At 41.5% G+C, this 58,726-nt stretch overlaps 1 protein-coding gene across 1 annotated transcript; it reads right to left on the bottom strand.

Moving 5' to 3' along the window:
- Positions 1-19,745: 19,745 nt before the first annotated feature.
- LRRK1 (leucine rich repeat kinase 1) lies at positions 19,746-53,277 on the bottom strand. The gene is made up of 14 exons (XM_081964811.1): positions 53,109-53,277; positions 49,809-49,972; positions 47,667-47,806; positions 42,963-43,212; positions 41,481-41,647; positions 40,970-41,167; positions 38,744-39,021; positions 37,328-37,522; positions 36,130-36,278; positions 31,941-32,058; positions 29,899-30,015; positions 26,754-27,571; positions 24,444-24,545; positions 19,746-22,190 (listed from the first exon to the last, which is right to left on the bottom strand). Exons 1-14 carry the CDS (start codon positions 53,184-53,186, stop codon positions 22,013-22,015), a joined length of 2,952 nt encoding a protein of 983 aa, XP_081820937.1. The 5' UTR covers positions 53,187-53,277; the 3' UTR covers positions 19,746-22,012.
- Positions 53,278-58,726: the final 5,449 nt, after the last annotated feature.

Raw genomic sequence — 58,726 nt, 5'->3', positions numbered from 1 at the left:
GAACAAGATTTGATTTGATCTGGAAAGGAAGCCCAAACTCTCCACCATCAGCAGCCAGGAAGCGTTTCACATTTAGTTTGGAAAACCTTCACCCTTCATTCCAAAGAATTAAGACAGATGCAACCACATTCAGTCGTGGAAATCGCAGCCGAAGAGAAGGCCATCTTGCCTTTCCAAAGACAGCACATTTCTGCCACGCTTTACGGGCAAAACCTCTGGAAACGAGGGGAAAACGGGGCTCATTTTAAAATGTTAAAGGCCGGCCATTCAGAGGGGAAACCATCTGACTGCCAATGGCAGTAGCTGTGAGAAATGATTTCTTTACATCCAGAAGTTAGAGTTAAGTGGGAAGAATATCAATAGTATGATTTATTACACACTGCAGCGAGAACAGCCAAACCAGAGGAGATTGATGTATTTGCATTTTTTTTAAGCTAGAAGGCCAACAATTATGAGAATGACATATGGGGTAGAGGGGAAGGATTCGTTCTTTGCATTTAGATTGTAATTCATCTGATGCAAGAAAGATACTTGATTGTAATGAAGGGCAGATCAACGTTGTTGAAAGTTTTTCTCCCACAATGTCTATGAAGGGGTGGGGGGGAAATAGGGAAGAAAATAACAATATATAAGTATATATTCAAAAGTAAGAGACAAAGGGGGAAAAACCCATAATCAGGATAGATTCGAGAAGGAAAGGGAACAAGAAATTATATTTAACTATTTTGGGGTTTGTGGAAATACCACCCCAAGAAAATAAAAATTAAGAGCTGGAAGAGACACCTACAACAATAGAAAAAGAAAGGAAGGGAGGAGGAGAGGAGAGGAAGGGGAGGGAAGGAAGAGAGAGGTGAGGAGAAGAAGATGGAAGGGACAATGAGAGAAGGGGAGAGGGTAGGAAGGGGAAGAGGAAGAGAGGAGTAGGGGAGAGGGGAGGGAAGAAGGAAAGGAAAGGAGAGAGGAAGGAAGGAAGTAGAGAAGGGAGGGAGGGAGAAAAGAAAGGGAGAAGAAGGTGGTGTCAAAACAGGCAAGGGATGATAAACAAAGCAACCCAAATGGTATGTTATAACCCTGTAAATGGAATGACAAGTGTATAAGAACGATGAATGTAAAAAAGAGTAACAACTATGTGAATGTATACATATACAGTAATATGGCTAGCTGATGAGAGCTAAATAGCTTGAAATAGATCTATACTAGTCTCCCTTTATTTATTTATCAGGACAAATACAACACAAATATAAAAAAGGCAACATTAAAAATAAAAATATGGTTTTCTGCCTGCATGGTCTTCTGTAATGAGCCAAAGGACAGAAAGGGGGAGTAGTGAGCTCCCTCCCATATTTGGGCATACCAGGGGTTGTAACACAAATACATACCTATTTCCCTGGCTCAGCTGATAAGGAGGAGAGCCTGTGGCTTAGTGGCTAAGACTCCTGCCTAATATGTAATACAGCCCAGGTTCAAATCCCAGCAAGGGTATGGCTAGCTGATGAGAGCTAAATAGCTTGAAATAGATGTATACTAGTCTCCCTTTATTTATTTATCAGCACAAATACAACACATATACAGTAATTGTATATAGAGAGCAAAAAATAAAAAAATTCAAAAAGAAATGTCTATGGAGATTCTCATTCATCCAGAACATAGTTGTCTCAAAGAGGTTTTTTAAAAAAAAGATTAAAAGGTAAAGATTGGCACTGATAAACCACAAGTAGCCTCAACGGCTCTCAGAGAGAGTACTAAGGATCAGATGACTGCAAAGGAACACAATCCATCCATCCATCCCACCCACATCATAACCACCACGCTGGCGCAGTGGTCGTAAGTCGAGGATTACCTTTAGATGAAGTCCATGGTCCTGGAGTTTAGAGTTCCATTCAGCTGCCCTCTGAACGGAAGAGGGGAAGGGGAAGGAAAGCACACACATCCTTTGAAAGTAGATATGCTTGGAACATCGTATTAGCCACTCCAGGGCCACAAATCGCTGGCCTTTGCATTGTTGGTTTGTAGTTGCTTGCACTGGGGTTGTTCTTTTGTTTTTAAAATAACAGAGTTTGAAGGGACCTTGGAGGTCATCTAGTCCAACCCCCTGCTTAGGGAGGAAACCCTACACCACTTCAGACAAATGGTGATCCAACATCTTCTTCAAAAATGTCCAGTATTGGAGCATTCACAACTTCTGGAGGCAAGTTGTTCCACTGATTAATCGTTCTGTCTTGAAATTTCTCCACAGTTCTAAGTTGCTTCTCTCCTTGATTAGTTTCCACCCATTGCTTCTTGTCTTTCTCTCAGGTGCTTTGGAGAATAGCTTGACTCCCTCTTCTTTGTGGCAACCCCTGAGATACTGGAATACTGCTATCATGTCATCCCTAGTCCTTCTTTTCATTAAACTAGACATACTCAGTTCCTACAACTGTTCTTTATGCTGTATGTTTTATCCTCTGGTCCCCTAATCATCTTCGTTGCTCTTTGCACTCTTTCTAGAGTCTCAACATCTTTTTTACATCGTGGCATGTACATTTACATTTTTGGGGGGTTTCTTTTTTTTAGTTTCTAGCATGCATGCGTGCACGAAGATCAGTTGGCTGGTGCCCATGCATGTGGCGGAAAGTGGAAGCTCAGCTTCCCAGGGCACGCATGGAGCTCTTCTGTTTTCTGGTACTCCCACGCATGCCAAGACCAGCTGATTTTCATGCGCACCTGAGCGCTAGAAACCGGAAGCTGAGCTTCCAGGCACGCATGCACGCACCAGAAACCGGAAGCTCACCCGGAAGAGCAATGGACAACAGCTGGCATGCCTGGAGAGATGGCTTTGCATGCCACCATAGGTACGCCATCACAGCCCTAGGCCTTCTCTTTATTAGAAGTGAAATTCCTGGGTCCAGTAATCGTTCACCGAATGGGTTAACCTCGAGACCCCTAAAACCATCTTTGTTGCTCTTCTTTGCACACTTTCTAGGGTGGACGATCCCCATATGACCCCAGGGTCAATTTTTGCCCTCTTCATATGTGCTGTTCTACACGCTGCAGCTGTTTCCAGTTTCCGCTTAGGACAAGGACAAATATTATGAAATGCGCTGGGGCTCCTGTTGCTTCTTCATTGATGGATCGGTCCTGTAGATAGACGCCCTTTGGTGACAACTTAAAGGACTCTGTTTTCTTTTAAAGCAGCTCTCTTTGAAGCAAACCATTCTCAATTAACAGCAGAAAAACATAAAACTTTCTAACCACAGGCGGTCACAGTTATACATTTTATAGATTCATTCCTGTTGGAATTGCCATCCAAATGATTTTTCTCCTTAATTGCAAAATGATCCAGAATCAGCATTTTTGATGCAGGGTATTCATTAAAAGGCCTCAGTTTGGCAGGTTCAACTGACATCCATTCACACACTGAGGAAGTTGTAGCTCCAGAACCTTCAAAATTCTGGGTTCCATTCAAACTCAGATACTAGAGTTTTGGGCATAAGGAAAACCCTGTAAAATCATCTGTGGGGTTTGGCGGTTTCCCCTTCCATCAAGTTTAACAACTGTCCAGAGCTCCCATTTCCTGTTACTTTTCATGATAAATTACAAAAAATATTTTAAAAGGGACATCTTTTTTTTAAAAAATAATTACCTGGTGACTACGTGCTCATTAGGTAGCATGCCCTTGCCTCCCTATGCCTCCTAAGTATGCTTCTCAGAATATACACACACACACAAACACACACACACATGCATACACACACACACACTGGTCTTGGCGTATTTGGGTCTTTTTCTGTGTAAGATTGAGATTGTCTTGGCAAGGTTTCGACAAGGTCTCACTCGCCATCCTCAGGCTGGGTTTTGGGCTTACAGCGTGGTCGGAGCTGCCGTCTTTCTATAAATCTTGGGGGAGCGGGTGGAGTGCTGGCGTTGTTGCTGTACGCGGGTTGGTTGGCTGTGTTGTTACATCTTGATCAGTTGATGGAGTGGATGTATGCAGATTAGTCAGCTGTTTCCGTAACATCCTATGTGGCTGAGGTACTAGCTGTGTGAAAGAGACCAATGGGCACACAGCTAGTACCTCAGCCACACAGAATGTTATGGAAACAGCCGACTAATCTGCATACATCAACTCCATCAACTAATCAAGATGTTACAACACAGCCAACCAATCCGCTTACAGCAACAAAGCCAGCACTCCACACACACACACCCTCACCTCCACACCCACCCACCAATATTTATAGAAAGACGGCAGCTCCGATCATGCTTTGCTTGCACAAGCATGAAGCTGAAGGCACCAGCCTGAAGATGGTGAGTGGGACCTTGTCGAAATGTCACCAAGATACTCTTAATCTTACATGGGAAAAGACCCATATATGCTGGTTTTGTTGTATTCGGGTCTTTTCCCGTGTAAGATTGAGATTGTCTTTGCCTTGTCGAAACGTCACCAAGATACTCTCAATCTTACACGGGAAAAGACCCGAATACAACAAAACCAGCATACCTACACCCGTGAAAATCTACGAAAACACACACACACACACATGTATGTATGTATGTATGTATGTATGTATGTATGTATGTATATATTTGTGTTACAACCCCTGGTATGCCCAAATATGGGAGGGAGCTCACTACTCCCCCTTTCTGTCCTTCGGCTCATTACATAAGACCATCCAGGCAGAAAACCATATTTTTATTTTTAATGTTGCCTTTGCTATGTTTGTGTTGTATTTGTGCTGATAAATAAATAAAGGGAGACTAGTATAGATCTATTTTTTTAGAGTACCAAGTTTGGTTAAAATTGCTCAAATTACACACACACACACACACACAGAGCATATAAATATGTGTGTGTGTGTGTGTATGTGTGTGTGTGTGTGTGTGTGTGTATATGTTGTATTTGTACAACATATATATATATGTTGTATTTGTGCTGATAAATAAATAAAGGGAGACTAGTATGGATCCATTTCAAGCTATTTAGCTCTCATCAGCTAGCCATACCCTTACTGGGATTCGAACCTGGGCTGTGTTGGGCATACTAGGGGTTGTAACACAAATACATGCATACATACATACATACATACATACAAACATACATACACATACATACACACATACATACACATACATACATACACACACACACACATATTTATATGCTCTTTGTGTGTGTGTATGTGTGTGTGTGTGTGTGTAATTTGAGCAACTTCAACCAAACTTGGTACTCTAAAAAAAATCCTATGGGGGTAAGATACCCCTAACACCCCTCGGGGTGTGTGTTCTGCTATTCTATTCTATTCTATTCTATTCTATTCTATTCTATTCTATTCTATTCTATTCTATTCTATTCTATTCTATATTATATTATAATATACTATATATTACAGAGCATATTAAAAACTAAACCGAAGCCCTTTCTCTGTGAATATTAAGATGCTTTCTTAGCAGGTCTATCTGGATGTGACTCTGTGTATTATTCAATTAATTGAATAATAATTCAATTCCATTACCTAGACAGTACAATCCAACTACCCTATTTCCAGTTTTGGAGGAAAGAAAGCTCTGAACACACATGGGGGCTTTTGTTGATATCTGATGTGAGCAATTTGGAGGGATTCCTCCGGAAAGTTAAAGGTAACTTGCAGATATGTGCTTGTCATTCCTGACTCTAGGGGGCGGTGCTCATTTCCATTTCAAAGCCAAAGAGCCAGCGCTGTCCAAAAACATCTCCGTGGTCACGTAGCCGGCATGACTAAATGCCGAAGGTGCACAGAACACTGTTACCTTCCCACCAAAGGTGGTTCCTATTTTTCTACCTGCAGTTTTACGTGCTTTCGTACTTGCTAGGTTGGCAGAAGCTGGGACAAGTAACTCCGTTTCACGGTGCTAGGGATTTGAACTGCCAACCTTCTGGTTGACAAGCTCAGCATAGCGACTGAGCCACCGCGTCCCACTCTGGAAAGTTAAAGACAGGAAAAAAGAGCTTTCAAGCTGTGTGTCAGGGTTACATCGGCCTCAGAGAATCCTCCTAACACACAATGGCAGATTCATTCATTCTCAGGGATTGGCAAATACATTGCAACACAATTAATAGGTGTGCAGAATTAAGCATCCATTTCAAAAGATTTGGACTTAGAGCACATGTTTTCACTCCGGGATTGGCTCCTAAAGCAATAAAGGAGGTGCGGGGAATAAGAACGTTAAGAGCAACCTTGAGGATCAGGTCAAAGCCCATTTTACTCCAGAAACTTTAGTTTCTCACAGTGGTCGATAAATATCTCCAGGGTATTCCAAGCAGGAGGCCTTCTTGCTCTGCTGCTCCCTGTAGCTGGAGTTAGGAAATTCATTTTCTCCAACAACGAGTCTTCAACACTAAAAACCCTTGGCAAACCTATCTTCTGCTCCTCCAACTTAATAGCCATCACCACATTTCTAACAATGTATTCCAGAAGCTAATTATGTATTGTGGAAAGAAATACTTTGCGTGGTCTGTTTTGAATCTTCTTGCAAACTGCTTCACTCGATGATCCTCATGTTTGGACAGAAGGAGAACAACTTCTCCTTGTCCATGTTCTTTACGCCGTGTGTGAACAAACGTCGTTTCTCATATGGATAACAGAAGAACAGAGTTGGAAGGGACCTTGGAGGCATTCTACTCCTGCTCAAGAAGGAAAGCTTGTACTATTCCAGACAGGTGGCTGTTCAGTCTATTCTTAAAAGCCTCCAATGATGAAGGGACAACAACTTCTGGAGCAAGCCATTCCACTGGTTGATTGTCCTCACTAATAGGAAATTTCTCCTTAGTTCTAAGTTGGATCTCTCCTTGATTAGTTTCCAACTATTGTTTCTTCCCCTGCCTTTTGGTGGTTTGTAGAATATGTATGTATGTATGTATGATGCGGTGGTGGGTTTCAAATTTTTTTGGAACCTACTCTGTGGGTGTGGCCTGCTTTGTGGGAGTGGCTTGCGGGCCATGTGACCAGGTAGGAGTGGCTTGCCAGCCATGTGACTGGGTGGGAGTGGCTTGGCAGTCATGTGACTGGGTGGGAGTGGCCAAGACAATGTCACTGAATTCTTTGCCCCAATGGATGAACTACAATAAGATTAAAATAAGTACAAAAATAAATAACACTAACTGCAAAAGAAATAAAACAATATTGGACTCAATTGTGGTTGTAAGCTGAGGACTACAGGTAACAGAAGGGACCTCTGCTTTCAACCAACAATGTATAGTCTTTTCAGGAAGGATGAGAAACAGGAAAGATATAAACAAACAGGAAAGATATAGTCTTTCATCCAAGAAATTAGTTCAAGAATGAATGTCATAGATTCCCAGAGCAATACAGATTTCCTTTTTCTGAAATTTAGTTCTCAGTTCCAAAAAACAGAAATATATGAATTAGGTTCAGTACTTAGGTCGGTCCAAGTAGCTATTCAGAAGTTAGTGGTTAGAAGCAATGGTAAAGCAAGATACTGTATGGAAGTAAAACCAGAAATATTTTGTTGGCTATTTGAAAGGGAGTACAATATATATTTAATTTTGCACATGTTAGCAGCTGCTGGAATTGTGTTTGCACAACAGTGGAAAAACAGAGATATGAAAATGAATAAATATTACAATGTGCAGGAATAAATAAATTGACAATTAAAATCAAGAAGGCTTTGAATACTTTTTCACGTGGGATTTGTTTTAGCAATTGCTAACAGAAACAGAAATTTGAAATCTAAAAATATGAAAGAAAACACCAATTATGTAAGGAAAGGTCACTAAAATGTATAAGGAAATATTATTAGTTCTTGATCATTATTAATGTGTAGATAACTGCGGGACATTCCACACCCACACTGCTAGGTTGGCAGAAGCTGGGACAAGGAACGGGAGCGCACTCTGTTATGCAGCACTAGGGATTCGAACTGCCGACCTTTCTAATCGACATTTCTATGTCCCTGCATCCCCGCGTTTCCACCTCTACCATATCCTTTTTCAAGTGTTGTGACCAAAACTGTACAAAATATTCCAGATGTCTACGTCTAGTAGATTTACATTAAGTTTCTTGGCAGTAGGATTTTCATATCTTCCCCTTCCCAGTTATCACCCATTGACTTAACATCTTCGTTGAGTTATTCATCGTAACATTTTCCTGGCTAGTCACAGTCCGTTCAACCCCCCCCCCCTCCCCGCTCCATCAGTATATATGCAAAAATCAGGGACATTCTTCCAATATATGTGAAGTTACATTTGTTTAAATGATTCCGTTTGCTATTTGGAGATCCTTTGGGAAGTCCTCACCATGCTAGATGGACCAAGCTTCCAGATGTTTTGATGCTACAACTAGCTGAATTCGAGGCCCAGGGGATTCTCCGTTGCCAACCAACATGCTCCAATACATCCTGAAGGCACCCTGTGTAGGGGAAAACTGAGACAAGCTCCATTTAAGATCGTGCGAGTTGAAGACTTCTTATGTTTTATTTCATTTTGGCTTGGTAGACCATGCAAATTCAGCCATTGTAATCTTTAAAAGAATGCACCTTTTCTCCAAAATGGGAAGGGGGCCTTAAACCATGCAAGGCATAGGAACTCCCACCAATTGGGGGGATGAATAGATTTGGGGGGTGGGTTTTAGAGTTTTAGACAGGGCCTCTGACTAACACCCACATCTCCCATCCTTCATTATTCCCAATGAGAAGGCTTCAAAACTGGAAGGGCACAGATCCAACTTCTTAGCATAACGGTGAATTTGGCCCCATGTGGAACTCTTCCAAAGAGCCTCCCGAGACCGTCCGCATTCCGGCCTCCACCCACAGCACAAAGCGCTGGTGTTGCCTCGAGCGAGGCAAGTTAACCATTTGACGTCTCTCGGAGAGCCAAGCCATATGCCAGCCTGACAAAGGCTCCTCTCTGAACATCTGCAGGCAAGGGGGTGGGGAGATGAGTGGGAGAGGGAGGAAGTGATTGGGAGGGTGTTTGTGTGTGTGTGTGTGTGTGTGTGTGTGTGTGTGGAAAAAACAGGGGGTTGAGTGCCATTCGCAGGAGTGAAAGAACGGGACCCTGGGCAGTTCTTAGCTGTCGCCCCTCAGCGTTTCTCATCATTCATGGGACGCAGCCGCTGTTGGGGTCCAGCTGCCAGGAAATCTCTGGCTTGAAATGAAAGCCACTCTGGAAGGGCTTTTTCAGCTGGCCCAACCTGTGATAAAGGACAAGGAGCAGGAAATGAAAAGAGAGAGAGAGAGAGAGCTTGGGGCCTGGGGCTGTATCCTGTGGAACGAGGCACGCGATGGAGGGACGGAGGAGGCGTGGGATAATTTGCCGTTTGGAGGAGCTGAAGGGGCTGATGCCAAGAGGGAGGTACCTGTCTGTGTGTGTGTGTGTGTGTGTGTGTGTGTGTGTGTGTGTGAGAGAGAGAGAGAGAGAGAGAGAGAGAGAGAGAGAGAGAGAGAGAGATACAACATCTGTCTGGACCAAGCCATTTTAATAGCTCTAACAGTGCACGTTCATTTCTGTAGGGCCAGGTTGTACAGATAGTTCTCAACTTCACTTAGAGACCGTTCAAAGTTATGACAGCATTGAAAGGAAGTGACTCGGGATTGTTTTTCTCACTTATGACCATTGCGCCATCATCCCCACGATCACGGGATCAAAATTCAGCCGCCTGGCCATTGACTCATATTTACGACGATTGCAGTGTCCCGGGTTCATGTGGTTGATCCTCTTTCGGGACCTTCGGCTCAGCAAAGCCAACGAGGAAACCAGACTCACTTAACCACCATGTTGCTAACTTAACACCTGCAGTGATTCACTTCACAACCGTGGCCACAAGGTCCTAAAGGGGGGCAAAAACTCACTTGCTTAACTATATACATTTTCTTGCTGTGATGTTACCTAGCATGATGATGTTACCTAGTTAGGGTCATGAAATGTCTGCAAGAAAACAAGGAAACTCAGAGAGCACCAAGGACCCCATAGTCGTCCTCCTCCTCCTCCTCCTCCTCCTCTCCTCCTCCTCCTCCTCCTTATTTATTTATTTATTTATTTGATTTGATTTCTAGACCGCCCCCTCTCCCCGAAGGGACTCGGGGCGGTGTACAGGTACCAAATAAAAAACCCTACAGATAACAATAAATATAATTAAAACCGGATTAAACTTTAAACCCTGTACAAATTTATAAAAATTAAAAACTTAGCTTTAAGACCAACCCGTAAAATTTAAAAAATACAGACTGAGGTGGGAGAGCTGGAATTAGGCCAAGCCGGCTAGATTAAACAGGTGGGTTTTGAGCTTCTTGTGGAAGGAGCGGAGGTCCGTGGTTGTTCTAATACCGGGGGGAAGGTCATTCCAGAGGGTTAGGCCCATCACAGAGAAGGCCCTTCCCCTGGGCGTCGCTCGCTGGCACAGCCTAGTAGACGGCACCCAGAGGAGTCCCTCTCTGTGTGAGCGGATTGGCCGAAGGGATGTATGGGGCAGGATACTTCTCCTTCTTCTCCTCCTCTTCCTCTTCCTCTCTGGAAACCCCATTCCCTTCTAGCACTGATGATGTTACCTAGTTAGGGTCATGAAATGTCTGCAAGAAAACAAGGAAACTCAGAGAGCACCAAGGACCCCATAGTCGTCGTCCTCCTCCTCCTCCTCCTCCTCCTCCTCCTCCTCCTCCTCCTCCTCCTCCTCCTCCTCCTCCTCCTCCTCTTCCTCTCTGCAAACCCCATTCCCTTCTAGCACTGATGATGTTACCAAGTTAGGGTCATGAAATATCTGCAAGAAAACAAGGAAACTCAGAGAGCACCAAGGACCCCATAGTCGTTGTCGTCCTCCTCCTCCTCCTCCTCCTCCTCCTCCTCCTCCTCCTCCTCCTCCTCCTCCTCCTCCTCCTCCTCCTCCTCCTCTAGTTAGGGTCATGAAACGTCTGCAAGAAAACAAGCAAGTTCAGAGAACATCAAGGACTCCTCATGTCAACCCTGAGCTACAAATATTCTCCTTTATAAGAACTGAAGAAGCTTCTTGGATGAGAAGTGAAACATTTTAAAGGAAAAAGCCAAGAAAGTCTAGTTGCCTTTTGGTAAAAGGATCTTTGGGACAACCATGAACTGGGTGATTGAGAGTCTCCGTAGACACCCTACAGCCATGGCTCCTGTTGGCGGGGGGACTTGGGGGGACAGGGGGACGGACTAAATGATTCCCCGTGTGGCAAATAGCCAGGATGAAAATTCAAACTCAGCCATTTAAGCTGCAAGCTAAGCCAGGAGCCCTTTGTCTAATTTAGAAAACACATTGCAGGATTTCACTCGCCATTTCTCTAGAAACTTTTTGGGCAAAAGGATGCCTTAAATCCTGCTTTTACAGCGTCTTTGTCTGGCTTCATGCTTCATTTTAACTTCATGTTCAGCTTCATTTCACACACACACCAAACTATTTTTTTAAAATATATTTTTATTATTTTTACGTTTAAAACAATGCAATACCGCGGAGTCGAAGTGACCATACATTCACATTATATACAGCTAGTTTCAACCATTAACAATTAATCTACTTAATACATTCTCTATCCTTCTGTCCAATCACAATATATACATTTGTTCCAGTCTTGTCATCTTGTCTTATACCAATCATAAAATCTATTCCATACTTCAAAATATTCTGATTCCCCTTATTTTTAAGTTCAAGAGTGAGCCTATCTGCTTCTGCACAGGCCAACACTTTTCTGATTATATCTAGCTCTGATGGTGTATTTTCTTTTTTCCAATACTGTGCATAGGTTATGCGCGCTGCAGTTAGTATATATATATATATAATTAGATAAAGTGTATCTTTCTTAAACCCCTCCGGTATTATGCCTAGGAGAAAAGTTTCTGGTTTAAACATAATTTGTTCTTCCACCATTTGTTCTAGCCATGATTGAATCATTTTCCAATATTTTTTTGCCTCATTCCACGTCCACCACATATGATAGAAAGTGCCTGGACACACACAACTATGAATGTGATTATGTTTCCATTATCTCTTGCCTTATGTTTGATCATTCCAATTTGGAACTATAAGAAGTGAAGGCGATGATGATGAGGGTGAGGATAACCCCAGCCAAAAAATAAATTAATAAATGACAACACAAGGATAATATTAATAGAAAGGGTCATTTAATTTCTTACGGATTGCTTTTTCCGAAAGCTCATCTACAGAAACAGAACAGTTGGGTCTCTTTCATGCCAGGAAGACTGGAGAGATGAGACCCCCCCCCCCCCAAAAAAAGAACTGGTTCTTCACACAGAAAATCCCAAAATCTGGGTGGGATTGGGGGTTGGGGGGAAGCCTGTATAATGAAAGATTATAAACATGAATTATACAAAGCGAAGGGGTGGAAAGAAACGGTTATTTAATTAATCAGCTCTTCCCTGTCCCATGGAGCTTGCATCACTGAGTGCTTGCGAAAAGATTGGACGTAAATACTTTTAATTAACTCTGGGTTCCGTAATTATCTGCAGAACAGGAGGACTTTCATTAAGAAAAAGGACCACAGCAAAAGGGTAAAAGGCAAATAAATCTCCAGCAGTGAAAAGGAGGTAGACAGGAAGCCTTGTGTTACACAAGAGTAGGAAGAGCAGGAGGTTTCAATGCCAGCTGAGCCTTGATCAATCGTCTTACAGCCCAGTGTGGTCTGAACTTGTTTCTCTTGCCAGTTTTTTTTTTAAAGATTATAGGTTCACTCTGTTAAGATAACAATGCCGAAAGTATATAGATCCCCATGAATGGGAACTGACGCTTAATGTAACATTTCTTGAAATAAAGATATGAATAAGGATCACCCACACCAGTGGTGGGTTGCTAACTAGTTTACTGCCGGTTCGCTCACCTGCCTGCACGCAATGCTTCTGTGCATGCGCAGAAGCCTCCTGGTAGGTGGGCGGAGCCTCCTTCCGCTACCGATTCAGTCGAACTGGGCCGAACCGGCAGCAACCCACCTTTGACCCACACTAACGATCACTCACAATAGCAATAGCACTTAGACTTATATACCGCTTCAAAGTGCCTTTACAGCCCTCTCTAAGCAGTTTACAGAGTCAGCCTCTTGCCCCCAACAATCTGGGTCCTCATTTTTCCCATCTCGGAAGGATGGAAGGCTGAGTCAACCTTGAGCTGATCAGGATCGAACTCCTGGCAGTGGGCAGAGTTAATCTGCAATTGCAATAGAATTTAAGATGTATATACCGCTTCACAGTGCTTTACAGCCCTCTCTAAGCGGTGTACAGAGTCAGCCTATTGCCCCCAACAATCTGGGTCCTCATTTTTCCCACCTCAGAAGGATGGAAGGCTGAGTCCACCTTGGTTACCTATTATACAGGTAGTCTTCGATGTACGACTACAATTGAAGTCAACAATTATGTGGCTCAGTGGGAAATTTGTTCAATGAGTTTTGCCCCATTTGATGACTTTTTTTGCCACCTTTGTTAAGTGAACCCACTGCAGTTGTTAAGTTAGTAACATGGTTGTTAAGTGAAGCAGGCTTCCCTGTTGACTTGTCAGAAGATTGTAAAAGGGGATCATATAACCCTGGGACACTGCAATCGTCATTAACATGAATCAGTTGCCAAGCATCTGAATATAAATCACATGAACATAGGGGGGGGGGGAAGGGGTTGCAAGGCTCATGAGTGTGAAAACGTGCCACAAGTCACTTTTTTTCAGTGCTGTTGTAACTTTGAATGGTCATTAAACAAACATAACAACCGAACAAGGCAGGTTTCTTCCCTCCTGATATGCAAGAGCCAATTTCACTGAATTTAGCAAGACTTGTTTCCGAAAGAGAAACACTTGGAATAGTATTGCGAGATAGTTGATGCATGCAAGCAATTTTCTTTTTGGTCTGCCTGGGATACTGAGAAAGTCAGAAACGCAGAAGGATAAAGAGAATGTCACCAAGCGCTTTCTACTGGGTTATGCATTTTGAAATGTTATGACATTCCCAGGAACATGAGTTTGTGTACACTGGGGGAGCCAAAAGTAACAGTGTTCTTGCATCATAATTTTGAACATAAAAATCTGCCTTCCACTGGAGAACCCCTGATGGTCTTTTTCGGCAGCCTTCTGCAATCTCCAAGAGATGCTTTTTTCCCAACTTTGCTACTGAAGGTAGCTACAGGGATAGAAGAACGTAAGTGCTGTGTGAAGTCTGTGGGCCAAATTGTTCCAGTTCCTCTCCTAAACTTCTGAACGGCTTAAATTTCCAACTTCTTGATTTAGAGATGTGGAAACATTCGGAAAATGTGTTCAGTAGAGAACAGCAGTATTTTTCCAAAAAGGACCAAGACAAATATAATGGATTCTCAATCAATTTAAGGGCAGGATTCCTAGATTTCAGTTTTTGACTTATTCAATTTTTCCTGTTCAATATGGTAAGTTTCTGGTTAAAGCTCCGATAGAACATTACACACACAAAAAAGGATTGGCTTTGATTTTTTTTTTGGGGGGGGGCGCACTTTTAAGTCGGTTTTTGACCTCCGGTGACAGCCTGGAGTTTGCTTCGCAAGATTTTGGAAGTAGTTTGCCATTGCTTTCTTCCTAGAGCTAAGAGAGAGTGACTGCCCCATGGACACCCAGATGGTTTTATGGCTAAGGAGAGACTAGAACTCACAATTTCCAAATTTTGAGCCTGATGCCTGCATTTATTACTGAATAAGGAAATTCAAGGAATGAAGTATTTGCTGCAATGCTAGCAAAAGACAACATTTTCAACTGTAGGTCAAACTCATGGTATCTTCATATTAATAGCTATTATATAATTCTTGAAACAATTCAGTTTAGGTGCCTGAGGATGGGGAAACCCTGATGTCTCCAAGGGAGAAATATTTTAGGTTTAGAATAGAATAGCAGAGTTGAAAGGGACTTTGGAGGTCTTCTAGTCTAACCTCCTGCTTAGGCAGGAAACCATATACCACTTCAAACAAATGGTTATCCAGCATCTTCTTAAAAACTTCCAGTGTTGGAGCATTCACAACCTCTGGAGGCAAGTTGTTCCATTGATTAATTGTTATAACTCTCAGGAAATTTCTCCTTAATTCCAGCTTGCTTCTCTCCTTGATTAGTGTCCACCCATTGCTTCTTGTCCTGCCCTCAGGTGCTATGGAGAATAGCTTGACTTCTTCTTCTTTGTGGCAGCCACTGAGATATTGTAAGACTGCTATCATGTCTCCCCTAGTCCTTTTCATTAAACTAGACATACCCAGTTCCTGCAACCATTCTTTGTGTTTTAGCCTCCAGTCCCCTAATCCTCTTGGTTGCTCTTCTCTGCACTCTTTCTAGAGTCGCCACATCTTTCTTACATCGTGGTGACCAAAACTGGATGCAGTATTCCAAGTGTGGCCTTACCAAGGCCTTATAAAGTGGTATTAACACTTGATGTGATCTTGACTTTATCCCTCCATTTATAGTTTTGAGAGGTGCTGAATTCATACTCTAGTGTTAAGCCACGGTTTCTTGAATAAATCACTGAATCACCCCACTAAAACAAAAACAAAACAATAAAGTTTGCTTAGAAACGTCATCAGTCAAGTCCTGATGCTACAACTGAAGGCACAACAAAACAAAAAAGCTTGCAGTGTTTCATTCCATTGTCTTCTCTCGGTGATTCTGTAGGTATTCAGCTACTAATGGAATTATGGAGTTTTTTCATTGCTCTGTAGATCAGACTCCCTCTAGTGTCTTGATTTATGGGCGTTATTAACTTAAGCAATTGTCTTTAAATCAGTGCCCCGGAGACGACTGGGACATCTGGATTTTGTAATCCTTATACATCTGGATGGCACTGGTTTAAGGCAGAGTGGTCTAAGTGATTCGTCTTTATGTTCCAGAAGTAACAGCTTCTCCCCCCCCCCCCAAAAAAAAAATGTTTTACGATTGGTGCTTTAGCTTATCATGAGTCCTAAAATCCAACTTAGTTCAATACAGATTCTCATTATAGGCTGAATTTGTAAGCTACAAAATAGGCCAGGCTTACAGAACATTGCCTAAGCAACAAAAAACCCATAACATTTAAATTTAGACGAATGAATACAAAGAAAGAGAAGATAGAGACAAGGCCTTCTTAGTGGTGGCTCCAGACTGAGGAGTGTAAACCCTCTGAAAAAACTTCAGGGTCCCTACAATTCTGATAAAGGGATGCAGTGGCTCAGTGGTTAAGACACTAACTTGTCGATCAGAAAGTTCGGCAGTTCGAATCCCTAGCGCCGTGTAATGGAGTGAGCTCCTGTTACTTGTCCCAGCTTCTGCCAACCTAGCAGTTCAAAAAGCACATAAAAATGCTAGTAGAAAAATAGGAACCACCTTTGGTGGGAAGGTAACAGCATTCTATGCGCCTTCGGTGTTTAGTCATGTCGGCCACATGACCACGGAGACATCTTTGGACAGCGCTGCCTCTTCGGCTTTGAAACAGAGATAAGCACTGCCCCCTTGAGTCGGGAACGACTAGCAATCATGTGCGAGGGGAACCGTTACCTTTACTTTTAACCTTTAATGTTTCCAAAAGTCTTAAAATGGTTCTTTTTAATGAATTGTTGACTGGATGAAAATTCTCAGCAGCTGTTTGACTTTCTAATGGAACATTTTTAAATTGTTCTTTACCTTCTAGAGACTCTACAATTTGGGCAGTCTGTAAACATTGTAAAGAAAATAAAGAACATTTAAAATGAATCCAACTTAGCAGTTATGCTATTTGTTTTATCACTCCAGCACCAATGACAACAGTCACTAAAGCTGCTGGAATTATAAGTACCTTATTTACCAGTTTTTGTGTACTTGTTCACATGTGTGTAAATGTCCAAAATATGGCAAGGATGCTTTGCTTCCAAACCAAATTTACTTTAGTTTCCAGTAAGAAATCTTAAATTCATGTGTAAAGCACCATGACACCTTCAGCAGATGTAACTATCACCTGCCAACTAAGTGTCTGAGTTGCATCCTGTAATTCTTGGGCCAATTACTTTATTTTGAGAAATAAGTTGTTCTGGAATAAGGTCACTGAAAAGCAGCTTGGATCTAATAGAAAAATAGAACTCAAACCGGAAGCATTCTTATTAGGACTATTAGACCAAAAAATGGATAAACAATCTCAATGCATAATCATACACATACTCACTGCAGCCAGGATTGCCCTCGCACAAAACTGGAAAAAAAATCAATACACCCTCAGATGAAACTATAATCCAGAAAATACTCGAATGCGCAGAAATGGACAAAATGACCATGGAACTAAAAGAAAGAGAAGAATCGGACTTCTATAAAGTATGGAATAAAATGTATAAGTGGCTAGAAATCAGAAGCCAAAACAGAAAATAGGGAATATAAATATATGGTGATACAAATAATGAATATTATTATAAGTGTGAATACTACATTTGCTACATTATAGGACAAGGTTAAAGCAATAGGAAGGCAATGCAGAAGGGAGAACTATAAAAGCTAAGCAGGAAAGCCGATATAGAAAGCTGTAAAATTACTGTATATTGTTATGTAGGTTCTGGGTTTTATTTTGTTTTTTCTTGTTGTGTCTTCTTTACTGTTTTTAAAGATTAAAACATTCAATAAAAATTATTTAAAAAAAGAAAAGAAAAGCAGCTTGGATCTAAATTCTAACAATGAGCTCCCAGCTGATGTACTTTTTGTAGACAACTCCCAATTTTTAGCAAAGACTCACCATCCAGAAGCCTCCTTGCACCTCAAGACGGGCAGCAAATAAATGTAATAAAGAAATAAAAAGTCACACACTGTATAAACATTTTTTTAATTAAGATGTTTTTTTTAAAAAAAATCATGTATCCATGCATTCACAAAAGGGTTCCTTTTATATTTGCCACACAGCACAGCCTTGGTGGCATTTATATAAACATATTTCAGAGAATAACGTAAAACACGTGAATATGTATAAAGCCAGCAACTATCTCTGTTTCTGGGTTGGAGAAGGATACCAAGGATTAGTGCAAATCGAGAGTGTGAATAATGCTTCAGGGCTATTTCACAAAAGTGGCAGCCCTGCATTGTACTCTCTGACTCTGTAACCATTTCTGACCCAAGGTTTTTGAACTGGGAATGACAGTTTAACAATCTGGAGGGTCGTTGCTTGTCCAAACTCTGGATTACAGGAATGGTAAAAATAGAATAGAATAGAATAGAATAGAGTAGGGTAGGGTAGGGTAGAGTAGAGTAGAGTAGAAGAATAGAATAGGACACAGAATAGAATAGAATAGAATAGAATAGAATAGAACAGGGTAGGGTAGGTTAGGGTAGGGTAGGCTAGGCTAGAGTAGAGTAGAAGAATAGAATAGAATAGAACGCAGAATAGAATAGAATAGAACAGGGTAGGGTAGGGTAGGCTAGGCTAGGCTAGAGTAGAGTAGAAGAATAGAATAGAATAGAATAGAATAGAATAGAATAGAATAGAATAACAGAGTTGGAAGGGATCTTGGAGATCTTCTAGTCCAACCTCTACTCAGACAGGAAACCCTATACTGCTACAGATGAATGGTTGCCCAAGCTCTTCTTAAAAACTTCCAGTGTTGAAGCATTTACAACTTCTAGAGGCATGTTGTTCCACTGATTAATTGTTTTAACTGTCAGGAGAAGAAGGGCACTCACGATGAGGCCTGTTTAGCTTGCTTCCTACAATTTAGCAAAAGAGATAGTCCACGGTGCTCGGTTTTTAATTAATGCTTTTAATAGACACAGTTTAGGAGGAAGATATTACCTCAAATTGTCTGAAGAAAAATTGATCTATCTGCTCCAATGTTTCTTCCTAAGCTTCTGCAGCCATATAAGGAATTGGGGAAAAGTCAGGTGAAAAAACATGCACGGAACCAGGTTTATATTAATGTTGTAGCAGAGCAGTTCAGTATAAAAGTTCCTTTTTTGTCTCAGTCAAAATAGGAGTTGAGAGTTAACTAAGAATGGTGAGTTAGGGACTGTTAAGAGGTTAGTACCGTATTTTTCGGAGAATAAGACACACCGGAGTATAAGACGCACCAAGGTTTTGAAGAGGCAATTTTTTTTAAAAAAAGTAGGTAGGTAGGCAGATAGAGGGATAGAGAGGGAGAGAAAGAAAGAGAAATACAGTAGGTAGGTAGGTGGGTAGAGAGAGTAGTTAGGTAGTTAGTTAGGTAGGTAGGTAGATAAAGGGACAGAGAGAGAGAAATAGATAGAGAAATACAGTAGATAGGTAGGGGGAGAGTGTGTGTAGGTAGGTAGAGGGATAGAGAGAGAGAGAAATAGAAAGAGAGAGAAATACAGTAGGTAGGTAGTGTTTGTGTGTGTGTGTGTGTGTGTGTGTAGGTAGGTAGGTAGAGGGATAGAAAGAAATAGAAAGAGAGAGAGAAATACAGTAGATAGGTAGGGGGAGAGAGAGAGTAGGTAGGTAGGCTGAGGGAGAGAGAGAGAGAGAGAGAAATACAGTAAGTAGGTAGGGAGAGCAAGAGAGTAGTTAGGTAGGTAGATGTTTCCAGGTGTATTTATCCATGTGCTGGAGAAGAAAATCACTGACAAACCTTAAGACTTTGTTTCTGCTGTCATAGCACTTGATCAATGTAATTCTCATCAGTTAAAGAGCTTTCCAAAAGGGAAAAAAAGTTTTTGCACTCTGCAAACTTCCGAAAAATGGCCCATTTTTTGCGAAAACAGGCTCATTTTTTGCAAAAACGGGCCCCTTTTTTTCAAATAAAAGGCATGAATAGCCTTGGGGGGGGGCTTGCAGAGTGCTCCTGGGGGGTGGGGGGTGGGCAGAAAAGAGCAGAAAAGAGCAGAAAACGCCCTATTTTTCATGAAAACGGACCTGTTTTTTGTCAAAGAAATTGCATGCATAGCCTTATGGAGGCTTATAGAGTGCTGCTGGGGGCGGGGAGGCAAAAAAGCCCAATTTCTTGCTCATTTCTGCCCTCCCCAGCCCCGAGGAGCTCTCTGAAAGCTTCCTACTAGCTATGCACAGCCATTTTGGTGAAGGGGGCGCGGTTTCAAGAGGCAAAAAAATGCTGTATTCGATGTATAAGACGCCCCCAGATTTTCAGCCTCTTTTTTGAGGAAAAAAGGTGCGTCTTATACTCCGAAACAATACGATAGTTAAAATGCAGTAACAACAAGAGCAAATGTATAATAAACAAACCCACAATTAGATCAGAACACATTTTCTAGTTTCCTCCTGTTGGAAAAATGATCTCAAAGCCTTCTTCCGATTGTCAATACATTCATAAAAATATAAATGTGATATTCTTCTGTTGGTTGTGGATTGGCTCCAATAAGACTGAAATGATAGCAATAGCACTTAGACTTATATACCCCTTCACAGTACTTTACAGCCCTAAGTGGTTTACAGAGTCAGCCTATTGCCTCCAACAATCTGGGTCCTCATTTTATTGATCTCGGAAGAATGGAGTCAATCTCGAGCTGGTCAGGATTGAACTCCTGGCAGTGAGCAGTGAGTTAGCCTGCAATACTGCATTCTAACCATTGTATCCCCACAGCTCTTAATTGATGATGATGATAAAGTTATAACAACACACAAACACAGACAGACAGACAGAAGACAGACACACACACACACACATACAGTTTAGTCCCTGATTCCTAAATTATTTTAAATCGGCTTGCATTCATTTGGGGTCAGCCTCAAAACTTTGTGGAAACTTTGCTTCTGTGGAATTGAGTGTTTCCATGTTTTATCATTATATTCTCAAGTGCATTGGGTTTAACATGGAAGAGTAAAAAAATATAAAGGCCCTTTCTACTACAATCAGACATTCTTCATACAACTTCATTTAACCTACTATAGTTCTTTTCATACTGTCAGAATTGGAGAATTTCGTACAGATAGAATTTATACCCACAACTGGACTCCCATCCTCTCTATTTCCCCCAGCAATTTAGCAGAAGAGTGAAAGTTGACATGCAATTGCCAGTCATATTCTATCCTGGAAGACAACATGTCCAAAGTGTTGTGTTTAGCAACAGGCTACAACGCAAAACAGCAGAGATCTTGCAGATGGAGTTGGTTGGTTGATACCTTCATCTAGAGAGAGAAGGTCAGCCAACCGGACAAGGAGAAGACAGACGGATTAACAACGTTGGAAGGGACCTTATAGGTCATCTAGTCCAACCCCCGGTCAAGCAGGACAAATGGCTGTCCAGTCTCTTCTTGAAAGCCTCCATGATGAAGCTCCCACAACTTCTGAAGGAAACTTCTGTTCCGTGGGTTGATTGTTCTCACTAGAAAGTTTCTCCTTATTTCCAGGTTGAATCTCTCCTTGGTCAGTTTCCATCCATTATTCCTTGTCTGGCCTTCAAGTGCTTTGGAAAATCGCTTGACCCCTTCCTCTCTGTGGCAGCCCCTCAAATATTGGAACACTGCTATCCTGTTTCCCCTGGTCCTTCTCTTCACTAGACTAAGCCAGGCCCAGTTCCTGCAACCATTCTTCACATGTTTTAGCCTCCAGTCCCCTAATCATCCTGGTTACTCTTCTCTGCACTCTTTCTAGAGTCTCAACATCTTTTTTATAGTGTGATGACCAAAACTGGATGCAGTACTCTAGGTGTGGCCTTCCTAGGGCTTTATAGAGTGGTATTACTACCTCACTTGATCTTGATTGTATCCCTCTGTTAATGCAATTTAGGATTGCATGGGCTTTTTTGGCTGCCTCTGCACACTGCTGGCTCATATTTAGCTGGTTGTCCACTAAGGCTTCAAGATCCCTGTCACAGTCACTGCTAGTAAGCCTGTTCTCACCCAGTTTGTATGTGTACTTTTGGTTTTTCTTACCTAAGTGTAGGACTTTACTTTTCTCTACACTGAATTTCATTTTGTTAGATAGGGATTGGAGGAAGATGTTGACATTCGTTTGATAGTTACATGGCTGGGAATCCAAATGCCTGAAGAAGAACGAGTCCTCTTTGGTTTCTCTTAGCAGCAGAACCTGGGAGCTGCTACTCCCTTTTTTAAAAGAAAAGTTTGGGTGCTCTTCAAGACATCAAAGGGTGTCAGTTTTCTGATCGGTTCCCCTGATCTACGGACACTACCTTCTCTTGCGCAGGGAAATTTCCAGTCTCCCTAATTCTTCATGCGATTGGTAGAAGAGATCAAAGTCTTTGGCTCCCCAACTCCTCCAGAGAGCTACGCACCATTCCATCAACTCATTCCGGAAGCAACACACAACCCGGTCTTTGGCCAGGACAGCAGCATCAACCAGGGTCCTGAAAAATAAAACACGGGTTGATTTACCAAAGGAAATTTTTTTGATAGAACAAGGCAGTCCTCCACTTACAACAGGGGTGTCCAAACTTGGCAACTTTAAGACTTGTGGACTTCAACTCCCAGAATTCCCCAGCCAGCTGGCTGGGGAATTCTGGGAGTTGAAGTCCACAAGTCTTAAAGTTGCCAAGTTTGGACACCCCTGGTTTAGGGAATGGTCAAATTTACAACGGCACTGAAAAAAGCGACTTATGACCATTTATCATACTTAGGACCGTTGTGGCCTCCCCATGGTCACATGATCAGAATTCAGATGCTTGGCAATAGGCTCGTATTTATGACGGTTGCAGTGTCCTGGGGTCATGGGATCCCCTTTAATGATCCTTTAATAAGCAAAATCAATGGGGAAGCCAGATTCACATAACAACTCTGTTACTAACTGTGGCGCAGTGGTTAGAGCGCGGTACTGCAGGCTACTTCTGCTGACTGTAATTTGGCAGTTCGAATCTCACCAGGCTCAAGGTTGACTCAGCCGTCCATCCTTCCGAGGTGGGTAAAATGAGGACCCAGATTGTTGGGGGCAAGAGGCAGACTCTGTAAACCGCTTAGAGAGGGCTGTAAAGCACTGCAAAGCAGTCTATAAATCTAAGTGCTATTGCTAAGTAGGAAGGAAGGACAGATTGTAATGGCACAGTGCTTAGAATGCAGTATTGCAGGTAAACTCTGCCCACAACCTGGAGTTGAATCCTGGCCGGCTCAAAGTTGACTCAGCCTTCTATCCTTCCGAGGTGGGTCAAATGAGGTCCCAGATTGTTGGGGGCAAGAGGCTGACTCTGTAAACCACTTAGAGAGGGCTGTAAAGCACTGTGAAGCGTATATAAGTCTAAGTGCTATTGCCCTTCCTTCCTTCCTTCCTTCCTTCCTTCCTTCCTTCCTTCCTTCCTTCCTTCCTTCCTTCCGGCTAAAATGCAGTATTGCAGATTAACTCTGCTGACTGCCAGCAGTTCAATCCTGACTGGCTCAAGGTTCACTCAGCCATCCATCCTTCCAAGGTGGGTAAAATGAGGACCCAGATTGTTGGGCCCAATAGGCTGACTCTGCAAACCGCTTAGAGAGGGCTGTGAAGTGGTATGTAAGTCTAAGTGCTATTGCTAAGTGCTACTAAGTTAACAATTGCTGCAATTTACTTAACAACTGTGGCAAGAAAGGTTGTAGTATTTATTTTGTACAATGACAATAAAGACACTACTAAAATGCAGCAAAATTCAAATAACAAGTGTCTCGCTTAGCAACAGAAATTTTGGGCTCAATTTGGTCAGAAGTTGAGGACTATCTGTAGTGGCTATTGCTTTAATGTATAAATGGAAGATCTTCACCTTTCATGATGCTTAACTAATTGACGGTATATTTCAGGATTAAGAAACCTGACATCCACCCAGAGGTTTAGATATTTCTCCTAAATTGTGGCTCCAGACAATTTGGTAGAGTCCTATGGGCCAAATGTCCAACCGTCCTATGTTCCCTATTTCTCTATTGTGCCGATTTAAAAATAATCAGTGATCAAAGTATACAACTTGCATCATGCACCCAGTTCTCAGTAGGACAGAGGGCTTTCCTTGTCATAGAAATAAATCAATGGTGTCTAGAAATGTAACGTTTTAGTATGGATATGCACAGCCGGGTCAATCCAGAACCCTGGAATGTTCTGTTTTCTTCTAGACCATGCCAAGCCTTCTCCAAAGCTTGCATCATGATGCACGAAGGGGGTGAGGAGAGGTGACCGTTTCTAGAAGTCAATTCTCCAAACTAGAAGGAGTTCAGATTCTTTCTCGTTTTTAGCATGGTATTGTAGGAGGAGGACAGGCAGAGCCTGGAGGGGCGGAGTGAAGAGAGTAATCAGCCTAGAGTCATTACATTCCCACAAATGCTCTAACTCCAACCCCTCTTGAATTCAAATGACTCTTACCTAGCATTAATTTAGTGCTGACTGTTAGTTGACTATATTCTTGTGTATAGGCCTGAGCAATACATCAGACTAACTGGAGCTTAACACGTGGTCCTAGTACTTCGCATCTGATAGATATACACATTTTTGTCAATCACGACTTGTTATGAAGTCAACTTTAGCTTACGTTTTGTCTTGGTGCAGAGCATAATCCTTGTTGAGCAGCCTTTCCATTTCCCTGCCTAAATTTAACCTTTTGACTGTGGAGCAGTCACTCCCAGCATCATTTGTCTTTCCCGTTCCCGCTTACCCATAGGAGGTCAACTCCACAGCCTTCAGTACAGCGATGACTCTTCCCCGCTGAGAGATGGCTTCCTTCTCCAAGCCAATCACAATGATATCACCACCTTGTCTAGAATGGAGAAACAAGCTGATTATGGACTTCGGGGTACATCAGAAGGAAAGTAGGTGAGAAGAGTTTATGGAAGGGGCAGATCCTAACTGGGATTTCCAGATTCATAGATTCACTTTTTCTCTTCCCAGTGTTCAGCCATTAACAAAGGAAAAATCAAATCCAGACTTTATTTACTCCGCCGTCTTGTTCCCCAAAGTGGGCAAGTAGATCTTTACACAAAACCCAAAAGTAGGGCATGAAAGAACAGGATCATATTATCATATGTGGTGGACATGCAGGGATGCAAAAAGCTATTTTCAAAAAGAGAAAACGATACATCAACCCGTAGAGTTTAAGTCAGGGGTATTTTTATTGGGTATTCTATCAGAGAAATAGAGTAAAGAAGATTCATATTTGATTGTACCAATAATAACAGCAGCGAGAAATGTATTTGCACAAAATTGGAAAGAAGATAAAATCCCATCAGAATGGGAAGTAATACAGAAGATATTAGATTGTGCAGAAATGAATAGATTGACATTGAGAATAAAGGGCAAAGAGGAATCAGTGTACTGCAGGACACGGGGCGATTTTACGATTGGCTTGAAAAAAGATATAAATATATAGATATAAAGAGAAAGGAACAGAGCATGAAATAAATAACTCAGACGACACATTATTAAATTAGGGGGAGGGGAAATAAGAAAACATTAAAATGTGAATATACAGGTGGAAAAATGACATAAGTGGAACTAATATTAGAAATAAAATGTAAACAGAGAAAATTATTTGTAAGAAAAGATAACGTTTGGATTGCTGAAACACCACCCCGAGAACTCATCAGAGAAAATAAATAAGTAAGGGCAACAACGGAAAGGAGGGGAGATGAGAAGGGAAAAGAAAAAAGGTAGAGCAAAGAAAAGTAATTAAGAGTAGGAGAGGGGGTAAGAAAGAGGAGAAGGAAGGAGGAGAGGGAAAAGAGAGGGGAAGAAGAAAGGAAGGAGGAGAGGAGGAAAGAAGAAGACAGAGAAGGGAGGTTGAGAAGGTAGAAGGAGTAAGATTGTTGCAAAATAAGATGATGGCTCGTGGTATATACACACACACACACACACACACACACACACACACACATACATACATGTGAAAATGAGCATAGAGATTAATGATGAATAGACAAATGTTAAATAGCTAGTTATAAGAATGTATATCTATGAATGAATCTGAAAGGGAAAAATTAAAAAAAAAGAATAGTCCCCCCCCCCCCACCCCAAATGAATGTTCTCCAACCAGCAGGATTCAGTAAACATTGGGGAAAAAAGAACCTTAGGTTTATATAAGCTTTTTAAAGAATTTATCTAATCTGGAACACCGGCCATTTTTTTGTGGTATGAAATCTTGAACATTAGTATTGTTCTGTTCCTTGATCTATGAGAATGTCAGATGGGAATCTAAGAAAAATATCACCGTAATAAAATCTTTAAATAGCGAGGGAAGGAGATAAGCAGTCTTTCAATTAAATTCCATGTATTCCCTAGGGTTCCCAACACAATTTATCTTGAGAATATGAGAACTTCAGAAATTGCTATGGCTCTAAATGCAATTAAGTTGTGTGTGTGTGTTGAAACTTTACCGAGAGTGCCATGATTTTCCAAAATAATTTATCTGGAAGCATGGGAACATGTAAACAATTAGTAATGTCTCTCAATTCAAGGGAGCTCTGAAAACTGCTCACTGGAGCTCCCAACCAGGGGTGGGCGTCAAATTTTTTTAGCAAGGGGTTCTCTGCCTGCTTGCTGGGTAGGCGTGGCCATGGTGGGTGTGGCCTAGTCGGCATCCTGCACTACAACGAAGGGGGTGGTCTTGCCCTCCTCGAGCTCCAGAGGCTTTTCTCGAGCTCCAGGAGGGTGAAAATGGGCTCCCCAGGCTCCGGAGGCCCTCTGGAAAATGGGCCTACCGGAAGTTTGGGAAGGCCGGAAATGGGCCCATTTCCAGCCTTCCCAATCGTAGGGTAAGCCCATTTTTCGCTCTCCCTGAGCCTCCGTGCTCACCCTGCACTTACCTGCCTCCAAAACGTGCCGCATGGGAACTCCTGGGAAAGGAGGGGTGGGCAGGGCCAGCCAGTAGTGGGATTTGGGGGTTCTCCGAACTGCACAGAATGATAGCTAGAGGTTCTCCGGAACCCCTGCAAACCCCCAGCAGCCCACCCCTGCTCCCGACCCAATTTACCTGGGAATCCACAAGAGATCTTTTACAGGTAGGATCCGCACAGCTTGGAGACACATTTCGATCTTCTCCGAAGGAAGGTTTGGCTCCGGAAACTTGTTGAGCTCTTCACAGTCAGTCAAGAAAGGTGCGCTGGACGAACTGGTGGGGGAGCTTGGGAGACTTGAGGAAGATCTCAGCATCCTGTTAGGAGACGATGGCGAGTAAGAGGACATAGAGCAGTAGTCTGTCAGGGAGTCCTGATGATTTAGTATTTGAGTGCCAAGTTCTCGGCTCTGAAGGATGCTCATGTTGGCCAAAGAGCTCCTCTCAGGGACCACCTCCCTGTCGGCTGTTAGTGTTGTAGGAATCAAGGTGGAAGGTTGTTGAATGGTGAACATGTCCCTCAGGGGGCTACAATCCCCACAGAAGTATCGGGCACAGAGCTGATAGGTGGAGGTGTAGTACATCAGCAGGAAGTTGGTGGTGTCGTCTAAACACCAGGTCACTTCTTCCCTGTTGCAATCGGAGCTGCATGCAATGGATACCACCGTGGATGGTGGACTGTAGGGTTCCAGTCGCTTGGTGATTTCCATAGCTTGGCAGTCTATGATGAGGATACCAGGGCCATTGCTGTACCAGACTTCTGCCCCGCTGTTGGCCATTTCCATGGCTTTCACAGAGTAAGGGTTCTGGCGGGGGTCGTCATCGCCGATATTGAACAAGGAGCGGTTTGCCGTGTGGGAGCAAAGGTAGCAGCAACTGTCCTGCAGGGCACCACCCGCGACTTGGAAAACCGCAATCAATCCATCCGATAAGCCAGCCAGGACCATGTAGCAGTTCTAAAGGTAGACAAAGACAAATACGAGGTCAAGGTTTTGATGGCGAATCGTGACGGCACATGTGCCACAGCTGGCCCCCGGAGCTCTCTCTGTGGGCGGACGACCTGTCGCCCAGTTCAGCTTCACCGTGCAAGAGCGCATCCCTCCTGCCGGCCAGCTGATTTTCAGGTCTGCTGTGCAGGCACGTTTCCCCCCCACCCTGTGCTCCATTTTTGGTGCCAGGAGGCTACAGGAAGGCCTTCTGGAGCCCAGGGGAGGCCATTTTCACCCTTCCAGAGGCTCGCAAAAAGCCTGGGGTCTGGGGAGGGTGAATAATGCCCCCACTATGGAGGGGATCTAAGTACACATGCGTGGGATGGGTTGTATGCACATGCGCACACGCTGGGATGGTGGTGGGGCACATTGCATTGTGGGTGTGAGCACGCACACGTGTGCTATTTTGGCATGCGAGGACAAAGTGGTTAGCCATTACTGACCTATACTTTTGAGAATAGTTTCTATTCTATTCTACTATGATATTTTGGCAGATGCTATGCTCTCCAATTAAACAATCGGGAAGAATGGGGACTCTCTCAATCTGTTAAAACTAAATTTCATGGTATGAACCTTGGACCAGGCAAACAAATTCGGAGTAGAGCACACAAAAGAAGATGGAAATCAAGGGGTAACCATTGAAATGAAAGCTAAAAGAAAGCTTGAAATTCACCAATCTTCATTTTCAGGGTGTATTTGTACAATCAGGATATAACCAAATACTATACAGCAAGTAATTAATCTTGCTGTGTATCATTATAGCGCTATCATTTCAATATATCTTTAAATAATGCTTTCCTGCTGTTTCACAGCCTAATGTAAAAATTCTTTGAGAGAACAATCTATCTTGCTAAGAAGGCGTTTAAAATATCCACCAAGGGAATAACATGAATAAAAAGTGTGAGAAAAAAAAGATAGACAAAGTAGGCTCAGATCACAGAAATAATCTATGAGCCTCCCTAGAAAAACGTCTGTGAAAAAACTCCCGGCGAAGAAAGAAGAAAGAAAATACACAGTTGTAAGATCTGGAGTGGAGAAATAATTACCTTTTGAGGCAGAATTTCCACATATTCCACCCACCTCTGCATGAGCCATACAGGAAAACAAAGCTGTGTTTAAACAGCTTTAACATTCCTAGCAAAAGTCCAGCTGATCAAACTTTTTTAGTTCCAAAGACATTTAAAAGTAAGATATTGTTCCAAAGATGCCTTTTAAGAATAGTTTTGGAGGGGGGGAGGAGAAATGAAACCAGGACTGTTACAACCTCTTTTTCTTTCCCTAATTCGTCAGACCAATTCTTGAATACAGCTCATTCGCCTGGAACCCATCCTGTATATTGGACATTAATACGATTGAGCAGCTCCAGAGGTACTTCACGAGAAGAGACCTCCACTCTCCTGATCACAATACAATTCCCTATGCCACCAGGCTTGAAATTTTGACCTTGGACAATCTGGAACTGCGCCGCCTGCGGTCCAAACTAAGCATAGTACACAAAATTGTCTGCTATAATGTCTTGCCTCTCAACGACTTCTTCAGCTTCAACCGCAATAATACACGGACCAACTATCGATACAAACTCAAGGGAAACCGCTCCAAACTCGATGGCGGAAAATATACTGTCAAATTACCCACTAAGACTGTATTACTATTATTATTCTTTTCCTTCCTACTACCTTTCTCTTCCCACTTATGACTATAACCAACTTGCTTGTATCCTTCAATTTATATTGTTTTATTTGTTTCCTAGTATGATTTGATTGCTTATTAGTAACCTATGAATATCACTAAGTGTTGTATCTTATGATTCTTGATGAATGCATTCTATTTTATCTTTCTTTATGTACACTGAGAGCATATGCACCAAAGACAAGTTTCTTGTGTATCCAATCACACATGGCCAATAAAGAATTCTATTCTATTCTGTTCAGTTCTATTCTATTCTATAAGAATTTTACCGTGTGGATTCCTTTCAACGTTACAATATATACAGCTCCATTATGTCATATCCACATCTACCCCAACATGCTAGCACCACCTTCAAATCTTGTCCTGACTTAATCCCCAAATTTATTTCTCAGGTAAATGACCAGCACAAAATGTGCAGTCAAAGAGGGGGCTTAATTAATTCCCCAACCTATCAGCAGGTGGAGGCATTGCTTTAATTCTGCCATTAAATTGACATCCATTGGTGTATCTTCAGCTATTCTGAAGATAAAAAATAAAGAACAACATTCAAATTTTATTTCTGGTGTGCTGTGACTGCCTGGCATCTGAAATCTCTTTTGCTTTACCTTTTTCATCAAAGGCACTGCAAGAAAGCAGGTGACAACAGCTGGAGTATCTATGCCTTTCTGTGGTGTGTTCAGAGGACACATTCCTTGTAAACTATATATGTAAATCTTCTGGTCCTGTAAGAGATCAAAAGAAAATGGATTTAAACAGCGTTTACACTATCATTTTTTCCAAGGATGAAAATACCGAGTAACAGTTTGCGAGGAAAAGGTAGAGTTATGTATCTCAATATTGACGAATATTTTAATGGTAAAGCTTCTACGTTATCTTTTTCTTAAATTGCACTAAAGATATTTTAGGAAAAAATAAGTCTTCTGACATTTAGAATCTCTTACTAAGTCAGGATTGAAGAGAAAAAGTCAGCAGTAGTTAATTGTAACGAGGTCATTTTAAACGGTGGAAAGAATCATGCAACATTCCACTTGGCGCTCTTTTAGAATTATTTTCTGTCATTGGAATTGACAAACCGAATTGTGATGGGGAAACCCAATGGATTGTTAAGATGGATTTTAGCATTCCATCGAAGAGGCAAGACATTGATTGGATAAAAAGTGTTTCATCTGGAAACACCAAGAAAAGTCAACAATTTTTGATTTCCTTGGCCATCTCTTGTTAAGAAGAGAATATAGGAAGAAAAATGATATGGAATGCGAGCTACTCATTTGAAATCTTGGTTGCAGTAGTTTCAATTGTACTGTCACAGAGAAAAGGAGATTGGCTTATTCTGCAGAGCACCAGAGGTAAGGACAAAAAGCAACGCTTTTATTGATTTTATTTATATTCAATCCAATTTTCATCAAACAGTGTTTGGTCTGAGTACAGTAATGTTTCATCAGCCATAGTATTCATTTTTGTTATAACATTCATCACCATAATACAGGGATGAAATCCAGCAGGTTTTGGAGAACCGGTAGCAGAAATTTTGAGTAGTTCGGAAAACTGGTAGTGGAAATTTTGAGTAGTTCAGAGAACCAGCAAAGGCCACCTCTGGCTGGCCCCAGAGTGGGGTGGGAATGGAGGTTTTGCAGTATCCTTCCCCTGCCATGCCCACCAAGCCATGCCCACCAAGCCATGCCCACAGAACCAGTAGTAAAAAAAATTGAATTTCACCACTGCCGTAATAGTAGTAGTCCAATAACATAGTAATATAATCACAATGATACTTAACATCCTCTGCCTTAACGATTCTCCTCTTTAAGATTTCCTCTTTTAATATCTCTCCCTTTCTAACTTCTGTCTTTCTTATCTGTCAGACCCTTATAAGATCAAGTTTGTCCCATTTGAAAAAAAACAACAGAAAGTATAAGAAAAAAAGAAGACTACGTAAAATAAGAAGGCGAGGGGGGGAAGAGGGAGAGACAGGCCGCTCAAAATAACCCCAGGGAAATGGAAACCATCCCTTCATCATTTCTTGCCTGATTCAACCTTATAGTTGCTATGCTTTAAGTAAAAAAGAGGGAGGAGAAAGGCAAAACCAAAGAATGCTAAAGAGTAGAAAAAGAACATCTAACCCAGGGGTGTCCAAACTTGGGAACTTTAAGACTTGTGGACTTCAACTCCCAGAATTCTGGGAGTTGAAGTCCACAAGTCTTAAAGTTCCCAAGTTTGGACACCCCTGATCTAACCATTGTCTGTTGCCTGCCTCAGTGTTTTATTTGCTATGCTATGCTATGCTTTTTTTAAAAAAATCCCCTTTCCCTCCCATATTGGGTGGGAACTTGTTAAAGAAGATCCAACCTAGAAATATGGAGAAATTTTCTGACAGTGAAAACAATTAATCAATGGAAGAGCTTGCCTCCAGGATCTATGGGTACTCCATCACTGGAGGTTTTAAAAAAATAGACAGATAGACTGGGATATGTGTAAGGTCCCCTACCCTTAGCAGAAGATTGGACTAGAAGACCTCCAAAGTTCTTCCCAGCCTTATGGTTTTGTGTTCTACGCCTGACGAACTTGAGAATCAGTTTAGCAAGGTCCATGGCCAACCCTTATTACAGAGAAGAAAAGAGGTCAAATTCGGAACAGTTGGGTTGAGGCATACCTCCGTTGCAGTCCAAAGAGAGTTCTGAAGTTTCAACTGGCAGCACAGCTTCATTCCCGGGCAACTCATTTTGGAAACCTCTACGAATCCTTTCTCCGTGTTTACTACGGTGTAGTTCCTGAAATCAGGAAAGGGGAATTAAATCAAAAGGCGGCATCAACAGCAGGAGGGCTTCAGTGAGAAGCAAATAAAAATCATAACTCTGTATGGGTTTGGATCTCCCCACCCCTAAAAAATACATCTCATCATAGTTTATTGATCAGATTATTACCTGGTCTTTTCTCCCAGGAGAAGCATTATCTTCTCTTATTTTTCCATATGTGATATGGAAAATATGCTTAAATAAGACTAAATGGCCCATTAGATTTTCATAGCTAATCTTAAATTTGGTTCTCCCCATCCTAGTCCAACCTCCTAACCATCATACTACACTAGTTCCTGTGGTCACCGTTTAAGTTCTTACTAGCTGATAACCTGACTTTGCCCGGGTATTTATTTATCCTAATCCATACATTTGTCCTCAAAAATAATCCCGGATCAAACGTAATTACTAATGTTGCATTTTCCCCCTTACCAGAGGGAGCCCCCTTGTGGAGTACTGTGAAGTCATTACCATGGCAACTCCACTGTGTGGTACAGTAGAAACCATTTTACAGCAGTATGGTAGAAGCCATTTTAAGGCACAACAGGCTGTATCTTAACAGAACACACTCTGTTAGGGATGTCTTATCCCCCACAGTATTTGTTTCCAGAGAGTAAGTCATCTGTGTACCAAGTTTGGTTGAAATTACTTGAGACGTTCCAGAGTTATGCTGGAACATACACACACAGACACATCATTTTTATATATAGAGATTATTATTCCTCCTCCTGATATAAGAACACAGTTCCCTCACTTTGGGGAGAAGAGGGAAGACCTGTAATTTAGCAAAATAATTGTGGATGCAATATCAGGATCTGCAAAAGAAACCAGCCTAGAGTTTCCTCCTAGCGCGTTGTAAAATTTAAAAGAGAAATACTTAGTGACTTTCTGCTGATACCAGACTGAAAAGATGGTATTTTACCTATCTGTTTATGGATAACAAATGGGCTATGGTATGAAAAATGAAATGTATAACTTTAGAAAGTAAATTTGTTTAAATTTGTGATGAAGTTTGGAAGTTATTAGATAGATGATGATGAATAGATGGATGGATGGATGGATAGATAGATATGGATGGATGGATGGATGGATGATAGATAGTTGATAGATAGAAATAGATAGGTGATCGACAGACAAATAAAGACAATAAATAGATAGCACAATATCTTTATTATATTCTTACTTTTCTTTTTCTTTTGTTTCTTTTTGCTTGCACTTTTTACTCCAATTTCTTTTCTTTAAGTTCAGTTGGTATTAGATTTTATTGTAGGATCAAAATCCACATACATAGGTATATATAGTAGCACTGGAGTAAAGCAATCTTAGCCTTTAGTTTTCTTAGCGTCTTTTCATTATTGTTTGCATCTTTTATCATTTTTTTAATCAATCGGAATAGAGTTGGAAGGGACCTTGGAGGCCTTCTAGTCCAACCCCCTATACCATTTCAAACAAGTGACTATACAGTCTTTTTGCCCCAGTGTGAACACTAAATCTTTGTTTTCCTGACTGAGGGTGCTTGGCCCACCCAGCAAATCTAATGGTGTGCACTGAAATTCTGCACTACCCCAACTCTGGTTTTTGGCCGGCTGTGCATCTTCCATGCTCACAATTTCTGTATGTAACCCAATGTGAAGTTAAGTTAGATTATCCATAATGTTTGTAGACCTCTCTTCAAACAATGTATGAGGATAACTTTTCCAAAGAGGAACAAAGAGTTTGTTTTTCCATTAACCCCAAGATGATACTGTTTTTGTTCGCAAGGGAAAAACCACAAAGAACTCATAAATTTAATCACTGGATACTGGACATCTTTAAAAGACTGGAAACAAAAAAGACATTATGCAGCTAAGGATTTGAATCAGATGTGCTCTTTTGCTTTGTTGCCCTGCGGGAAAACACGCAAACACAAGCACCACAAAACAGTGAAGAATGGAGATGGTTGAAACCAATTGAAAATGAGTACTCTGTTATTCTCAACCTGGTCAATTTTCCTTAGTTCTGTATATAATGGTCATTTTGTTAGCACAAAATGATATCAAGGAATTTGTAATCAACTTCGGTAAAGGTAAAGGTTCCCCAGCACATGCGTGCTAGTCGTTCCTCACCCTAGGGGGCGGTGCTCATCTCCGCTTCAAAGCCGAAGAGCCAGCGCTGTCCGAAGACGTCTCCCTGGTCATGTGGCCGGCATGACTAAATGCCAAAGGTGTACAGAATGCTGTTACCTTCCCACCAAAGGTGGTTCCTATTTTCCTACTTGCATTTTTTAATGTGCTTTCGAACTGCTAGGTTGGCAAAAGCTGGGACAAGTAACAGGAGCTCACTCTGTTGCTAGAGATTTGAACCGCCGAAATGCTGACATTTCTGATCGACAAGCTCAGTGTCTTAGCCACTGGGCTGCCATGTCTCTTTGACGCAGTGGCTCAGTTAACCATATATGAACTTATAGAATAGAAGAACATATAGAACCATAGACTAGAGTAGGCTAGACTAGAACAGAACAGAATAACATAAAGAACCATATATCAACTTAAAGGAGATTAAGAAACCCTTTTGAGGAAAGTATGGATACCTCAAGCTGCCAAATTTGGAAAATTCAAACTATGAAAACATTTATTTCAAGACCATTTGGCTACCTAGATGGTTCTTTTTCTAATGGCCCCTAGATCATGTTCTTCTACTAAAGGGGACCAAATGGACCATGATGCCCTCCATATGGGTTGAGAAATAAGACCTATAATTTCCAGCCATTAAACTAAAGGCCATGTTCTCCAGGACCTACAGGTAGGGTGGTTGTCAGGGCAGCCTCCATCAGTAACCAAGAAAGAAACCACTCAATTCCATTTTTCAGAATTAAGAGTAATTTTACTGGTTATGAGTAGATAGCAGCTAGGCAAAGCAAGATCTGAGGCAAAAGCGCATGTAATCATAGATATCAATATGTGACCCAACTCCCTCCTCCTAGTAACCCCATCCCCCAGTCCAATCCGTACACCCCACAGGTGTCATGTGGGCTGCAGCTTCAAAACCCATCAACAGGTTGGTATGCCGGACGGTTGGCCTTGGCGGCAATTCCACTCTCTGCAGCATGCGCAGTAGATGGTGAGAAAACCACTCCCTTCTTCATTCACTCCTGTGCTTAAGCTTCCCCTCCCAAACACCATGTTATCTCCCCCCCCTCCCCGTTTCAATGGCAGCCGAAAGCAAGCAGCAAAGCAGAGGCTGACTAAACTAAAGGCCATGTTCTCCAGGACCTACAGGCTACAGGGTAGTCTAATCAATTATGGTAATATTTTTTAGTCTGGGAATGAGAGCAAAACAAACCACAGGTATCAATAGAAGAAAACATTCGTCGCTCAGGGTTGAATTGTGGGGTCCTTGGTGCTCTCTGAGCTTAGTGGTTATCTTGTCGATATTTAATTAGCCAACTAGATAATATCAACGGTGAACTAATAATGTTACCTAGTTTGGTAATGAAATGTCTGCAAGAAAACCACCAAGCTCAGAGAGAGCACCAAGGACGGCCCAAATCACAGCGTTTATGATAAGAAAAGAGAGTGAAGAAAAAAGCCCTTCATACAGTATTTGAGGAAAGCATCTATCAGCATATTCATGAACTGGAATAGGACATGGCAACAAGGTCAGCCAATGGGAACTAGTTTGTGACTGAGAGCCATGCCAGATGGCTCGGAGCTTGGGCGTGGCTTACCTATGTAGCTCTGAGTCTGTGCAAGAAAACTAATGTAGTCTGCCCTCTAAATTGAAACTGGAAACCAATCTATCCTCTGCCTGTGTTTTGCCTGTAACTACTACCACGTTGGCGAATCCACTATTGGTATTGTACATTTACTCATGTGTTATTATGTATATAAATAACTTAATGAATCCTGCTGAATCGGTTATCTGTGTGTGCGCTTTCTGGATGTGATTTCTGCAACAAACTCTGACAGCATCTTTATCCACAGTTCAAGAAATACTGAGCAAATAATCTATTTACATTGCAGATCACAAGAAAAAGTTTGTGGTGTTTTTTTTTTTTTAAATACCAACCTGGTATCTTCCTTCTCATCCCAGAATACTACGGTGTGGTCCTGTCCTTGGAAAGAGAAGACAGACTGTTTCCCACAAGGCAAGAAGTACATGAATGTGGCAAAGGAAGGACTTTTCATTTGTCCTATAACCGAAATGGCCAGGGGACGCTGTATAAAAAGAAAGGTTAGATTTTAAGGAATGAAGTTTATATAGCAGTAGCAATAGCACTTATATACCGCTTCATAGTGCTTTACAGCCCTCTACAAGCGGTTTTACAGACTCAGCATCTTGTCCCTGGATCCTCATTTTACCCACCTTGGAAGGATGTGTTCACCTTGAGCCAGTCAGGATCGAACTGCTGGCAGCCGGCAGTTAGCAGAAGTAGCCTGCAGTACTGCATTCTCACCACTGCACAACCATTGAGCCCTATTCAGAACTCTCTATTTACAAGCTGGATTTACCCAAAATACTAAGCCATCTAGGCTGCAGCTTGCCCAATAAACCATAGTTTCGAGAAACCATTATTCAACCAAATACTAAGCCATCTAGGCTGCAGCTTGCCCAATAAACCATAGTTTCGAGAAACCATTATTCAACCATTATTATAGGAGCATGTGCTCCTATCTTATGGCACAACCAAGCACCATAGAAAGACTGAGGCATTCGATAATATACAATATGAGTGCTGTAGCAACAACCAACAACAAATGGATTGAAATTAGATTTCCGTAACTCAACACCTTGCAGATGTCCTGACCCACAATTGCAGGATCTCACTTAGATGGACCAAATAGTTGGCTGAGAAGATGGGACATGGATAACATGCCTGGGCAAAGCTAATTTTAGGGATCCCCACTTGTTATACATTAACCATTGGTACATTTCTTTTACACAACTCCTTTTACCACTAATTCTTACATCTATTCTCTAACCATCGATAAAACAATTTCCAAATGGTATAGTACTCCGTTTGCTCTTTCTCTTTAATAGCCAGTGTTAATCTATTCACTTCTACACATTCTAATATTTTAAGCTAAGAAAAGATTAAATAATGAACATGACTGTAAATTTTAATTGTTTTCACAAAATACTTGCACCCCGACGACACGCCTTGAAGTGGAAGATGGATTGTTTGCATTGAAATAAAATAAAAGCTTTCGTTTAAAAAAAGAAAGACATCGGACATCGCAGCCTGAACTCCAAAATCCTCTTCTACCTTTTCAGGTTTCGTGTCCCAACATTCCACCATGAGAGCTTGCAGTCGGTGGAATTGTACTTCTTCTGCCTGGCCCAGGACGGGACGGATCCCCTTGGAGAGTTTCTTCGAAATTTGCAGCTGATGCTGTCCCAGGATGGGCCGTTGCCCCGACAGCAGCTCATACAACACCATTCCATAGGAAAACATGTCCACCTAAGCCAGAGCAAAGGGAACAGAGAAACTGAGATTCATGGCAGTGGGGAAGGCAAGAAAGTTGAGTATGAACTCTGCAAAGCTTCCTATCCCGTCAGCTTCAACCAGCATGTGATTGTGGGGGTTGTATTTCACCAGGTTGTTTGCCCCTTCCTTTATATATCACTTTTTGGCTTTCCTTTTATTTCCAAAGTCTGGAATAACAATCAGTGCAAAGGAAAAAAAAAAAAACCTAATAGGGGGGAAATAGCATTAAGACGCAAAATTAAGAGACACTGCGGAAAAGCACGAGGTCACATTTCAACATGAAGCGGATGTAAATCCCATTTAAGATGGAGTGGAATCTGAGTCAGACTCAACTGCACTGTTCTTTCTCTGTGTGTCCTACCGTTGAAGTCAGGGACAAGAAATATTTTCTTGTAAAAAGTCACTTGCGAAAAAAAAAGATGAAACAGTCAAGGACATATAGCAACAGCACTTAGACTTATATACCGCTTCACAGTGCTTTTACAGCCTTAAGCAGTTTACAGAGTCAGACTCTTGCCCCCAACAATCTGGGTCCTCATTTTACCCACCTCAGAAAGATGGAAGGCTGAGTCAACCTTGAGTCTGGTGAGATTCGAACTGCCAAATTGCAGGCAGCTAGCAGTCAGCAGAAGTAGCCTGCAGTACTGCACTCTAACCACTGTGCCACCGCAGCTCGTATATATACCATATTTTTCAGAGTATAAGACGCACCAAGAGTTTGAAGAGGCAAATTAAAAAGTTTTTGTACCTCACAAAAATGGCCCGTTTTTTGCCAAAATGGGCAGTCTTTTTTGTCAAAAAAAGGGGGGGCATTCATAGCCTTTAGGAGGTTTATAGAGTGCTCTTGGGGGCTGGGAGGAGGGCAAAAACAAGCAAAAAATTGCCCTTTTTTGCTCATTTTTGCCATCCCCAGTTTAGGAGCACTCTGGAAGCCTCCTAAAGGCTATGCATGGCCATTTTTGCAAAGGGAGTGGGGTTTCGGGAGGCTAAAAATGTTGCATTCAGTGTATAGGATGCACCCAGATTTTCACCCTCTTTTTTGGTTGAAAAGGGTGCATCTTATACTCCGAAAAATATGGTAGCTTCACTTGTTGTCATGTTGATGGGAAGTAGAATCTTGACTCTGGCTAATAGATGAGCCATGAATTGCAGTTTGGATGGCAGAGCCTGTCATGGCACCTTCTGTGCATGTACCTTTTCATCGTAGACAATCCGAGGTCGTATCTCTGGAGCCTGATAGCCAGGAGTGCCCTCCACCCCCAAAGCTCCTTCATGGAAGGACTGCCGAGAAATCCCATAGTCGGACAGTTTGATATTGATGCTTTCCTTCACGTCTAAAGACCACACGAGGATGTTGTCGGATTTCAAGTCACAGAAAATGATTTTCTTCTTGTGAAGGTAGGCCAGGCCTGCGGCAATCTGATAGGTGATCTTGAAGGTCAGCATAGGCCCCAGAGGCACAAAAGGAGCTCCTAAGAGCAAAAGATGGGAGAAAAGACCATCTGTGTCAATGTTCTGACTGACGAACCCCACCAAAGCAGGCATGGTTGAGACAATCCAATCTCTGAATGCCAAACTTTATTGGGTACATCATTTCGGCACTGATGAGAGCAAAACCAGATCTAGCTAATTCCTGCGCAAACCCATCTAATTAATGTATAGGATTTTCCTGCCCGCTATTAATGCAGGTCACATTGTCCAATTGAATGCCATTGTTTTGTTATGAGAAAAAGCCTTTGGTTTTGGCAAACACTTGCCAAAGTGTCCTTGGCTCTTAAGGTTCATCTTCTTGGATCCTACATTCCCTTCCCTCCCACCTGGTTCATTGGCAAGCTGAGAAGCAATAATGGTTGCAACAGCAAAAGCGCACTTCAAACTTGACAATCTGATTGTCAACTACAATAATAAGCACCTCTAATAGTGTAACGGCATGTGGGGAAGACCTTGGGAGTTCAGGTGAAGAGATGCTACTACTTAGATAAGAGACAGTATAGCCCGTAGTTGGATACTAGGTGGGGCAAGAAGTTCAGAACACTCTCCTTAGTTTCTTGGGCTATAAAAGGAGTTGGCGGGAGGATGTACTTTTAGACTTGCAAGATTGATGGGACCTCACCGGATAAATCAGACAGTAAACATGACCAGATGAGCTCATTTGTTTTATTGTAAAGCTGTTAGGGATGTAACCCTAGTCTTGGCTTGGCAATGTATATAAGACATGATTGTAGCAAATGTATCTGTAACTTTAAATGCTAGAGAGATGTAATTGGATGCTAATTCCTTTAAGCAGCCATATAAGGAGGAAGGAATTATTACGGTCTCCCTCCCCGGATAGCTACTGATGTTCCTGATTGTTCCTGACTGTTCCTGACTGATAGTGTATGAGCTTTGTATTGGAGAGAAGACCGTGTATTGGATGGTGGCTAGTCTGTAAGTAAGTTACCTGTCTACATGATGAATTGTGAGTTGAGCAGCTGTAACTTCAACGAGGTGTAAATAGACTGTATATACTTCAAGACTGCTTATAGTCTGTTTGGAGACTATTTATCCTATTTTTGTTACGCAAGTAAAGCTATTCTATTCTTTGTCTTACCTTTGGTGGCTGTGAGTGACTATTCAACAGGCTGATTCGTTACTACATTCCGCTACTGAACTCTAGTCTCCTAACGGGGATAGACTTAACAAAAGCTACATTGATAGAATCTTGCAAGTCTGAAAGTGTAGGTAGTTCTCAACTTACAGCCATTCATTTAGTGACCGTTCAAAGTAACAGCCCTGAAAAAAGTAACGTATGACCGTTTTTCACACTTATGACTATTGTGGCATCTCTAAATGGTTCATATTTATGATGGCTGCAATGTCCCAGCATCATGCAATCACTTTTTCTGACCTTCTGACAAGCAAAGTCAATGGGGAAGCCAGATTCACTTAACAACCGATCAGAAGGTCGGCAGTTCAGCGGTTCGAACCCCTAACGCCACATAACGGAGTGAGCTCCCGTTATTGTCCCAGCTTCTGACAACCGAGCAGTTCGAAAAGCACATAAAAATGCAAGTAGAAAAAATAGGGACCACCTTTGGTGGGAAGGTAATAGCGTTCCGTGCGCCTTCAGCGTTGAGTCATGCCGGCCACATGACCACGGAAACGTCTTCGGACAGCACTGGCTCTTTGGCCTTGAAATGGAGATGAGCACCACCCCTTAGAGTCAGGAACGACTAGCTCATATGTGCGAGGGGAACCAACCTAACTTAACAATTGTAGGAATTCACTTAACGGCCGTGGCAAGAAAAGTTGCAAAACTCACTTAACAACTTTCTCACAGAAACTTTGGGCTCCGTTGTGGTCATCAGTCAAAGACTTCCTGTGCAATATTGGCTAAAGATTCCATGATGGACATGCCTGGTCAGAAGATCTTCCTTTTACCTTTAGAGTTTTCGGAGAGTACAGTGGTCAGGCTGCCTAAAGGAGCCAGTTCTAAGGCCAAGCTGAGTGGGTGGATGCTGATCCCAGTCAAGGAGACCACACAGGGGTACTGCAGTGAGTGGAGAATGCTGGCCTCTTGGCGGAATTCCGAGAAGCTCTTCATGGCATCCATCGCCCGCAGATGCCTCAGCATGGTGTCTGTGCAAAGAAGAACAGACATTTTGTTGGGACAAGGAGTTTGCTTCATGCTCTTGGGAAGCCTCGGTCAGAACAAGTGGACTTCTAAATCTAGTCCTGATGTGCTTGCTCTCCTATGTTGTGCCATGCATTTATGAAGCGGTTATTTCTAAGAGCTGAGGTCCACAAGTCTTAAAAGTTCTCAAAGTTGGAGACCCCCGCTCTAAAGGCTACATTTAAACAGGTGCTCCTGATACTGAAAAGAGGTAACATTTGCCTACATGTGGAAGGAGAAAAGCCACTGTTCCACATTGCTCAATGCTGGCTTCCTTACCTGCTGCTGAATTGGCAGAAGTCTTATACTTTTTAATCTGAAAACGCTTGATGGCTACCGGCTTCCCTTGATATTGTGCCCGGTAGATAACCGTCCCACTTCCTCCTTGGCCGAGGATACTGTTTTCATTTTCTACGTATTCCAGTTTGCTATTTTCCAAGAATAATCTGCCAAGCATACCGAATGAAGCAGAGAGAGAAATGGGATTATTAAGCAATTTCGGTCAACGCAAGATTTAGCATCACTCGTTTCTCCTCTTCCTAATCTCCCACAGACAATGCCCACTTCCCTGGCCAAGATGAGTCTTTTTTTTTCCTTCCAGCCATCTGCTGACTAGAAGATAATCAAGAAGAGAACACATTTTTTAAATTACTATCTTTGATAGACAGGCTGTTTTATTGGCAGTAGCTAATGTGGTTTTTTTTAATGGGTAGCATCACTTCAAAAGACAGGTATGGGAGACTCAGGTAAGACAGGTGGCCCATAAATTTTAGAAACAAACAAATAAAATAAATAAGAAAACCAAAGAGACATTTTTTGACATGTGCAAGAGGATGCTTTCGAACGACAGTTTTCCCACTAGCTTTTCCTGGGATAGCATGTCTGTTTACAAAAAAGATGCACATTTTTTTCTCCAGGCTGAGCTTCAAACTTGGACTTTGCAAAGTGTGAAAAAGATACTTTCCCCTCTAAAATGGGGCTAGGATGGGAATAACATGAGATTTGATTGCATTTCAATTTAGATGAGATTAAAAGCATTGTTCGCTTTGTGTGGTTAACATTTTCATCCAGCAGCTGGTAGTTAACCTGGGGGGGATGCCAAAAAAATTAAGCAGGCTTAGATGTGACTAGGACTAGGGAAGGAGACCACAAGGAAATCCCAGTTTGTCAGCTGAACTCTGAAATTTTAAAAAAAAAATCCCTGAAAAAAATGAAAGCCGATTCTGAGCTGCCAACAAAAGAGATATTATACTTGCTGTCACCAGAAGTCAAGGTTTTTTTTTTAACTTACCTTCTATGATCCTAAAAGCTGCAATTTGATAACAATTTCAGGTGATCATCTACCACTTGGACAGGTGGGACAGCTGTGACCAAGGTCCCCTTTAACTAGGCAACTAAGCTAACTATAATTAGGTCAAGTCAATAACACTCAATGTATTAACAGAATAACAGAGTTGGAAGGGACCTTGGAGGTCTTCCAGTCCAACCCCCTGCTCAGGCACGAGGCCCTATATCCAGGGGTGAAATCAATTTACCTTCACTACTGGTTCACAAATGTGAGCACACCTCCGTACATGCACAGGACCTTCCGCACATGCGCAGAGCGTCAAAAACGGGACGTGATTTGCTGCAAACATGGCCCTAATGTATATTCTTGTGCAGAGTAGGTGATTTGGGGGTGGGGTGGGGGATGTAAGAAACCTCAGGAGAAGAAACTCAAAAGCCATAATTTTGGGAGAAAGAATGAAAGTTCCTTATTACCTGGCTGGAAAGTCCGTCATGAAAAGTTCAGGGACCAGCTCCTGCAAAGGGACAGGTAGATCTGGGTGCTGGGCACAGGTGATGTGGTCTTGTTCAATAGCTGTGAGAAAGCAGTCTTCCATGTTGAAGTATTGTCCATCTTCTTTTCTGGGGTTGTCCTCTCCATCCTGGGGCTTTGTGGTTGAACAGATGGGGCAAGGTACATATTGCTCCATCAGTAGAGTCCCGTCACTCTCGGTGGCAGTGAGGGCTGGAGAAATGCAGTTTTATTTATTGATATCTCAAACTTCTGAGCCCTCCATCTCCCTCCCAGGGGGGACACAAACATTCACACTGGAGGTATCTCTTTCAAATCTGTCCCAGAACTGGACAAGGACGTGAAGAATGAGCAGGACAGAATAGGCACATGTATCAAACATGCTCACGGAACAGTTCTCTGCATAGACTTTCCACAATTAATTGAAAAATATAACTCATGGATAATTGAAGGCCATAGAACTCCCGGGGACTGCCCAGAGCATTATTTATCAATATCAATTTGATAATTATGGATATCAAATAAGAGCCACAGTGGTGCAGTGGTTAGAGTGCAGTACTGCAGGCTACGTCTGCTGCCTGCCGCCTGCCAGCAGTTTGGCAGTTCGAATCTCACCAGGCTCAAGGTGGACTCAGACTTTCATCCTTCCAAGGTGGGTAAAATGAGGACCCAGATTGTTGGTGGCAATAGGCTGACTCTGTAAACTGTTTAGAGAGGGCTGTGAACAGTGGTGGATTCAAATAATTTAACATCTGGTTCTCTGTCCTAATGACCAGCTGGGGAAGTGAGGCTTGGTGGTCATGTGACTGGGTGGGCGTGACCAACTCAATATCACTCACGTCGATGGGCGCTTCACCTTAGCTGTGACAATGCAATAAGGGTTAACCGGAGAGGCAGTTTCTGTAAACAGGGCAATAAAGATTAGGCTAGAAACAACATCAGAATGTTTCCTTCCTGCCTTCCTTACAGGATTCGCCCTGTAAAGCGGAAAAAAACAAAAGGAGATTTCTTCCAACAACCGGTTCTCCAAACTGCTTAGAAAGTTAACAACCAGTTCTCCTGAACAGGTACGAACTGGCTGAATCCCACGGTAAAGCACTGTGAAGCAGTATATAAGTTTTAAGTGCTACTGCTATCAGAGGAATGGACAATGGGGATTGCAGTGACATCTGCCCTTGAATCCAAATAAGATCCTATGCTAGAACTGGAAGTATAGGCAGGCAGCCATAGTCTTTGGCATTCCAAAATCGGAAGGAATCTGGCAATTCCCCCACCACCACCACCAATTTATTAAAATGCATAAAAAATGCTGACGGACTTCTAATTTTTGCACCTGCCCTGAATTTCGGAGTCCAGTTGCCAGAAAATTAAAATGCTCTCTGAAGAGGTACTGGCTTCCGTGCCAAATTCTTTTCAAGGTCTGAAAAGGCCATTGCAAAGAAAACCTTCCCTCTGCAGGCTCTGAGAAGCTTGCTAGAAACACTACTTACTTAAAAACACATTGCCTTGCAGGAAAGTCTAAATCTTAGGAAGTTAAACTGGTGGGGAATAGTTAGGGATGACAGCTAGAGGACCTATTTATCAAAATCGTTTGTTTCAGGGCCTTTTAAAAATAAATAAATAAATTCAAGCTGTGCAACTTTTTTCAAGTTAGGAACCGTTATTTCCATTTGATGCCCCACACACCAGGGACAATATAGCAATAGCATTCTAGAATGCTAGATTTTATAAGTTGTATATAAGTCACATCATTATAGAAGTGACTTATATACCATTCCACAGTGCCTTACAGCATTTTCTAAGCAATTTACAGAGTCAGCCTTTGCCCCAACAATTTGGGCTCTCATTTTACCGACCTCGGAAGGATGGAAAGCTGAGTCAACCTTGAGCGTGATGAGATTCGAACTGCCAAATTGCAGGCAGCCGGCAGTCAGAAGAAGTAGCCTGCAATACTGCACTCTAACCACTGCGCCACCATGGCTCATTCCCCAAATATTCCCTAAAGTCTTCTGATTCAAACCAAATGTTTGATTTAATTTAACTGATGTTATATTGTATTAAATGAGTTAATACAGTTAACACAGTTCATACAATTATTTTCTCCTTCTGGCCCTCAAAAGCTGAAGACAAAGCTAGTTGTAACTTTTGACAAGGAGTTTTCATAAGGAGTTTCTCCCAGGCTTCTGGGGACGACAGATACCTTTGGGCTTCTGGATGTGCTCCTTGACAGTAGAACCAAAGATGAGTTCCAATAGATCCATCCTGATCCTCCAATGGGTGTAGCACAGTAACTAACCATATATTTACGGATTGCTCTGCAAGGAGATGAATGTATATCCCTCTACTACTATGTGAGTCATGGTGGTGGGATGCTACCGGCATTATTGCCGGTTTGGTGTGCAAAAAATGTGTGTGCGCATTTACACCTAAAAAAGGTCTGTGCATGCGCAGAACGCAAGAAAAGGGGGAAATATTACATTTCTGCTATGGAGAATGTTCTGTGCATGTGGAGAAGCAAAAATAAAGGTGCTGCTGCCAACAATAGAACTGGTTTGGGTGCGTGGGCGGCCGAGTTACTACCTTATTGGGCCGAACCGGGCCAAACTGGTAGGAACCAACCTCTGGTTAGAATGCAGTATTGCAGGCTAATTCACTGCTCACTGCCAGCAGTTCGATCCTGACTGGCTCAAGGCTGACTCAGTCTTCTATCCATCCCAGGTTGGTAAAATGAGGATCAAAATTGTTGAGGACAATAGGCTGACTCTGTAAACCACTTAGACAGGGCTATGAAGCAGTGTATAAGTCTAAGTGCTATTGCTGATGTTTCCTTGCAACTGATATCTGGAGGCACAATGGTCTAACCAGGAGGTAAGATTGATTGAGTTCTGTTGCCAGAATCACCTAATCATGAAATCAGTGACTTAGATCTGTATTTTTAGCACTCTGTTTCTTCATCAGTTTAAACATCCCAAACTTATTCAGATCAGGATTTGAATTTAGTTTTCATAATGCCATTCCTTTCTTCTTTTTCATGCATAACCAACTTTCAGAAATGATCAAAGCGTTAACTTAATTAATGGAGTAATGTGATGATTAGTTGATGAATCAATTTACTGGGGAAGTTAAATGATCTGAATCTGCTTTCGAACAAAGACAACATTCTGAAATTAAAAACACAGTATTCTTTGATTTTCAATGAGGCATGCATATTTTATAACTGACATTTCGGGAAAAGGGAGGAAATGTGTCTTCAAAATGCATTTATGGATGGGGTTTTTTAGCTCGTTAGTTCTTTTTGAGTGCATGATCAGAGGCTCACACGCACACTTTGTATTAAATTATCCCCAAGTTTGTGAACTTTTGAAGTGAGCAATCACATTAATATAATATCACACAAGATGAAAACATTTGTGCATTTTTCACAAACCATTCTGAAGTGGCCAGTGCAATCTTTACAAATTATAGTTGAAGTAGATCACATGAGAGTGGGGTTGAATTCATAACCATGCTGAGTTACGGTTTCTTAAATAAATAATAATGGATTCACACCGTATTGTAAGCCACAAAATATGGCTTATATTCATAACACAGCATCCATAACATCGGTTGAAAACCTGGCTCTTCTCACAGGTGTTGCGCCAGAACATTAAGTGAGATCGTTTAAATAGTTTAAGTGATTACTTTACCGTATGAACTGTCTCTGATATGATATGTTTTCATTGTTTTGTTGTATTTTATGTTTTAACTCATTGTGAAGATGGCCTATAGGCGACCATAGAATGAATGAATGGGATTCATACAGCACAATAAGCCAAAACAGAACAAATCACAAAATTGTTTCTTGTAATATGATAGTCCAGGGTGCTACATCCCTAAAGATAATATAAAGTTTCAAGCTTAGGCCACTTCATCCTCATTTTAGCTAAAATGACAAGATAAGGTAAGGTAAGATATGGTAACATACGGTAGAGTAGGGTAGGGTAGAGTAGGGTATGGTATGGTAGATAGAGTTGGGTAGAATAGGGTAGGGTAGAGTAGGGTAGAGTAGAGTAGGTTAGGATAGGATAGGGTAGAGAAGGGTAGAGGAGGGTAGGGTAGGGTAGGATAGAGGAGGGTAGGATAGGGTAGAGGAAGGTAGAGGAGGGTAGGGTAAGATAGGGTAGAGGACGGTAGAGGACGGTAGGGTAGGATAGGGTAGAGTAGGGTAGAGGAGGGTAGGGTAGAGGAAGGTAGAATAGGGTAGAGGAGGGTAGAGGAGGGTAGGGTAGGATAGGGTAGAGTAGGGTAGGGTAGAGGAAGGTAGAATAGGGTAGAGGACGGTAGAGGACGGTAGGGTAGGATAGGGTAGAGGAGGGTAGAGGAGGGTAGGGTAGAGGAAGGTAGAATAGGGTAGAGGAGGGTAGAGGAGGGTAGGGTAGGGTAGGATAGGGTAGGGTAGGGTAGAGTAGGGTAGGGTAAGGTCGGGTAGGGTTGAGGAGGGTAGGGTAGGGTAGAGGAGAGGAGGGTAGAGGAAGGTAGGATAGGGTAGAGGAGGGTAGAGAAGGGTAGGATAGGGTAGGGTAGAGTAGGGTAGGGTAGGGTAGGGTAGGGTAGGGTAGAGTAGGACATGACAACCTTTATTTCTGTGTACACAGTGGCACACATTAAAATGCAGAAATCATTCTTACCAGGAAACCACTGGTCGATCAAAGAATTCACATGATCAGTGATGAAAGCCATGGCTGAAAAATCCCTCACGTCTGACTGGCAGATGATTTTAATGCCACCACTTTTCTTCTTCTTCCAATTCACATCAGAGGACTCCACGCTGGGGGAATCAAAGCGAAAGAGAAAGAAGACTGAGAAACTGATCGAAATGGAAGGAGAATTGGGTATATCTCTAGCAGCTTCCCCACTGAGACTCAGCAGCTACGAAACCTCTTTTGTCCCCCGTTAGCTACGTATTTCTATTTGTTTTTCTTAGGGCTACATCTTTCACCCAAGTGCAAAAGGGGGCATACATCAGGAGGTAGCAGGAGGACCAGATTTTTCACAGACTTGCTTCCTCCTGCCCTTTCACTCCTTGCAACACTCCTCAACTTACAACAGTTTGTGTAGAGACCATTCAAAGTTACATCACTGAAAAAAAAGACTTACGTCGGTTTTTCATATTTACGACCATTGCCGCATCCCCAAAGTCCCGTGATCAATGGTAGCTGACTCATAGTTATGACGATTTGCAGTGTCCCCGTGTCATGAGACCTTCTAGCAAGCAAAGTCAATGGGGAAACCTGATTCACTTAACAACTGTGTTACTAATTTAACACCTGCAGTGATTCTCTTAACAACGGTGGCAAGAAAGGATGCAAAATGGGGCAAAGCTCACACAACAACAGACATTTTGGGCTCAATTGTGGTCCTATAAGTCGAGGACCACTTGTATTCCTAGGAATTGAGCACTCCACTTTCATGTCCCAGTTCAACAGGGATCTTTTTGTAATCAGACAAGGGGAAAAGGCTGGTAGTTGGAAATAAAAACAGTGGGAGGTTATATATATACAACCCTCTGTGTGAATGCACAGCATGCATCCTGAAATTGCTCTTCCTTGTGTGAGGGTCAAAGAAGTTTACAATTTGCATTTGTGCACTGAAAGTCCCGGTCTGAAAGGTGGTGTGTAGACATGCTTTGCAAATTTGTAGGACTTAACTCCGCTTTCACTAACCCCCCCCCCCCCCCAAATTTCTTCCAAACAGAACCAGGCTGGAAAAAAAAGTGCTTATGGGGAACAATTCATTATCGAAGATTAAGACGATTTGAGAAAACTGTGCCGTCTGGTAGCGTGTTTATAGCATCATAATAGAACTCATCCCTCCGACACAGAAAAAAGTTGATCTCAAAGAACAACAACAAAAAAAAGGGGGAAACATTACAGAGCCATTAGTTATGGCAAGTTCAAAGTTATGCGAGCAGGAGAATACAAATATCTACTTTGGCCCCCAAGCTTTCTGGCTTTAAAAAAATGTTTGATCTTCATCATTTCCAAATCTGAGGAGGGTTTCTTTTTTAAAACTATAATCTAAAAATGTGGCAGTTTCGAATCATGAGTTTCAAAGACCAAAGTTCAGGAAAATGTAGCAAAGAAGAGGAGGAGGAGGAGGAGGAGGAGGAGGAGGAGGAGGAGGAGGAGGAGGAGGAGGAGGAGGAGGAGGAGGAGGAGGAGGAGGAGGAGGAGGAGGAGGAGGAGGAGGAGGAGGAGGAACAGATGCAGAAGATGGTATTGAGAAAAAACCTTATCATTTATCTATGGTGGGTCTCCAAAGAAGAGAACTGAAGTCAGAACTGAAGAATCTTCTTGGATGAGGAGCAAAACGTTTTCAAGGAAAAACAAAGCCCAGTTGCCTTTTGAAAAAGCACCTTTGGATTGTCTTCAGAGAAAATAGCACTAGCACTTAGACTTATATACCGCTTTATAGTGTTTTACAGCCTCTAAGCAGTTTACAGAGTCAGCCTATTGCCCCCCACAATGTGGGTCCTCATTTTACCCACCTCAGAAGGATGGGAGGCTGAGTCAACCTTGAGCCTGGTGAAATGTGAACTGCCCAATTTGAACCGCCGTGGTGCAGGAGGCTGACTAGGCCACGCCCACCCTGGCCACACCCACCCAGCAACGGGGCAGCGAACCGGTTACTGCAATTTTTGAATTGTGAAAAATTAAACTCATTATCTCTGCTTACCAACAAATGTCAAGGATGAGAGGCATTTTTAGAGTTCCATCTTACTTTGGGATTTGGAATGCCTTAGGACTGAATCCACTTTCTGTAATATTTACCTCAAATAGCCTCCATCGAAGGAGACAAACAGTCCCTCTTGCCAATAAATGGTGTGATTTCTTTTAACACGGAAGGTGCTGCATCTGTTTCTTTGGGTGCCCGTAAAGCTGTAGATTACAGAAGTTTTATTTCTGCTCTTGGTCACCCTCTTGTTTTCAAAGAACTAGAAGAGGGGAGGAAAAATGAACATATTACAAAAAGAACGGTACCAGATCAGTAATGAATAAAATAAATCCTTAGTAAGGCCACACCTGGAATACTGCATCCAGTTTTGGTCACCCCCATTACAAAAAAAAATATGCTGAGACTTCGGAAAAAGTGCAGAGAAGAGCAATTAAGATTAAAACATATGAAAAATGGTTGCAGGCCAGTCCAGAGAATAGAAGAACTAGGGGTGACATGATGGCAGTATTCCAGTGTTTGAGGGTCTGCCACAAAGAAGAGGGGGTCAACCCTGCCATCAAAGGTTAGAAGCAGAAGGGAAGATAAATGGGCAATAAAATGGTGTGTGTACATGATGGGAAATAGGGATGGGGAATGACAGGTGATAAAGACCAGAGGAAGTCAGAACCAATTTGTATCAGCATCCAAGGCCAGGCACCCTGAGAAAGAATGTGGATTAGCCCAAAACGTCTGTGTTCTCAAAACAATTCAGCAAGTTCTGATTGGCTAAAGATGGACTGGTCATGGGGGGAGGGCTGGGGGGGGAGGGGAAACCTTTCTGTATTTTTTGCATGTGGGAAACCAAAATCTTGCCTGACTTTACTGCAGCCAACATCTTTTAGTAAAATAACTTTTCATTTCAAACAAATGAAGTCGATGGTCTTTCTTTCCTAAGGGATCAGATTGGGGCAGGTCTGACACCTGCTTTCTGAAAGCTAATCATAACCATGTCCTTCAATCTCTTCCCAAAATACAATGCTTCCTACATTATCTCCTGATCATCTTCACATTTTTCTTTACAGCTGTTTCGGTTTTCCCAAATCTTCCCCAGAACTGAAGGCTATTCAAAGTAAAGTCTGTCTGGCTAAGAGATCAGAGGAAGAATGGGTTGTTTCAATTTTGGGAAACTATATGTTGTTGCATATTTTGCGTTTTTCCCGGCAGTCAGTCACCTTGCCACTGAAGGTCGTTGTTTTGCATCCTTAATTCTGGGGTGATACCAAGAATACACCCTACAGGGTTACCGAGAAATATTTTCAATCTTTCCCCCGGAAAAAAACTGAATGTTTATACGAGCCTACTATGGCCCTGAAATCATGCAGAATTATTCCCAGTGTTGATACAAATCAACTGAACAGTTTGAAGTGATGACAAGATAATAACAAGATAACAAGATTGGGTGGCTAATTACACAGATTGCCCATGAAGTTAATGCCAATGTAATCAAGTGCTTAGAATTAACGAGTGTCAAATGTATTTTCTATTATGTCTTCCGCAGAACACACACACAAGGATGGTTAGAGGCATGCTTGAATCACTTTTGCTTTGAAGGGAAAAACAAAGCTCTGTTCTATCATTGTGAAGGATGGCTTTGGCGGGTTCTTGATGCCAACAAAATACCCTCCTTCGGATTGGGCCAAAATTTAAAAAAATGTGGCAGGGAATGATACATGTTGTAAGGGACTTAATCGAGAGGCATCTCCATTAGCAAACTGAAATTTGGCATCCTCGCCAACATTGCTCCTGAAAACCCTGATTTCTGAATTCCAGACCACAATCATTTGGCAAATAATAGTCTAAGTTGCCCAGTAAGATGGGAGGACAATACATTAGATAGATAGATAGATAGATAGATAGATAGATAGATAGATAGATAGATAGATAGATAGATAGATAGATAGATAGATAGATAGATAGTAGAAAGAGATATAGAGATATAGAGATATAAATATAGATATAGATGACAGATAAATGATAGAGATGATATATAGATGATATAGATGATAGAAATGACAGATATATAGATGATAGATAATGATAGAGTAGATAGATGACAGATATAGATAGATAGACAGACAGATAGATAGCTGGATGATAGATGATAGAGATAGATAGATAGACAGATGATAGAGATTAGATAGATGATAGAGATGATAGATAGATGATAGAAAGATAGATATAGATAGATAGATGATAGAGGTGATAGATGGATAGTAGATGATAGAGATGATAGGTAGATAGATAGATGATAGAGATGACAGATAGATGATAGAGATGATAGATGATAGAGATGACAGATAGATAGATGATAGATGATATAAATGATAGGTAGGTAGGTAGGTAGGTAGGTAGGTAGGTAGGTAGGTAGATAGATAGATAGATAGATAGATAGATAGATAGATAGATAGATAGATAGATAGATAGATAGATAGATAGATGGGAAAATATTGATGCAGACTGTTGAGAAGTGATCCTACCAATTCTATTTCCCAGATATCTCTTCTTCACAATTGTGCCTGATTGCAGACAATTTAACAGAGCCATTGAGAACCCAGCCTATAGCTAATTCTATGATAGGTTTGGTTCATGCCAGAAAATGGCCAATATGTTGTCATAATTATGATTAGATTTAATGCTATCAGACATCACAAGCAAAAAACCATCCCTTTAGAATGTTGGATTCTGAATCTCAAAAGTCCAAAGACTCCTTGGTATTTTGCCTGCAGTTTTAGGCTGCCCTGTCCTTCTGTAGAATCAGAGATATCCCATCTGTGCCATGCATATTACGTTCTCATGATAAGGCACTTCTGGCACATAATGAAAAAGGTACATTTTCCAAGGATGGCAAGTAAAGCTTGGACTTTGGGCCCTACTAAAGAATATAACTTTCTTTGATCCATAACAATCATAAGCTACTCATAAGATTATGATCATAAGATCATAAAATCATAAGATATTCACAGCTGATGCTTTACATTCCATCTCAGCCAGAACAGATGATAGAAAAGAGAGCAGAGTGAGTCACAACTATGGAACAAGAGATGAATCTATAATTATATATTTTCTAATTGTACTTATAACTGCTGCAAAGAAGATTGGGAGCTACTTCTCTTGTATCGTTTTTTCCCCACCTTCTTTTCCATTTAGATTGCCTCCTTCGTTCATCTTAGCTCTGCCTTTGAGCTGTTTTGTTCCTTCTCATTTTCTCCCTTTGCATTCATTTCCACCCCCTTTTATCTCCTTCAAAACTTTAACCAAGTTAGATAAAACAATACATTCCATTGTAAACCGAGGAAGCGCATTTGCCAAGACGTGTTGAGGTTTCATTGCCAGCTGAAGTCCTTTCATCCACATACCTGAAGATCCATCTCTGCAAGGCTGATCAGCATCCTGGCTATGAACCGCTGCCAAAACCCAACAGGGACGAAGCTCATCTTGAATACTCTTTGGATGGTGTTTGTTGTCTGGTGCCGTAAGCCGTGAACATCAAAGGCTGGCTTGGCAGGAAGCAGGTGGGGTAGGAGATAACTGAAACCCAGTTAAACATTCCGATTATACAAGATGCAGTTTTGGAGAGCTTCATTACCCTCTGCTGGTTGAAACATCTACTGATATATCCCATTACTGTGTTGCGTGCTTCACTTTCAGACACTTACAATACAGGAGCAGAGTTGGAAGGGATCTTAGAGGTCTTCTAGTCTAACCCCCTGCCTAGGCAGGAAACCCTATACTGTTTCAGACAAATGGCTATCCAACATCTTGCTAAAGACTTCCAGTGTTGGGGCATTCACAACTTCTGGAGGCAACTTCTGTTCCACTGATTAATTGTTCTAACTGTCAGGAAGTTTCTCCTCAGTTCTAAGTTGCTTCTCTCCTTGATTAGTTTCCACCCATTGCTTCTTGTCCTATCCTCAGGTGCTCTGGAGAATAGTTTGACTCCCTCTTCTTTGTGGCAACTCCTGAGATATTGGAAGACTGCTATCATGTCACCCCTAGTCCTTATTTTCATTAAACTAAACATACCCAGTTCCTGCACCCGTTCTTCATATGTTTCAGCCTGCAGTCTCCTAATCCTCTTTGTTGCTCTTCTCTGCACTCTTTCTAGAGTCTCCACATCTTTTCTACATCATGGTGACCAAAACTGAATGCAGTATTCCAAGTGTGGCCTTACCAAGGCATTATAAAGTGGTATTAACACTTCACGGGATCTTGATTCTATCCCTCTGTTTATGTAGCCTAGGACTGTATTGGCTTTTTTGGCAGCTACTGCACACTGCTGGCTCCTATTTAAATGGTTGTCCATTAGGATTCCAAGATCCCTCTCACAGTTACTACTATTTTTTTTTTTTTTTTTTTTTTTTTTATTAAAAGAGTTTTGTACAAACAAGTTTTCCCCCTTTTCACCCCCCCCCCTCCATACAATATAAATCTCATACAAATGCTATACCCCCCCGCAAAAATTCACATTCAAATATTATACCAAACACTTTACCCCCTCCCCACCCCCCATCTTAAAATAGATTACTCATAACCCCTCTCCTCCCAACAAAAACTATAGAGATTAGTCTTAAATTAATAATAACACATTGATCATTTTCTAAGCTAATTTAACATCTATAACTCTTAATATAAATTTCTCCTAGCCTAACAATGTTTCATTAGTCCCATCTTCTAATTTATTCATACATATATATTGCCCCACCCTCCACCCTAACCCTCCCCCACCTCCCGCACAAACCCACCCCCCTGACTTCCGCTGTATACCACTCTAATAATTCCAAACATCCCATATACTATTTACTCTGATCATCTATCGGTCTAAACATTCTTACCTAAAGGCTAGATAATAACTCCTAGTCTGGTATTTATTCTGTATATAATCAATCCATTTTGCCCATTCCTGTGTGTGATCCTCCTGTTTCTGAGCTTTTAAGAAAGCTGAAATTTTTGCCATTTCAGCGAACCCCGCCACCTTCTGAATCCATTGATCAATTGTTGGCAAAAAATCTTTTTTCCAATGTTGCGCAATCAACAACCTAGCTGCTGTAACCATATACAAGGCCAATTTTGTTTCCCCTTTGGTAAAATCCTTAACTATACCCAATAAAAACATTTGTGGAGTGAATTGTATTCTTTTCTTAAATACATTCTGCATAACCCACCATATTTTTATCCAAAAAGCTTTAACCTTGTTGCAAGTCCACCATACATGAAAAAAGGTAGCATCTAGACACCCGCATCTCCAACATTTTGGTTGAACATTTGGGTACATGCATGATAATTTTTTAGGATCTAAATACCATCTGTAAAACATTTTATAAAAATTCTCCCTTAAATTCTGTGACTGTGTAAATTTAACATTCTGAACCCATATTTTTTCCCACGTTTCCAACATAACCACTTCCCCAAAATTCTGAGCCCATTTAATCATACAATCCTTAACCAATTCACTTTCTGAGTCTCTTTCTAACAGTACATTATATATTCTTTTAACTTGTTTTGGACCAGTCTCTTTTATCTGCTTAATCAGTTCCACTTCTTTATCCATAAAGCCGACCCTACGATCTTCTTCCCATCTCTTCTGAAGCTGTATGTAATGTAACCAATTTAAAGTAATTCCTTCTTCCAACAGCTGTTCCAAAGTTTTTAACTTCCATTCGCCCCCATCAGCAATAAGCACATCTTTATATAAACAACCCCCGAGTGACTTAATATTCATAATCCCCATGGTGTCTGCAAGATCCAACCAAAGCGGTATTTTATAATCCCAATTGGGCCGGTGCTTCTTCCATATTCTCATCAAGGCACTACGGAGAACATGGTTGTTGAACACTTTATCCACCCTGTCTTCATAAAAAAGATATGCATGCCATCCCAGAACAAGATCATGGCCTTCTATATTGAGCAATTCCATTTTTGTTTTCCCAAACCAATCTGCTACATGCGTTAATACCGCAGCTTCATAATACAATCGAAGGTTTGGGAGTCTGAGGCCACCTCTTTCACGTGTATCTTGCATAATCTTCATCTTTACTCTCGGTTTTTTCTCCTTCCAAACAAATTTATTTAATGTTGTTTGCCAATTTAACAAGGTTTTATCTGACTTGAGCACCGGAATCATCTGGAATAGAAAGATAAATCTAGGTAGAATGTTCATTTTAATTGCTGAGATCCTTCCAAGCAAAGACAATTGTAACTTTTTCCACGCTTCAAGATCTTTCTGTATCTTTTGCCACAACACTTCATAGTTATTTGAGAAAAGTTTTGTGTTTGATTCTGAAATTTGTATTCCTAAATATTTAACTTTAGAAACTATTTCAAAACCTGCTAAACTTACAAGTCTCTTTCTTTGAGTCTCTGTCATGTTTTTAACCATCATTTTCGTTTTGTTTTGATTTAGTCTAAACCCAGACACCATGCCAAATTCTATTATGATATTTTTCATCTGGATTATTGATTTCAAAGGATGTGAAAGGGTAACAACCAGATCATCGGCGAATGCTCTAGTTCTGTATTCCTTTTGCCTGATAGCTATGCCATCTAAGGATTTTGAGTCCCGAATTGCGTTCAACAAGACTTCCAAAGTTAAAATAAATAACAATGGGGATAATGGGCAACCTTGTCTTGTGCCTTTTTGTATCTCGAAAGTTGTTGACAAATTTCCATTAATAATAAGTTGTGCATTTTGTTGCTGATAAATTGCTCCAATCGCCTGCCGCAATCGTGGTCCCATATCCATCTTTTCCAAAGTCTTGGTTAGAAAGTTCCAATTCACTCGATCGAAGGCCTTCTCTGCATCCAAGAAAACCAGCACTGCAGAGATCTGCTTATTCTTATCAAGATAGTCAATTAAATCTATGAGTTGCCTTACATTCTCCTTCATATGTCTGCCTTCAATAAATCCTGCTTGATCATGATGAATAATCTCTTGAATAACCGGCATCAATCTGTTGGCTAATACTTTAGCAAATATTTTATAATCTGTGTTCAGAAGAGATATCGGCCTGTAATCCTCTGGTTTCTTAGGGCCCTCTTTATCTTTAGGTATCAATGAGATAAAAGCCGCTTTCCATGAGAGAGGTATTTTACCTCCTTGTTGTATATTACAAAATAGTTGTGTGAGATATTCAATCATTTCCAGTTGTAAAGTTTTATAATACATTGCAGTCAAACCATCAGTCCCTGGAGCCTTAGCTAATTTAAGTTGATTTATAACTAAAGTGATCTCATCAGCGGTTATAAGACGTTCCAAATTTGCCTTTTGAAGCACAGAAATTTTTGCAACCCTTTTTCCTTCCAAAAAATCATCTATTAACTTGTTCTGTATATTATCCTGTACATATAGCTTAGTATAATAGTCCACAAATGATTTTTTAATCAACTCTTGTTGATATACCATCTTCCCTCGAAACTCAATTTTATCAATAATTCTATCATTCATATTCCTTCTCAAAGTATATGCTAACCATCTACCAGGTTTATTAGCGTTGGCAAAGGTGTTATGTTTAGCAAATTGCAAATTGGTTGCTGTTTGTTCTGCTATAAGCATCTGAAATTGATCTTTCAACAGCTTTAGCGCCATCTGGAGCGCCTGGTCATTCGGGTTTATTATAAGCAGCTGTTCTTTACGTTTTATTTCATCTTCCAATTCCATTCTCCTTTTCTGTCTAATTTGTTTGTGTTTAAAGTTCATATGTATCAGGACCCCACGCATATAAGCTTTACTTGCATCCCAAACTATTTCAATGGGAGTGCCCTTATTCATATTAAAACTAAAAAATTCCTTCATGTGTTTTTTAAGTTCATCAACATTTTTTTCATATCTAAATAAATTTTCATTTACTCTCCAAGACCTTCTTGGCCTCATCCCTAATTCAATTTGTAACCACACCGGACTATGATCGCTAAGTGACCTGGCGAAAATCTTGGATTTCTTGGCTTTAGGAAGTAGATCCGGTGTTAACAAAAAGAAATCAATCCTTGAGAAGGATTTATGTCTATCTGAGTAGAAAGAAAAATCCATCTCATTTAGATGTTGTGTCCTCCAAACATCTTTTAATTTCAAATCGTCTTGTAAATCAAAAAAAGCCTTTGGTAATTTGGTAGTGAATTTCGTCTTTGTACTCTTGTCTATCTTTGGAGAAATCACTCCATTCCAGTCTCCCATTATTAGAATACTCTTAAAGTTCCAGTCTAAAATTTTTAAATGGAGCATCTTATAAAAACTTTCTTGGCATTGGTTAGGAGCATATATTCCTAGCACCAAAATGGAACCGAAGTCTGTATCAAATTGAATTGCTATATATCTACCAGCGTCATCTGCCTCTATAACTTTAGTTGAAAATCTTTTATTTATATATATCACCACACCATTTTTCTTTACCAAATCAGAGGCAGCATAAAATGTTCCCAGTTTTGAATTCACTAAGTACTTCTGGTCTTGCAGCCTAATATGAGTCTCTTGAAGGCAAACAACATCATTATTAAATTGCTTCAAATAATAAAATATTTTTTTCCTTTTTTGTGGAGAGTTCATTCCATTCACGTTCCAAGATAATAGCTTAAGCATCTTTAGATCTGGTCTGAAGCGCTGAAAGCATTTGCTGAAGATCTCTCTCCACAAAACCAATCTCCAGCCCTGCTCCTCCCATAGCTCCGGTTTGCTTCTTAGCTTCTTTCTTAGCACATTGTATTTGAGGGTCGACGCGCTTATGAGATTCTAACATTTGTCTAGTCGTGGATCTGGTAATACGTTGTTCGACAGGTTTAAATATCGGCATTTCAGTGAGAGACTTAGAAGGTCCTTCTTCCAAGAAGGAGCACAACAGAGATCCAGAGGGGTCGACTCCACCTACAGCACCCTGCCCCTCCTCCTCTTTTTGTGTCTGCATTCTTTGCTCTTCTGTCTCTTTCTCAAACATCCTCTGCTCTAAGACATCCAAATCTACTGGTGTTGGTGTAGATGTACGTGGGG

The sequence above is a fragment of the Natrix helvetica genome, assembly GCF_964273705.1.
Source record: "Natrix helvetica genome assembly, chromosome: 12".
Lineage (NCBI taxonomy): Eukaryota > Metazoa > Chordata > Lepidosauria > Squamata > Natricidae > Natrix > Natrix helvetica.
This window is presented reverse-complemented; position numbering and strand designations above follow the sequence as displayed.

Coding starts and splice junctions, on each gene's coding strand:
- LRRK1 (XM_081964811.1), bottom strand. CDS start 53,186: ATGAGCTTCGTCCCTGTTGGGTTTTGGCAGCGGTTCATAGCCAGGATG. Junction 39,022..40,969: donor ACTCTCCGAAAACTCTAAAG/GTAAAAGGAAGA, acceptor TTTTGCTCTTAG/GAGCTCCTTTTGTGCCTCTG. Junction 36,279..37,327: donor GGGACACGAAACCTGAAAAG/GTAGAAGAGGAT, acceptor CTTTTTATACAG/CGTCCCCTGGCCATTTCGGT.